The sequence below is a fragment of the Dipodomys merriami genome, unplaced genomic scaffold (assembly GCF_024711535.1).
Source record: "Dipodomys merriami isolate MVZ:Mamm:240054 unplaced genomic scaffold, mDipMer1.0.p SCAF_9, whole genome shotgun sequence".
Classification (NCBI taxonomy): Eukaryota; Metazoa; Chordata; class Mammalia; order Rodentia; family Heteromyidae; genus Dipodomys; species Dipodomys merriami.
The window spans coordinates 10,676,727-10,744,977 of record NW_027206512.1 but is presented as its reverse complement, the minus strand read 5'-3'; the positions used below and the strand labels follow the sequence as shown (position 1 = coordinate 10,744,977).

The 68,251-nt window shown below is 38.1% G+C and overlaps 2 protein-coding genes across 2 annotated transcripts; both read right to left on the bottom strand.

The window, feature by feature from the left end:
* Positions 1-27,236: 27,236 nt before the first annotated feature.
* Mepe (matrix extracellular phosphoglycoprotein) lies at positions 27,237-37,560 on the bottom strand. Its single transcript, XM_070012619.1, has 4 exons — positions 37,507-37,560; positions 32,779-32,832; positions 29,924-29,925; positions 27,237-28,668 (listed from the first exon to the last, which is right to left on the bottom strand). Exons 1-4 carry the CDS (start codon positions 37,558-37,560, stop codon positions 27,237-27,239), a joined length of 1,542 nt encoding a protein of 513 aa, XP_069868720.1.
* Positions 37,561-52,135: 14,575 nt separating this feature from the next.
* Ibsp (integrin binding sialoprotein) lies at positions 52,136-62,143 on the bottom strand. The gene is made up of 6 exons (XM_070012592.1): positions 62,090-62,143; positions 61,948-61,998; positions 61,777-61,854; positions 57,017-57,082; positions 53,473-53,637; positions 52,136-52,675 (listed from the first exon to the last, which is right to left on the bottom strand). The coding sequence occupies exons 1-6, from the start codon at positions 62,141-62,143 to the stop codon at positions 52,136-52,138; spliced, it is 954 nt and encodes a 317-aa protein (XP_069868693.1).
* Between the last annotated feature and the right edge of the window lie 6,108 nt (positions 62,144-68,251).

The window sequence follows — 68,251 nt, the reverse complement described above, 5'->3', positions numbered from 1 at the left end:
ATATAACAGACCAGATGCCATAAATGGTGTTCCCCCTTTAACCTTAAGCTTGTTCTCTGTGAATTGGAACAAATCCAGAGTAATTGTATTGGTATGTTGAAGTCTCTTCCAACAGTGAGTTCAAGTCTGTATGTACAACCATTGTGCTTTGTGCAAATATGTAAAAAAATTCACCTCAAATAACATAAAAAATCTATTTGGGAGAGAAAATATTTAGCAAACTACATAGGAAATATGTAAATTGACAAGTAAAAGACATCAATAGGACAAAGAATGCTTATATCAGTGGAGAAAGACCAGGTATCATGGGCCATCTCAGTAATTCTAGATTCTAAAATGGCCTAAGGATGGAGGTCCAAAGCAGCACCTGTCAACAAATTTGAACCAGCAAAAGTCAGGAAGTAGAGCTGCGGTGAACATCGTATGTCTGAGAGTTGAAATACACACACACACACACACACACACACACACACACACACACACACACTCAAAGCCCTGAGTTCAAATTCCACTGCTGGCACAAAAGATAAAAACATCAAAGACACAAAGTTTTGGCAATGACAGTTTTAAACTAAGGAAATATACATATATAGGAACTAAGAAAACTACATATTAATTTGAGCCAAAAGGCCAGACATACATTAGAATGGGAAAGTAAATTGAAAGAAGAAATTGAGTTTCCTCTCACACACTAACTTCTGGCTTTTAATTTATTCAGATAAAATGCTAGGTTTTAATGATTCATTTCTCTAATATTAGGAAAATCATAATACCTCCAGTTAACCAACAAAAAGCAGGAACTGTGGTCTGGCTCAAGAGACAGAGTGTCAGCCAAGAGCAGTAACAATTGAAGTGAGAATGTTAAGTTCATGTCCCTGTACCTGCATAAGAAAACAACAAAGAAGCCTGCAGACAATAGCTGTTATGCTAAGTCTTTTCCCTATGGGGATCGGGAAATATGTCTTTTTCTATTTTTACCTATTTAAACCTGGATGCTAAAATAAGCCATTGCTCAAACTTCAACTGTGAGAGACTCTGCTTTGTGAAACACCTTGAAATGTTAAACACAAGGACAAGTGACTTTTGGCTCAACTGGTAGAGTTGGAAGCCTTGAGCATAGAAGCTCAGGGATTGTGATAAGGCAATGAGTTGAAGCCCCATTGCCAACACACAAAAGAAGTTATGCAGTTGATACATATTTCCCATGGCTTAATGAATTTTTCAATATATTTAAAGGTACGGTTTATTCCTTTTTACTTAAATGAGATTCCTGTTAGTCTTTGTATGTTGAGTTTGTTTTGATTGCTCCATTTTGTCTTTTTTTTTCCTACAAATATCTGTAGAAAAAGCTGCTGGAGATGATCATTTAGAATATATTTACTATAGTGGTACAGAATTTTTCTTGTAGAAGAATTTTTCTTGCATAACATTGTTATGCAACTGGTGTAGTTGTGAATGCTCTACATGTATTTTATTTAAGACATATACAATGATACTTCTGAAAAGATGATATAGTTGACTATAATAGATGGTATGGAGACATTATTAGCCTGAAGGTAGAATAAAGCATTAGTGAATGGGTGCATAGCTATTCAGGAGCATGTGGAATGCATTATTAAGCACAAAATAGGTTCCTGGCTAGCCGAATGTGGATCAGGATTATGTGGTGAGTTATGGAAGATTAGGAAAAACATCTTGGATATCCGATGCACTTTCTAAACCTAGTTATCAGAGATCTTTAAAATAATTCATTTTATTGTAAAGATGCTGTACAGAAGGGTTACAGTTACATGAGTAAGGTAATGAGTACATTTCATGTTGAACATTGTTACCCACTCCTTTGTTTTTATCCTACTATCCCCCCCCCACTGCCCCTCCCCCCAGAGCTGGCCCTCTACCACCAGGTCTATAGCTCTACTTCCAGATTTATTTGTGTGTGTGTGTGTGTGTGTGTGTGTGTGTGTGTGTGTGTGTGTGTGTGTTTTGGAGATAGGAGTCACAGATTTTCCTGTCTAGGATGGCCCTCTGGTATTACTGTCTGTTGTAGATAATGCTGAGCTGGAAGGAAGGGAGCCATACAACGGAGCTTGGGAGAAGATGTTCGTTGAGAATGGTCCCCAGGGTGAGCCATGTAAGGTAGGTCCATCAGATATATAACTGGTATTGGACGCTGGTTTACTGGGAAAGGCTTAGCTGAAGATGAGGATTGATGTTGGGGTGACTGGGTTGGATGCCAGAGTGAGTTGAAGAAACAAAAACAAATATTCTGATTGAATATTCCATTCATAGTGAGCATTTAAAACAACAAAAAAAAAGTAACAACCACTGCCAATAATTTTATCACTCAGGAAAGATTGTATTAGCTTACCCACAGTAAAATTGCTTTTTAAAAAACAAATTGGGGGCTGGCAAGGTGGCTAAGTGGTAGTGCTTGCCTAGCATGCATGAGGTCCTGGGTTCAATTCCTCACCATCACATAAGCAGAAAAAGCAGGAAGTGGAGCTGTGGCTCAAGTGGTAGAGAACTAGCCTTGAGCTGAAGAGCTGAGGAACAGAGTTCAGGCTCTATGACTGACAAAAAAACCCCCAACAAACCAACAAAAACCCCCAAATTGGCTGGTCCTTGAACTCCAAGCCTGGATGCTGTCTTTGAGCTTTTTTGCTCAAGGCTAGCACTTTATAACTTTATCCTTAGCTCAACTTCTAGCTTTCTTGATAGTGAATTAGGAGTAAGAGTCTCACAGGCTTTCCTAACTGTACTGACTATGAACGGAGTTTCTGAGACCTTGAACTCCTGAAAAATAGGATTAGAGCCCTGAGCTACTGGCACCTTACAAATTGCATTTTATTTCATTTCTAAACATTTTTAGCTTTTTGTAAATTATCCAATAAAACCAGGCCACATTGTGTTTCTTGCCAGTGTTGGGGCTTGAGCTTACAGGCTGGAGGTTATCCTTGAACTTTTTTTTTTTGGTCAGTTGTGGGGCCTGAACTCTGTCCCTCAGCTCTTTAGCTCAAGGGTAGTGCTCTACCACTTGAGCCACAGTGCCACTTCTGGCTTTTTCTGCTCATGTGGAGCTGAGGAATTGAACCCAGGGCCTCATGCGTGCAAGGCAAGCACTCTACCACTGAGCCACCTTCCCAGTCCCTCCTTGAGCATTTTTGCTTAAGGCTAGCTAGCACTCTACCACTTGAGTCACTGTACCACTTCTTGTTTTTGGTGATTAATTGGAGATAAAAGTCTTGTGGATTTTCCTGTTGCCATTGGCTTCAAATCCCAATCCTCAACCAGGATTAAAGACTTGAGCAACCAGCTGCTGGCTAAAGTACATTTCTAAGATGCAAGATATTATGTCCCATCTCCTTGCTAATTAAGTATCTGAGAAGTTCATTTGCAAGCATGCACTAGCAAAAATTCCATCATCACCATTTACTCAGTCATGTTATTTTTTCACATCTTTTCATTTTAGTTCATTAATACCTAAAATCTTTTATTAGCATATATTTATTCTACAAGCTTTACAAGAGGCTGAGATCAAAGGATTACAATTCACAGCCTAATTGGGGAGAGAAACCCATGAAACTCGAACTCCAGTTAACCAGCCAAAACTTCTGGACTGGAGGAGTGGCAAAGTACCACTGTCCTGAAGAAATCCAAGTGAGAGGACAAGCCCTGAGTTCAAGGCCATGTACACACACACACACACACACACACACACACACACAAAACCTGTTATAGGTATTAGTTTCATTTGATGCTACTATATTTGTATTTTCTTCATTTTTACCTGTGTAAGGTCTCTGCTGCAGCATTTTGTAGTGCATAGGTTACTGTATCTGTGTTGTTTGGGCTCTTGTCTGTGATTTTCCTGTTTCCCAGTTTCTTTCTTTGTGACACTATAGGCTTTTGTGCTGTTACTGGCTAATTGCATTGATTTCCATGTAAAGGTAATGACAACACATTCTTCAACAATATCACCAATTTCTTGTATTGGAAAATACCATTATTAATGAAGTTGTGAGCACCGAAGTGGGCCCTTACTACTGAGGCATGTGTTAGTTAACAGAGCAAGGATATATGTGAGGGGGTTTCCTAGCCTACATATGTACAGGTAGTCAGAAATGTATTTTCAAATCTGTATGTATATGCAATAAGTGAAACTAGAGTTTCTTCTAACATCTTTTCCAGCACAACCTAATCTAATCTACTGCCACATCAGTTGACACATTCAAAGTGTCCTAACAATTAAGAAGATGATTTCATTTACTTGACATTGAGTGTAAACTACATACATAGTGGTATACTGCATGCTTTATCCATTCCCTTTTAGGAAGAATTACACTAAGATTCAGTGCTTTATTCCAAATCATGCATCTTTTAGACCTTGGGACACCTACTTATATATTTAGTTATGTAGAAACAGGCAGTTTCCTCCTTCATGTATTTGTTATGCTTCCATGGTCGGAACTTTCTGTGAGTACCCCAAAACATACAAATGTTTCCAAATTTTTATCTATTCATGTGAACACTTTCTGTTTTATAGGATTTCTAATCTGCATTTATAGGTAATATATTCTCTACCCCAAAGAAATGACCTGTACTTAGGTATTTGACCATCTCAAGCCTCTAGAAAGCACTAATTGGTTGATAATCACTCTTGTTTAACCTTTTCTAGAGTGTAACTTACGTATATACTTATATATGAATATATTTATATATTATACATTATACAAATTATTATATACAAATATAAATATGTATTTATATATAAGTATATATGTGTGTATTCAGTCCAAAAAGTTGTGACACCCATATTTATACACACACACACACACACACACACACACATATGGTGTCACAACGGCTGGTCTTGAATGGTAGTTCTCTTGATTTTTACTTCCTGAGTAGCTAGGATTACAAGACATGAACCTCCATCTTGGCCTAAAATTATTTTTTTCTGGACCTATTCTGTGTTGCGACCTGTATAGATACACAATTCCTCCCACTATTTGTCACAGTTTAGGCAATGTTTTCAATACAGTAACATGATGTTCAGGTTTGTGGGCTAGTAGTAGACCATATAGCCTACAATGTAACGAGTTATGTATATTATTTAGGCTTGTGTAATTATACTTTGTGATGCTTGCACAATAATGAAACAGTCTTCAGTAAGCAGGATTTCAATGTAAAATTATTTTAGCATTAAAAATACATACCTACAGACAAATACACCCATAAACACACACACACACACACACACAAATACACAATCTGCAAAGTGTTCTTCATGAACCTGATTAGTTTATTTATACCTACCATGGGCCAGACACTGTGAAAAGCAGTAGTGACTCCGTGTAAAAGGAAGTACACAGAACTCTTGCTTTTACAGAATGTGTAGTACAGTGAGGGACACGTATTTTAGTCATAAAGTTGAGCAAATTATAAGGGACAGTGCGAGGGCACCAAGTCATTGGGGATCACAGGCAGCATGGCCACCATGCTAGTGGAGAGATGGGGCAGTAAAAGAGACAACACCTATCTCCCTTGTTCTCTCCTATCCCTCCCCACCCCCACTTCCTTCCAGTGCATTTCTCCACCCACAGCTTTAGCCTCCATCATACTGGGGCTGAGTCTTCAGGACTAGGTTCTGGTGTCAGAATAGAGTGATTGCTGTGTGGCTCATAGCTAAGCCCATGGATGCTCTAGTGCTCAGCCAAATGGTAGTGGACTAGCCAGGCCTATTCTTGAATTATGCTGAGGACCTCTTCTTGGAGGGTTCAGCACCCACTATCTTCTACTGTTGTACAGTCAGCATCTCTTGCCAGCAGCAACTCCTCGACTAGAGGAATATTGAGCTGAGGTCCTTATCTTAGCCAGTGATGATGCCTTCTTCAGCATCTCCTCTGCATAAATCCAAACTAGTATCATCATGTGAACGAGGAATGAGTTCTATATCTGAAAGGCCACACATCCAGTGGACCCTTTCATTAGCAGGAACTCAGACTAGTCTCCTAAATGATCCCCAAACTTTAGCAAGGCTGAATGTGTGAAACAGGACAAAGTAAAAAGGAGACAATCAGAAAAGAGCCAGAAGTGGAGGTTTGGCTCAAGTGATAGCAGAGAAAAAGCCAAGCAAGAGCTCAAGGTCCTGACTTCAAGCCCTAGTACCTGCACACAAGAAATAATTGGGGGGCTGGGAAGGTGGCTCACTGGTAGAGCGCTTGCCTTGCATGCCTGAGGCCCTGGGTTCGATTCCTCAGCACCACATAAGCAAAAAGAAAAAAGCCAGAGGTGGTGCTGTGGCTCAAGTGGGAGAGCGCTAGCCTTGAGCTGAAGAGCTGAGGGAGAGCGCCCAGGCCCAGAGTTCAGGCCCCACAACCAGACCCCCACCAAAAAAATTGAAACAATAGTGGACAAGCCATAGATGACAACTGCACTGTCTGCTTTGGCGGAGGTAGAATGGCTTCCTTTTTAAATATTTTTTATTTTATTTTATTTGTGAACATACTGTACAGAGGGGTTACAATTACATGGGCAGGATAATGCATACATTTCTTACCAAGCATTGCAGCCTCCTCCTTTGTTTACCCTTCACCTCCCTTCCCAGCCTCCCCCCTCCCCCCCTATTTAACACTTGTCTAAAAACAAAAATAAAGTAGGGATGGATATACATAGCTCATACAGTGTTTTGAAAGCCTTCTTGTTTTGAGATAATTTTAGATGCAGAGAAGAGTTGCAAAGAGGGGTGAGAGTTTTGCCATAGTTTGTAACCACTTTCTTTACTATTAATATCTTACATAACCTCACATATTTACCCAAACTTAAGACACTTACATTTGCAAAATATTATCAAGCTCCAGATGCTATTTGAGTTTTATCACTTCCCTCTTTGTGTGTATGTTCTTGTATTTAAGTAATGATGTCCACAAAAATAGTCTGGAAATAGTTTCTTTCTTGCTTCCTGGAAAGGGATTATGTGGTATGATTTCTCCCATAAATATTGGGTAGAACTCAGCAGTGAATTTTGTTGGTCTTAGAGATATCTTTGGTAAGCTATTTTTTGTTTGTTTTAAAACAATTTTTTTTTAGTTGCAAAAACAATTTCTGATCTCCTGTGCTATTATTCTGTTTTGGGAATCTTTGAAAGCAGAGGTAGGAACAATAGCAATACAAATTACAATATGTAATTCATTAGCATCCCTTTATTGTCTGGAATATAGAGAACTTTTAGATAGGAAGAAATTATATGCTCAATGCAATAGTTTGGGTCTGGAATGTCCCACAAATGCTTGAAACTCAACTTGATCCTCCTGGAGATAGTGGAATCCTTAGGAGGTGAAGTCTAATCAGAAAAAGTTAGGACACTGGGATCATGCCCTTGAAAGAATTGTGAGACTCCAGCTCCTCTCTCCCTCTTTTTTTCTCTCTCTCTGCTTCCTAGCCACCCTGAGAATGGTTTCCTCCATCACAGTTTCTCTTTGGAGTACATAATATACTGTGTTGTTATAGGCCCAAAGCAACAGGGCAAAGTGACCATTGTCCAAAGCCTTTAGAACTATGTATCCAAAACAAATCTTTCTTCCTATTCAGTTAATTATCTCGGGCATTTTGTCAAAGTCATTGGAAATGACTGATTCATCCACACTTGCACAGATGAAAAGTTTGCTTTATTTAACATATTGCTACCTTATAATAGCTAGGTGGGTCTATGACTGATTATGCTATTTGATACTGAATTTAATATGCATTTAGGCAGCAGTAACTTGGGAGCTACGAAAGGAAGCTGTGTTAAAATCACCGTATTTATTAGAATAGAGTGTGGCTTTATTATTATGATTACTTGTGACAGTATTAGGGCTTGAACTCAGGGTGTAGGTGATATCCCTAAGATTTTTTTTGCTCAAGGCTAGGGCTCTGTCACTTGATCCATAGCTCAACTTCCAGTTTTTTGCTGGGCAATTGGAGATAAGAGTCTAATAGACTTTCCTGCCTGGCCTGGCTTTAAACCTCAGACCTCAAATCTCAGCCTCCTGAGTAACTAGAGTTATAGGCCTGAGCCACTGGCACCTGCCTAGTATATCTTTCTATGATAAATAATGTAGTTCGTAGGACTCAGTAATCATGCCTCATAGAATGAAGGTGGGATGGGAAGTCACACAAGGTAGTATTTTTTTCTGATGCTTTCTGCAAAAAATGGTACTAAAGAAACTTGCAGTATCTCAGAGCAAAACATGCCAGCCAAAATTGAGGGCCAGGTGTGTGCAACCAGTGACTCATTGGTGCTTACATCTCTCAGTTTGTACAAAAGTGAATTTATTCATTCTTCTGAATAAAGAGTCTCATGAATAAAATGAATACACTAACATCAGGTCTCCTATAATGGGTGAAGGATTTGCTGTGGCCTTTATTGTGTTTTCCTAAAAAAGACCATTTTTAAACCTAAATAATTTGTTTAAACTATTCTTTTGGTCAAGTATTGCTCTATAATTTAGCTATTCATCACTCTGTAAGCTCCTCTGTTTATGACAAAACCTCTTAACATTTGAACTCCTCACATCAATTAATGTTAGCTTTGGCAGAGGGGTGGGCTCGGAGAAGTAAGAATGTAGACTTTTGACACAAAATAGGAACCCAAGAAAGGAATTAAGAAGGCTGACTAAAATCATGAAAGTTCAAGGTAACTGAAGCGTTCTATTTTATTGGAAGATGTAGAATTCTCTAAGACCTCTGTCTTAGTTTTTGTTATTATAAGGAATAGGTGAGGCTGCATACTTTATAAAGAAAAAAGGTTTAGTTTGGGAAAGGTTTTACAAGAGCAACAGTATCTGACGGTCTCACAGTAGATGGAATCACAATGGTAGAATGGCGCAACCATATGAAAAAGATAAGGAAATAGAGTCAGAGATAGAAAAGAGAGAGACAGAAAAGGAGAGAGAAAGAGATGGTGAAAGGCAGAGACAATAGAAAGGGGAGTAAGAAAATAGGGAGTGTCAGCTAACTGTATTATAACAATCTTCTGTTGTTGGAATTAACCATCTCTTGGAAGACCCCCTACTTCAGGAGTTCCCCATTGATTTCTTCACAAGAATCCAGCCAGCATCTCTTGTGGTAGAATAACAGTTAGAAAATTACCTAGGTAGAGGAACTGCCTTACCACATTTATCATATCATATCACATATATCACATTTACACTCAGCATGTACTTAACAAAGAGCAAAGAGCTGTTTTTTTTTCTTTTTCCTTTTTTTTTTTTGAGAGCAGAATAAAAGCCAAGCAAGGTACTCTGGGCAAAGGCTCCCCTTGCATAGAGAGTCTACATCTCTCACTATGGCCTTGGTCAATCATGTATGCAGGTTCCTAGACATCACATAACTATTACCTTGTTTAGGCAGGCCCCTGAACATCATGTCATGGCCCATTGCCCCTGGAATAAGCTGGGCATAAGCTGATTGGACTCCAGATATGCACTGGAACATTCAATCAGAATGGTGAAGGAACACATGGAGAGCTCTTGCTGGCTGCGTGGGGCCTCATTGGGTCTCGGGATTGATACAACCTGCAAGCTGTCCAGTGATCTTGAGATTCACAAACCTATCTCCTAGAGACACCTTATTAATTCCTACACAACATATTCAGGATGATGCCCTCCTTTAGGACTCTTTTATCTAGCAAGAGTTGTGCTTATCTTTTTCCTCAATGAATCTTTGCCCTTTTACTTCTCCCTCTGCATTAGTGGACTCCTTCCTCAGATTGTATAGAGACAAAGGACCTGATCCAGATGTTGTTACAAGTTTCTAGTCTCATTAGCCTGGGATATAATGGAGTGGTGAGTGATAAGAGTTGATCAAAAGGAGCCTGGAGCCTTTAGGTGGTATGGGTGGGTAGGGGGGAAGACTTGTGTAGGAAAGTTCTGTTATCCTAGACAAGAATCAGAATTTAGGGTAACCCAGGGGAGAGGACCCAATTATTTCTGATCAGATATTGCTGCAGAAGAGAAGTTCAGGAACCTGAAAAAATTGTGTCAGGAGAGATTGATAATGTGGTCTCAGCAGCTAAAAGGAACACTTGGAGAGGTTAAAGGTTTCAGGAGAGTCCAGTCTGGCACAGTATATCTCTGGTCTGATGCTTCTTTAGACCTTGTTCCCTGGGAAAGCAGCCATATGTTTCTACTAATGGGATAGAATTAAAAAATCTGGTTATCTTAGGACAAGACTGGGGGCCTACAATTCAAATTTCCATGTGACTGGCAAGTGTCAGCTGGGGTTATACAGTCCAATCTTCAGCAGGTAGGGTGATCAACAAGAAGCAATGGCAGTGGCAGGCTTTAAATTCATGTGAATTTCCAATCTTCCTCCTGCCTCCAGTTACTTGGATGGCTGGATTTCCCACTAGATGGAATATGGTCAAGGGGTCATGGAGGCCTGGAGCAGGGGAGACTGGGGCAAATGAGGAACTGAGAAAGTAGATGACACTCCTCACTCGTATACAAGGTTTCCCCGTGGCTATGGAGTAGAGGTCACACTCAAGAGATCAAATACCAGCTGGAAGAGGCATTGTATCAGAAAAGGGCACTAGGAAGGCATTCCATAGGCATGCATCCTGGCACCAACCACTGATGCTTGGTGATTTGGTAGAAAGGATGAGCAGTATCTGTAGCTGGCAGGGGCAGTTTTAAGTATCCTTGTAAAAGTGAAAGGACAAGTGCACTCCAAGCCCATGAGAAAAGAGTTATTATTGCTTCCACTGCCAGGGATTCTTGGTCAGCTTGTTAAATTTTATTTGGAGCAGCAGGTTGTTTTAGAGCCTAGTCTTAACAGGTTTAGCCAGGCACTGTTGCCATGCCTGTAATCCTAGCTACTCAGGAGGCTGATATCAAGCCCCAATACTGACACAAAATAATGACAAAACTGAAACAAAGCAAAACAAAAAACACATGCTTAATTCCTTGACCTGGCTGATCTGAAAGGGCCCTATGTGCTTGGAAGTGAAGGATCTTCTTACTAAGAGTGTATCTGGCTCCATGGAATGAATCTAATGAGTAAAATGTCAGTTAACTCTCACCTTAGGTGGATGTCTAATAAAGAAAAGGCTAACTAATGATCATCATTAATCCATCACTGCCATGGCTTGTCAGATATAAATGCAGTTTCCTTTAGTATAGTTAGGACCTTTATTAAGAAAAATAGAAAAATAATGCATCTATAACTTTTGTCTTCAGTTAGTTAACCAAATGTCCCCACATTAGTCTGAGGGGTGCTTGAATACATCATTTGAGACCCATGGACCATCATAAAAATCACTTTTAGTGGCCTTTCTCAATCTACTCTATTGTGAATCCATTATGATTCTGGTTGGCCTTTGGTATGAATATTTTTATTTAGTGAGTCAGAATTATGTACTCGTAAGTTTAAAAACTTGCTGAGTCATAAGCTAATAAGAGACATTATCTGAATTCTTGCCATTAGTAGATTTCTTTGTGCTTGGTCTGTGAGAGATGACTGAACCCAAGCAAGTACAAATGCCTAGAGCTTCCTTAGCAGGTATAAGGCACAGAGACAGATTAGAGTTCTGTCTGATGCATGGAAATTGGGTGGAAGTTGACCATTTACATCAACTGTGTTTTGAAAAAGCAAAGCAGTGAGACCATTGAGGTGATTATGACCATGAAGTGTTGCTAGTGGCAGAGCCAGTGGTACCTCATGGTTCTATGGCTTTCCCTGTTAACCAATGGCTTTGACCTTGGAGTTGTACTGGAGGGAAGAGGTTTTTGTTTTTTGTTTTTTGTTTTTTTTCCCATTGCATCTCACCAAGAGTTCACACTGGAGCTGCTGAACTGAAATCTCAGCACTCTGGTTGATTCCAAGATCAAACAGCCAGGCTTGGGTGGCTCCTGCCTGTAATCTTAGTAAGGAGGCTGAGATCTGAGGATTGCATTCAAATCTAGCCTGGGCAGGAAAGTCCTTGAGACTCTTTTCTCCAATTAACTACCAACAAGCCAGATATAGATCTGTGGCTCAAAGTGGTAGAGCACTAGCCTTGAGCAAAAAAAGTTCAGAGATAGTGCTCAGGCCCTGAGTTGGAGCCCCAGGACAGGCACAGAAAAACTGAACAACAAGCAAATGAACATAGTTACAGCACCAGGCATATGCATATTATCCATTTGCATTTTGTGTCTTATGGTTCTCCTCTTGGATGCTTTTATTGTTCATATTTGTATTTAGATACTGTAAGTAATCTGATTGCTAGGTATTCATGGCACCTTTATTCATATGCAAGTTTTCAATTTTGAAAGAATCAGACTGATTTTCTCTAAAACTTATTTGACTTGAATAGAAAGGTTTTTGCCTTCCCCAATGTCTGACAATCTCCTAGATTTCTTCTAAATCATTGTAATTTTAGTGTCGAATCTAGACTCTAGGGTTTGCTCTTCTAAAGAATGACTTAGGAATTTCTCCACATTTTCTTTTCAGGGGATAGCCAGTTTAGCCAATTCCACTGCATCTCTCTCTTTTTCAGAATTTTAAGTGATATCTTCATCCTCTATCAAATTCCTAAATGAATCTTTAATTCAATTTGGGGCTGTCCTATTGCACTGAGTTTCACAGCCTGTATTGATATTGTATTGTTTAATTCCAAATGATCTAGATTTTCATGTCAGGAAGTTGTTTTCCCTCTCTAGACATATATTAGAATTGGTTTATCAATTTGTTTATGGATTTCCACTAAAGAATTTGTAGGGATTTTAATGGAATTGCATAGTTTTGGAAAGGATTTTCTCCTCTTTCTGTCTATGAATATATTCACTTGTTCTATTTACTCAGTTGTTCATGGGTGTGTTTTAGTAAAATCTCATCAATTTCTCCATAAATTCTTGGCATCAATTTATTCATCTCTTGAGAGAAAAAAGATACTTAAGTCATTAATAAGGTATGTTTTCATATGAAGGTATACAACCAAATATTTTTTTATCTCTTTAGCTTTGATAATTTGAGTAAATAAATCATAACTGTGTTGGCCTAGGTGCTATCTCTGAGCCTTTTATTTTTGCTCAGGGCTAATACTCTTCCACTTCAGCCACAGCTCCATTTTCAGCTTTTTTTGTTGGTTAATTGGAGATAAGAGTCTCATGGATTTTCCTGTCTGGCTGGCTTTGAACCATGATCCTCAGATCTCAGCCTCCAGAGTAGCTAGGATTATAGGTTTGCACCATTGGTGCCTGGTTTACTATACATTTCTTTTTTTAAAAATAAGTTTATTATTGTGATAATATTGTACAGAGGGGTTACAGTTACATGAGCAAGGTAATGAGTACATTTCCTATCAAGCATTGTTGCCTCCTCCTTTGTTTTTCCCCTACCATCCCTTCCCTCCCCACCTCCACAACTATATTCCCCCCAACTAAATTGTAAAGTTCGTTTTCCAACATAGTGTCTTGTACATCTCGTTGTTACAATGGGTCAACCTGTATCCCTATTTAAACATTTTGTTTTTTCCCTTCCTCTCCCCAAATTAGACCGACATCAAATACAGTGAAAACAGGGGTTATACTGTGGGAGAGGAACATACAAAGCAACAAAAAAAATCACATGGTACCTTATAAATATGTCAGAAACAATAGCAAGGAAGAAAAAAACCACTTGTGTGCCTATCTTGGGGTTCATTTTGCTTAGCATCATCTTATCTGGTCATATACTATACATTTCTTGAAAGATCATTCATTGTTGATGTCAGAAGTAAAAAATGGAGTCATTTATGTAGTTCCATGTTCCTAAGAGAGTAAACTTTCTCAGGTAATGTCAAGTCTGTTGTCAGGTACAGATATTTTACTTTGTATTATCCCTTTAGATGGAATCTAGCTAGGATTACAGGCATGTAGCTGGATCTGCACTGTAGATTCTTAGCGCAGTGATCCATACAGCATTGGGCATCAGTTTGATAAAGTGGAATGGTTTCAATTTGAGTTTAAGGCTTGCCTTTCTCATTTTTCTTCTACTGAGTTATGATAGGAGCTTTGAGAGGCAGCATTGTGGGAAGGCTTCTGTTGCTGAGGTCCACACTCTCAAAGGGGACAGTAGGACTCTACCCCTTTCTATCCCTCTCTTTCAATTCAGTGAGGGTGGTGTTTTACCATATATTCCCTGCCGTGACCTGTTATGTTGGTAATGCAGTGATCTGTCTGTCCTGGTTCTTTCTGTGTGGTAAAAGTCACTCACTGCTTTTTTTTTTTTTTTTTACTGCAATCTTGTAGGAAGAGACTGACTGCACTTACTTTTAAAGCCAATCTAAATGGACTTGGGAATCCACAGGTTTTATGTTTGACTAGCATGCTGGGAACAGAGATAGCTCCTGGTCCTACATTCATAATATTACTGAAATAGCAGATTGATTGGTTTTTTTTTTAAGTCAGCTCAAAATATCATTTATGAGGTTCTGAAAATTACAATATTCCAGAGTTCTTAAATTCTTTTTCTTGTCCATTTTTCCACATAAGGCTTCTTAAAGAGATAGTCACGAATTACTGAGTAGTTTTGAAGTGTTTGGCAATAATTACTTGAGCTGGATGAGTTATTAAGCCCACAGTCAGTGAATTATCAAACCCCAAATGGTGAAAATCAGGGCTGGGAAGATGGCTAAGTAGAGTGCTTGCCTTGCATGCATGAGGCCCTGGGTTCAATTTTTCAGCACCACATAAGCAGAAAAAGCTGGAAATGGTGCTGTGGCTCAAGTGGTAGAGCGCTACTCTTGAGCTGAAGACTCGGGGACAACACTCAGGCCCAGAGTTCAGACCCCATGACTGACAAAAAAAAAAAGCTGAAGATCATAAAAGGAGAGCAAACCATGCATATTTGTCTTACTCTATGGGCGATTTCTGGTTTATGATTTTTGAAATAAAAGACTAAAAATAAAAAGAGATGTCATGGCTGTCATACTGTTTTCTTGAAATGTCCTGCTGATTACCAGAAAACGAAAACTGCTGTGGACTGGCAGGTCCAATTCTACCTGTTAGATTCCCCATGAAGTGAAATTTGTGTCATCTTCCCTGCAGGACAACAATTCCTGAACACTGGGCTGCATAGGCACAGGGGTCAGACATCTTTCTACTACATGTTCTATTTTTTTGTGTGTGAAAAAAAATCTATTTTTTAAGTAGTTATACAAAGAGGTTTCATTTCTGTAAGTCAGATAAGGAGTCAAATGTCACCCCTTCCATCTTTCTCTTCCTTCTTTCCTCTGTCCCATCCCTGCCCTCAAGTTACATAAAAATCTTTTTTTTTTTTTTTTGGTACCTGTCCTGGGACTTGAACTCTGAGCTTGGTTGCTGTCCCTGAGCTTCTTTGTGCTCAAGGCTAGTGCTCTACCATGTGAGCTACAATTCTGTTTTTGTTTTGTTTTGTTTTTGGTAGCTTAGTAGAGATAAGAGTCTTACAGGCTTTTCTGGGACTGGCATTGAACCAGATTCCAGCCTCCTGAGCAGCTAGAATTACAGGCATGAGCCATAGGCTCTCAGTTGAAGAATCTATTTTTTTTTTTTTGTGGGTCACGGGGCTTGAACTCTGGGCCTGGGCGCTGTCCCTCAGCTCTTCAGCTCTAGGCTAGTGCTCTACCACTTGAGCCACAGAGCCACTTCTGGTTTTCTGGTGGTTTATTGGAGATAAGAGTCATAAAAGTCTCTCAGACTTTCTTGCCCAGGCTGGCTTTGAACCGGGATCCTCAGATCTCAACCTCTTGAGTAGCTGGGATTATAGGCATGAGCCACCAATGCCTGGTTTGAAGAATCTATTTTAAATAAAATCATTTGACTATTACATTTGAGAAAGCAATGTGTGTTACCTAGGTGATATTAGCATTTTTTTTTCAATTCCATTTTAGGAGTGTGGGAAAGAGTAATTAGACTACTTTAGAGAAGAACATTTTTTTCCCCCTAAGGGAACAGAAACTTGAATCTTTCTTTGCTCTTTAAGTTTTTGCAAAGTTGCTTGACCATCTTGGTTAGTGCTAAGCTTTGTTCCAGAAGACAGAGGAAACACTGAGATTTTAAATTGGTCTCTGCTTTGTACATACCAGCAACTCACATCTATTCCCTATCAATAAACAGGAACCATAATAGTGCTGAGAGAAGCTCTATCCATGATGGAAGCTGGAACTCCCTCCCTCCCTCCCTCCCTCCCTCCCTCCCTCCCTCCCTCTCTTCCTTCCTTCCTTCCTTCCTTCCTTCCTTCTTTCCTTCCTTCCTTCCTTCCTTCCTTCCTTCCTTCCTTCCTTCCTTCCTTCCTTCCTTCCTTCCTTCCTTCCTTCCTTCCTTCCTTCCTTCCCTCCTGTTCTTCTCCCCTGACTCCTCTCCTCCCCTCTCTCTTTTTCTGGCTGTACACAGAGAGGTCCCTGTCACCATGTATTCCCTCCATGATGTATTGTGTTTCCACAAGCCCAAAACACTGGAGTAAATTGATCTTAGTCTAAAACTACCAAAACCATGAGACCTTTCCTCTTTTTAAGTTGATTTCTCTTAGTATGAGAAAGCTGATAACTACAGTATGTTCAGGGGGAAAGCACCATCAAATTGGGTTCTGTGCTATCTGTGGTTTCAGTTGTCCACTTGAGGACTCTCTTGGAATGTTATTCTCTGTTAAGATGACTACTATATACATTCTCTCTCTCTCTCTCTCTCTCTCTCTCTCTCTCTCTCTCTCTGTGTCTCTCTCTCTCCCTCTCTCTCTCCCCTCCCCCCTCTGCCTCTCCCTCTCCCTCTCCCTCACCTGAGGAGAAGAACAGGAGGAAAGTGTCCTGGGATATTAATACTCATTTGTTCACTCAAGGAAATGAAAGCCTAGCAAGAAGCCAGTACTTTTGCCCATACAATCGAGTTATTTGTTCTTGTCTATCATCTATCTACCTTCCTATCTACCTATTAATTTGTTTTTGTGCTAGTACCATGGCCCTAGTCTCTATGACTTGAGCCATACCTCCAGTCCAGAATTTTGCTAATGAACTACAGATAGAGTTCATCTGACATTTCTGCCTGGGTTGGATTATGTCCCTCAAGGTCTCACCCTCCTGAATAGCTAGGATTACAGACATGAGTTACCATAATTTGACTCCTTTAATTATTTCTTGAAAAAGATCATGTATTTACAGTCTAGCTAAGCCATAATCTTGGCTTCTGCATTCTCCCATGTAGTTGGAATGATAGACAGACACCAGCATTAAATATTAAAATTAAAATTAAATTAAAATAAAAAATTGGAATTGCATGAGATGGGACTCTCACAAACTTTTTATTGGATTCACCTCGGAGTGCTGGCATCAGAAGCCTGATCCTTTCTAGTAGCTAACATTACAAGCTCCAGAGGCAGTGCTTTACTCAGGTGATTTGTTTGTTTAATCCTATGTTGATTGTACCGGTTAGGTGGCTTAAAGTTTGGGCCTCCTGAGCTAGCTCAATTTGCTTGTTCATAGGTGACATTCCTCTAGTCTAAGTTTAGCTAGTTAATTGGAGCTGAAGTAGACATTTGTACATTGTTGGCTTTGAGCCATTAACCTCAAGTTCTCAGCCTTTTGAGTAGCTAGGTTTAAAGGATTGAGCTGGAGGCACTGAAGTCTTTTTTTTTTTTTAATTTTTTTTGTCAGTACTGGAGTTTGGCCCGAGGGCTTTATACTCTTACAAGAGCGACACCTCTCCTTTTGGATTCTTTTTTAAAATTTAGTTTAATTTTTTTTTTAGTTAATTCCTTTTTTTTAATCTTTTTTATTTTATTTTATTTTATTTGTGAACATACTGTACAGAGGGGTTACAATTACATGGGCAGGATAATGCATACATTTCTTACCAAGCATTGCAGCCTCCTCCTTTGTTTACCCTTCACATCCCTTCCCAGCCTCCCCTCTCCCCCCCTAAAATTTAGTTTAATTTTTAAAAAATATTTTTATTGTAAAGGTAATATGTAGATGGGTTAAAGTTACATAAGTCAAGTAATGAATACATATCTTTTAGAACAGTGTCCACCCCCACCCACATTTTTCCCAGTCTTTCCCCTCCCAACCCTTCTTTCTCCCAAGTAGTATAGTTAATTTTCAAGGAAGTATGTAGTGAGTATTACTACTGAATGGTCACCCTTTGTCCCACCTCTTCTGTGCTTCCCCTTCCCTTACCCAAAGCAGATAAACTTATATACAAGACAATGGCTACAGAAATCAAAAACTGTGACAAAAGGGAAAAGAAGAAAAAAAAGAACCACAAACAGTTAAAAAAAACAAACAAACCCGTTCTCAAATAAAATAAAATACAATTTAAAAAAAAAAAAAAAAAAAACAAAAAAAACAAACAAACCCTTATTTCCATTTGTTGGATTCCATTTCAGTAAGCATCATTTTATGTGATTATATGCACATAGCTGTTAAGCCCTTGTGATCTAAGAATATCCTGCATTGGTCTCACCGTGTGAATGCTTAGAGTCCTATTTAATTAATCATGTCCAAATGTAATTTTTTTGTCTTTTACTATCCATTGGGTTAATTTGTAGATTTTTAGACACATTCTCATTATTACAAATGAGTGAAACTGTGAAGCCTATGTTTGTGTGGATCTGGCTTACTTCACTTAATATAATTTTTTCCAAGTCTTTCTATTTCCTTACAAATGGAGCAATTCCATTCTTTCTGATGGAAGCATATAATCCCATTGTGCATATATGCCACATTTTCTTGATCTGTTTGTTCACTGAGGGGCATCTGGGTTGATTCCATATCTTAGCTATGGTAAACAATGCTGAGATGAACATGGTTGTGCTGGTGGCTTTAGTGTGGCCTGGTTTGTGCTAATTTGAATAAATGTCCCAAAGTGTGAATGCTGGGTCATATGTCTTAGTCTTAGTTTTAGCTCTATGTCTCAGCTCTTTAGTCTTTTGAGGAACCTTTATAGTGCTTTCTAGAATGGTTGAACAAGTTTATATTCCCATCACAGTGTAATAACATTCCCTTTTGGCCACATCCTTGCCAGCATCTGTTATTGTTAGTTTTCTTGATAATAGCCATGCTAACTGGGGTGAGGTAGAATCTCAATGTTGTCTTGATTTGCATTTCTTCTATGGTTAGATATGTTGAACATCCCTTCATGTTGGCCATTCTTATTTCTTCTTTGGAGCTTTAGCCCACTTATTAATTGAGTTGTTGTTTCTTTGAAGATTTGTTTTTGGGAGATTTAATTTTCTTGAGCTCTGAGTATACTTTAGATATTAGTCTCTTTTCTGATGCATAGGTAGTAAAGATCTTTCATTCTGTGGGCTTTCTGTTTATTTTTCTATCTATGTCCTTTGCAATGCAGAAACTCTTCTGTTTATGAAATCCCATTTAGCCAGGTTTCCTTTTATTTTCTTTGATTCTAAATCTTAGGAAGTTTTGACCTGTGCCCAAGGAGCCCTAGTGTTTTTCCTATCTATTCCTGTAATTCTTCCAGGGTATCTGAGGCCTTTGATCCATTTGGAATTGATTCTGGTGCAAGGTAATATATAAGCACCTATCTTCAGTTTTCTGACTCTCTACACATGGAAAGCCTGATAGGATCCTAAAACTCTGCTTCTTTGGATACATCTTAGATTGTTCCCTGTGCTCTGTCTGCTATCTTCCTCAAATCTTCTTCCTTTTTTTTAAACTTTAAAAAATTGTTTTGTATTATCTAAATATTTGTACAGAGGACTTTCAGTTCAACTTGTCAACTTTTGAGTATAATGAATCATAATACAAACATTTTCATTTTAAATTGATGCATAAGAATTGTACATATTTATAGTATATATTGATATTCCAATACCTATATACAAAATCAGAGTTAGTTTGGACTCTTATCTCCACATTAACCAGCAAGAAACTGGACTGGAAATATATGGCTTAAAAGTGTTAGAGCACAAATGGAGTCAGCTGAAAATTCTGTGTTCAAACCCTGTACCAGAACAACAAACAAACCCCCCAAGATTCTTCTGCCTTAAATGACTTCTAGCACTCCTTATGAGAACCTACATACATATAGAAAGGAAATAGAAAAAGAATGACAGTGTTAGCTTGGTGCAGGGGTTGGGAAGTAAAGAGAGGCTAAGCCTCACAAAGCTGACCAGAGATAGTTTTTGACTTTAATTAAGTCTCAATATTAGTAAGAAATAAAGGAGATTTTCCAGTTATGATAACTGCCAGCTATTATCTAAGGAAACAGAAAACCAAAGGTTTTATAGAAGAGGTATGTAGAAATGAAAACTGGATTAAATGTTTCCAGTGGGTTATTACTATTTCAATTAAAATGATCTTTTTTTATTATGGAGCTTTAAGGTAATGGATTATGGACATTATAGCACAAGGTCACCTGTATGTATATTAAAAAAACTCAAGTGAACTTTAGTTAGGCAAAATACTTTAAGAGAAATAAAGCATGAGGTATAACAATTGTACATTTGACTGAAGGAAATTAAAATTTTCAAGCTTCTAAGAACTCTCCTAGGAAAAACTGTATAGTAGCCATAAATAGGGAGAAATTAAGCCTTGAAAGTATACCCAGTACATAGCCCAGATGTTCTACTATAGATGAATGGACCAAGAAAATGTGACAAAGAGAATAATATTATGTCACTTGAAAGGAAATGGATGGACCTAGAAAAAATGAAGTTCAGTTGGGAGCTGGTGGCTCATGCCTTGTAATCTTAGCTACTCAGGAGATCTGAGGATCATGGTTCAAAGCCAGCCCAAGCAGGAAAGTCTGTGAGACTCTTATCTTCAATTAACCACCAGAAAACTGGAAGTGGCTCTGTGGCTCAAGTAGTAGAACACTAGCCTTGAGCTGAGAGCTCAAGAAAAGTGCCCAGGCCCAGAGTTCAAGCCCCATGACCGGCAAAAAAAAAAAAAAAAGAAGTCAAGTAAGTCAGACTCAGAGAGCCAAATGGTGCATGCTTTCTCTCAAAGGTAGAAGTTAGATCTAAATTCTAAATATATATGGAAATACCCTCACATGAATATAAAAATCAACATTGTACTCACAGGGGACAATTGCAATGCTATAACTTCTTTGAACAATTAAGTTAGAGTTTAATAAAGTGAATACCAGGAAGCTGAAACATGTTGATGGTGAATTTTACTATGTCTAATTATGTCTATATTCTAACACAGTAAAATTAACAAATTAAATAATAACTTTCCATAGGGAGAAACGATTTCAACTTTGATTGAAACTGAGAATAAAAATGGCTCTCTGTTTAATTTTATACAAAATACTTTTTGAAAAGTGAGCAAAGTTGCCAACTAGTAACATCTTCTAGGTTTAAAATTTGTCATCTTTTGAGTCTGGTTTTCAAAACCCGTACCTTGGTATTGTTTGGAGCATTTCCTAAGACACAGATTCCCAGGACCCTGTAAGGAGCAAAGACTTGGGGTGGGGTTCCAGGAGTGGGCTTTGTTATGGTAATGGCTCTAGTCTGCACTAGGCTTAGGGTCTTCTGTGTAGACTGGGAGAAAATTATAAATTTTCTTTATATTTTCCTATGTTTTCTGTAATTGTCTATGCTGATCTTTTATAAATAAAGCCATACATACAAAATACATGCCACTTGATTGATCCCAGGCGTTTCACTGCTTTTTTAAGCAGATGAAGCAAGAGTAAGCTGGAATAATGGTACCTTGTTAGCTCAGAATCCTTGGAAGACCACATGCCAACTTGAAGGTTCAGAATAGAGATTCTTTCCATTGGCTGCAGATGATTTTATGGGTGGAGGCAGATTTCACACATATCTTTCAGAATCCCAGGCATCTCTGTCTGTTAGATAGTACTGTGGGTTCCTCTTCCTCAGTAACAATTTTTTGTGGGGATGAGAATCTTCTGTCACTTCAGGGCCAAAGGCAGATTTGGCGGGAGAATGCTTTAGATCCATGCATCATCCCTTAACACTTCAACTTGCTAAATTTTGTACAGAACACCAACTTGCGATTAATGAAACCACAAACTTCATTTCTGTTCAGCACCTGGTGGCTCTTGACTTTGCACTATTAACTTGGTCTCCTTCACTTCCTACTTTGTCTCTTTGTCACACTTGGTTCTGTCTTACTGAACAATGGGGTTGTAGCATGTTGTGATGATCTCTATGCATGTGACCTGTAGGACACCAGGGCTCTGTAATACCAGATAATTTCCCACAGAGCAGCAAATTAGAAAAGCCAGATACAAATAGTGTGAGCAATTTCCAGTTCACTGGAGTCTGACTAGGGTCCATATTTGTATGGTCTTTTCCAATTTGCTTTTCATCCGAGGGTTTACTATCTGTTGGTATGGTATATCCACAAGGATAAACTATCTCATCATAGACTGAGGCATTCCCACAGTGCCTGGCTAACATAGAGGATCTGGACCCACTATGGACTTACAAGGAGACCCAGGAAAATCACTTAAAGGCCACAGGAACAGATGCCCATTGGGCTTATATTAAAATTACCTGAGGCACTTGTACAAAGGAAAACTTTAGACTCTCCAGCTCATGAGCTTATATCATGAACATTATTCTAACTAGTCCCAATTCAGTGATTGAAGATTGACATCAGACCTCTCCCTACATCAGAAATACCCCACACTGAAATATATTTTGTTTTGTTTATAACAGTACACTTTATAGTTTTAAGTGATTAAACTTGATTAAATTAAAAAATGGTTTATTGTTGGAGGGTTGTCCTAGTACTGGTGCTTGAACTTAGGGTCTCACATTTTCCCTTAGCTATTTTGCTTAAGGATGGCTGGTGCTCTACCACTTGAGCCATACCTCTATTTCTGGCTTTTTGCTGGTTAATTAGAGATGAGTCTCACATACTTTTCTGCCTGTGCTGGTTTTGAACTGTGATCTTCAGATCTCAGCCCCCTGAGTAGGATTACAGGTATGAGCCACAGGCATTTGGCAGAAAATGTTTAATTTTAAATAACTAAAATTCTGTTCTAAGACTGTTATTTTGAAAATCATAACAATTTACTAAAATTCAAATATAGCAACAACTATACTTTAATAAAGGGCTGTATATGTCATACTAAACTGTCCCCATTATTTTGTATTGTTCTTTAAATGACAGAGTTGACTTGTAGCTCTTCTGATCCTTATCACCAGAGTCAAATCAAATGTGTTTCTGTAGATTTTCCTGTGGACATTGTAAGTGTACATCATTTTGACTTTCTTCTCTGATATATTGCCTTAAGATTGATTTGGACTTTGTTCTCCTTTGTTTCCTGACTTCATTGGATTTTTGCTTATTTTTTACCCTCACTCTTTCTGTTTGTGCCATCAGATCCTCATTCCATGACTTCTATTTGGCCTTGTCCATTTCTTCTCCTCCCTTGGGTCATCTAGTACTATATCTTAATATGTACGGTTCTAAGTATTAATATTCTAAGTAGAAAAAATTACATTACTAGGGGTTGTTTTTGAAAGGTGGAGTTCTGTGAAAGTATCAAGTTGGTTCAAAAGAATGCCCCCTCCATACTTCCAAAGTCCATGTTATCAACCAGGAGGTGCTATTAGGGCTGCTCTTCAAGTGCTGCCTTATCTGAGTCTTCGTCCTTCCTGCTCTCCTGATGCCTGCCTCTCCCAGTACTGCTCCTCAGTCCTCTGCTTGAGGCGATCTAACATACTTGTAGTATGATTTAAGAACATAAACAGTTACACCTTGTTTACTTGTAGAGTTGTATTGTCTGCCACCTTTCTAAAGGTATAATTCCAATTCTCTTCTCTTCCTCAAAACTCTTTTATCACATCATTTATATTTCTGTTATTCAACTCATCACATTCTTCCTTGTGTCTCTCCCCCACTCCCCCACTTGATGCTGTTCCTAGGGCTTGAATTCATGCCCTGAGGCACTGTCTTAGAGCTTTGGTGCTCAAGGCTAGCACTCTACCACTTGAGCCACAGCTCCACTTCTGGCTTTTTGTTGATTAATTGGATATAAGGTACGCAGGACTTTCCTGCCAAGGTTGACTGTAAACTTGGATGCTCAAATCTCAGCCTCCTGAGTATCTAATATTACAAACCTGAGCCACTGATGCTAGACATGCTTTGTTTTGGTGTTTTTGTTTTGAATGACTTTCTCCTTCACTAAATTGTACCCCTGATGAGTGCCTGGAGCAATTTGTCTTCTTTTGGTCCTCTCAGGATTTTGTTAGATGTGATCATTTAGTAAGTGTTTTCACTCCATGTATTCTGCCCTCACGGCTGGAATTCCTTAGAATGCATTAATGGAGGTAGCTACAACAGACAAATACTATCAGGAGAGAGAGAGGCAGGAGTACAGAGAAGTAACAGTTAAGCTTGTTCCCAGGACTGGTAGCAGACTTTTGCTCTTGGGCACAAGGTGGCAGACTGCCTCCACTCCAGTCTCCTTTTGTGGCAACTGCCAGAAGCTAACATTTTCTGCCCTATTTTAGATACCTGTGTTCATTAAAAAAACAAGAAAGGGAAGATAGTATAATTTAGCAAGAGATGCATGCTGTGACTGCCAGAGCATCCTTTGTGGTCTTGCTCTCCGTGTTTGGCCTGATTCCATGTCCGCATCCAAAAGCAATGCCTTGTCATGGTGAATTCCTTCTGGTAAATTCATTCTGACTTCCCTTAAATGGGTGAAGAAAATGTGAACCTTGCCAATGCTTGGAAGAAATATCCATGAATACTCCAGTGTAGAGACAGGAAACAAAGTCTGACCTGGGAGCTGATATGTGCAGTTTCCCTTTAGGACACAGACAAGGACTCTTGACCTTGGCAGGCTCTATCTGAAATCAACATGATTGAACGATCGATTTTTCCATTCATGTTTTTCTTTTACAACCCCAGGTATTTTCATGTTATCAGACCACCCACATATAAAAGTCTATCATAAGTTGTAATAGGAATATTTGTAAATTAGATTCTAGTTTTCTTTATTTCATTGATTAAACCAAGGATTTTTTTAAAGTTCCAAAAATCTATTTTTTTTATTTGAAAGCAAAGTTCTAGGAATCACTTATTTGGGAATCCTTATGGTGAATTAGGGGAATTGGAAGACTTTGTCTTGATACTCCTTTGCTATTCCAGAAGATGGAGAACAAATGAAAGATACTTGTACATTTCCAAGTTTTATTTAATCTTTCTTCTTTTCTTTCTTTCCTTCCTTCCTTTTTTCTTTTCAGTCTTTTAAGTAGTTAGGATTAGGTAGGAGCCATTGGTGCCTAGATAGCATTTCTTTTAAAGATCTCTCTATGTCTCTGTCTCTGTCTCCTTTCTCTGTCTTCTATTCATACACACAATCAATGATGGTAATTGTCTCTATATATTGACATATAATTCTACTACATATACATATAGATATACAATATATGACATCATACTTACAATAATAACAAAAACTAAGATCATGCTAGGAACAATTTCTAGTGTAGTGTGTACTGAAGGATTTCTGCCTGGTGCACATGGTGAGCTTCACATATGTGTCATTACTACTACCTGTTTGGATGAGGAGTTCCAGGTTGGTTCCATAGATTAACTTACCACTTGCATTTTATAAGTAATAATCTGCTGTCTACTCAAGTAATTCAGACTCTTTTTTAAGATACTGTAGTTTTGATTTGTATTCATTTGTGTTATATACCTTTACTATTATTACTAGCAGTATGCTTGTAATCTAATGTGTCAGTCATGACTTCTGTTGTTGGGAGTTTATGCTTGATGAGACAGCCTTTTTCTTGCCTTTTCTCCTCCTTTCAACCCTTCTCATTTAGAAGAACGTTATGGAGGGAGAGGAGACCCATTAACAATTTGGTTCCAATATAAGCAATGAGCACAACCAGTCCAGCATTATTTTTGTCACAAAGCAAAGACACTGGAAACAAGCAGTGCCTGATAGGACTGGTTCTGTGGTTCTCTAGGTTTGTTTTATCCTTTCCCTCATGGCTACAAAATAACTGCTGCATCTCAGAGGTCATGTTCATTTTACGCCAAGAAGAGCCTCAGAAAGGAGGAAGGGTAGTGCTAGATGTAATATGTTCCTTTTCTTAGAGAGAGGGAAGCCTTCCAGAGTTCCTCCTCCTTTCTTTTTTTTTTTTTTTTTTTTTTTAATTGTATTTTATTTTATTTGAGAACATACTGTACAGAGGGGCTACAATTACATGGGCAGAATAATGCATACATTTCTTACCAAGCATTGCAGCCTCCTCCTTTGTTTACCCTTCACTTCCCTTCCCTGCCTCCCCCCTCCCCCCACCCAATTTTACCCCCCTCCCCCCAACCAATTATACCCCCCTCCCCCCCCCCACACCGAAATTGTAAAGCTGGTTTTGACATGACATTTTGTACTTCTCATTGTTGCAACAGGTCCACCTGAATCCTTAAACGATTTGTTTGTCCCCATCAGTTCTAGCTATGATTTCCAGATCTGTGTCAGAAGCTCATCATTATTGGAAAAGCATCTGCCCTCAGGAAGGGAGCTAGAAATCCTTTGGGATAAGCCAATGAACCGTATCCATGGAAGTACTTTTTTACCTTGCCTTTTCCTTTGTGTTTCTCCTTGAATTTGTGGCCCTTCTTCCCTTTTTCCACCTGGGTCTTGGCTTATGAAGGAGGCAGAATCATTCCCAGTGATAAACTGAGATTTCTTTTGGGAAATAAAACTTGCTTCATTTTAAAGTGACGAATATACAACAGAGGAAAGAGCATAAGTGGCTATGAAACAGGAAATCTTTATTAGAGCAAAGGAAGGTGAACAAATGCTGAAGTCAGCAGGAAGAGGGGGCATATTCAGGCTGCACTCAGGGGATTCATCGAATAAACACACACTACCTTTGCCAGAGGCAGAACTAATCTTGTTGCTTGTGAAATGTGACACAGACAACAGTTCCTATAGATCATTTAATTATACATTGTTACAGAGAAATGTTGCATATTTTCATGTCTTCATACCAAATAACATAGCAAAATATTGTAACATTCACAAACTAAAAAGACATTTCTTCATGCTACCTAGTAACATAGCTCCTTCATGGGTCTTATTTCCTTTTTTTTTTTTTTTTTTAAAGCACTATCATATAGAATAGAATATTACATTATGGCCATGAAAACAGCAAAACCTCCCGCAAGAAGGCCAGAGTTGCCATGTTTCTCAGTTTGGGGGCCCTGCCCTTCCTCCTATGCCTGAACTGTCCTTCAAGGCCACCTTGCAGATGAGTGCTGTTTAAACTACACCCAACAAGGAGCTCCCAGGGGACTAGTCACCCTCACTCTCGCCTGAACTATCACTGTCAGATGATTCACTGCTATGGTCCCTTTTAGAAGGGCTAAAGCTCCTGTGAGAATGGGGTCTTCTGTAACTCCAGGGGCCTCTCCTTTGATACCTCCCTTTATTCCCTGTAGAATTATGTTGTCCATCGTGGCTTTGTCTGCCATGTTTTAAAAGATTTCCCTCATTACTGGGAACATTGTGGGAGCCTATTTCATTTCTCATTTCATTATCAAGGCCATGAGAAGGTGTTCGCAATCCTTGACTTTTGCCCTGACTGCTAAGTCGTGGTTTCTCACTTACGATTACTTCATTTCTATTAGACTGCTCTGGTCCTTTATTGGAGCTACCCTTGCCATGTTTAGGGATTTCATTGTAATGAGCACTTTCATTTGCATCTCTATCACCGTCTTTTCCTTTCTCTCTGGAGGGTGCATTTGGATAATGGCGCTCCACTTTTCCTTGAGCATTTTGGCTGTCAGTATTCACTCTGTTTCCTTCTTTTCCAGGGAGTTCCCTAAAATTGGTATTCCCTATGATGTCATTGTTGCATTCCACCAGGCTCACACCAGTACCTGTCTCTTTCACTCTGTCACTACTGGCTCCAATGACAGTGCCACCATGTCCTTCTGTCTCTGGAATCTCATTGTAACCTGGCAGTCTTGGATCAAGATTAATAGTCTCCGACCCACTTTGGTCTGGGAGCTCTGTTTCAATATCTGGACCAATAACTTCTCCTTCACCACAAACATCCTTAAAAAGCTGGCCATCCCCACTGAATGGAGACAGGTCATTATCCCCTGTTTCCTGAGGATCTATATCACCACTACCTTCAAAGTCACTGGGGACTTTTTGGCCTTTGGGGACCCGTGTTAGGTAGTGAGTGTCTCGCCTGATGTGGTGGTTGCTCTTGCTTAGTAATGAGCTCTTGTGGTCTTGGGAATCTCTTTGATGGTTCTTTTTCCCTTCGGAATGGGCTTTCACATAGTTGACACCTGCTAGAATTTTGCTTAGTACATTGCTATGTGTCTTCTCTTTGCTTCCCTCCCCCCACAGTTCCATTACATTCACTGGCCTCATGCTATTTGTCTTGAGAGTTGCTCCATATTCTTCCTGGACAGGTAGGTGGCTGATGGCATCATCTCCACCATCAGTTCTTTTATCCACAGTGGATTCTGGAACCCAGGTCATCATTAGGTCATCATGGGCTTTTCCTTTGTGACTGATACCAGTGTTATCAATGATTGTCTGTGTCTTTACCAAAAGATTTGAGTATTTACTGCTTTTATTATTTTCATTGACAGCAAAAAAGGGTAAGTCACTCCTTTTCTTCTGAGTAATTCTTTCTTTAGGTGTGACCTCTTGATTTCTTCTCTCCTCCAAAAGATCAAAAGCAATATTGTTGTTATTTTTTTTCTTCCTGCTAAAGTATAATTTTCAACACCGTGATTATGCAAAAAATCAAAACAGGATAATTATTAGGAAATAGCTAAAAACTGAGTTGTCATATAATTAACAAAATGAATAGAAGTTCGTTGGCAGAGATCATTCTGGAATGGACAAGATAGGTTTCATGGAGAAAGAAGAATGAGATGGGCTTGATGGTGGTGACATTGCACATCTGCAGATGGGGATAGAAGATTTTTGGAAACACAATTGAAAGACAACATTGATAACTGTCTGTGTCTGGAGCAGAGAGATCCTAAATTAGAGGCTTAGAAATATTAGGGAAGTTGAGAGTTAATGAGTAGTTACTCAATGGTAGGAAGAGTGCAGTGGGAGGAAAAGATGGAGAAATGTTTAGCTATGTATTATGGTATCAATATCAAGTTATGTGAACAAGAGTTTCTGGCATACTATTGCATCTTAGAGGGCTATATAGATTACAATTATAATAATGTGTTGTACATTTCAGAATGCTAAAAGATAGGTTTTTGAAAGTTTTTACAAAAAAGACATGATAAATAACTTGAAGCTATAAATATATTTCACTTCACTTAAGTATTGCATAATATAGACATATAGCAAAACATTTCATAGTGTTCTTTAATATGAACACAGTATTTTATGCTTCAATGTATCTGTGAAAGGTAAATAAAAAGAGAAACAAAAGGAGTATAAAAAATAAATTTGGGAATGTAGGTTTGTGGTGGCTTTTGAAGTAAGATCAATTTTAGAAGATGGTTAATTCAAGAGTAATGCTTGCTTGGCACTGGAGGTTTACACCTGTAATCCTAGTTAGGAAGCTGAGATCTGGAGGATCACTGATGAAGGCCAGTCTGGGCAGGAATAGTCTGTGAAAATAACTGCTTCCAAAATAACCAGCAAAAAGCAGGGCTAGAGGTGTAGCTCAAGCAGTAGAATACCAGCCAAGCAAGTATGAAATCCTAAGTTCAAGCCTGGTACAAGGAGGAGGAGTAGGGAAAGGAGGAAGGGGAAAGGAGGGTAGGGGGAGGAATCCATTGTTAAATGTCATGTAGTGAATATTGAGTCTTTAGAAGTGAAACACATTTTATATTTTACATTCCTTCCTCCCCCTACAACATAAGAATACTGTTTTCCTCAGAGGATTGTATGCTTGTACATGTGTCTTGCTAACTATCGGGAGCAATCGAGAAATTGATGAAGCAGCTCACGGTTGAACCAAGGTAGCAGTGGCATATGGAAGTACTCACTGCTTTTCCAAAGCTTGTTAGTATGCAGTGTGCAGAAATGAGTGAAAGGTATTCATGTTTACTAATGGATTGTGTATATTTCATTAAAAGAATGACTAGAATTCTTCTATAAAGGAAAACATAATTTTTTAAAAAACTGAGACTTGAACCGAGGGCTTCTTGCTTATGAGACAATAGCTCTACAACTCGAATTAAGCCCTAATTTTTAACTAAATAAAAAGATTGTGAGATAGGTTTTTGTTAAGTATTCCTTTTGATTCACCTCCCTCAGAGTGGCTGGAACATATGCTACCTATAATAATACAAGCATATACTACCATACCCAGCGGATACTACTTTAAACTGGTATGTGACAGTTAACAATATGTTGGAAGACACAATCAAAAAATAGAAATCTCTTTTGGTTTTGCCTTTGCTTGTGTAAACTGATTTCTAATCAAGTCATTAACTGTATATGTTCTGTGACTCTGTTGGCTAATCAGTTGTTCTTGCTCTGCTTTCCCATTCTGTGCCTTGGCTTGTGTTACTGTCTTCAGGGAGAACATCCCCTCATATACACTTGTATTTTCTTCAAATCTTGCTCATCCTCCAAGGCTTAGCTCATTATTTCCATCATGTAGTCTTCTCTGAATACCAGGCAGGAATTAGGTTTTCTCTATTCCAAACCATGATTATTGTTTTTTTTTTAAATGTTCTTTACCTTCACACATATGACCCTTTGCCCAATTCTATCTTAGATTCTGATGATATATACAAGTGCCTTTTTAAACATTTCTTTTTAACTCTAACATCCTGGAGAAACAAAATTAACTTTCTCATTTTACTTGACAAACATTTTGTCTTAAGAAGCTGAAAGAGTATAACAGATACAAATCACAGCAAGCAAGTTGTGATTAATTTTATTAGGCAGTTAGATTTGGTCTTTAGAGATGCCATGTAAAGGCTACTAAGCAGTAAAAAAAGAAAAAACAGTATTCCAAAGGGAAATTCCTCTTACACAGGAAATGGAACCCATTGGGAAAAGCAAATAATTCAACGGCTGGTGGCATTTTAGGTTGTTTCCAGTGAACTGGGCAGTGGCTCATCCAAAGGGAATGGAGTAAAAAATATTTTTTTTTGTCATCTCCATGACAAGGGCCTCATTCTTCTCCTTATGAGCATCCTACAGATGAAGGCACCCATGGGAATAAATTGAAGATATACTAAAGTGAGTCTCTCTTAGCCTGCTTTTCCTGCTGAAACTCCCACCATTAGATCAAATGTAAGTTTACCTGGAAAATCTCAATGAAATGAGACAATGAAAGATCACAACTAACCAAGGGCATCTAGGGTCCACCAAACCATAGCTACCTCAGCAGAACAGATGTTGAAGCAGAGAATGGATGATTCTAGAACAGAGCTGCATTGTAGAGAGGTTTGAGGAATTCAGGACAGTGAGCAAAAGAAGTCATCATCCATAGATAGAAATTCTAGAACAAGTAATTTCTCATAGTCCACAGTTTGGCTTGTGAAAAGGTCTTTCATTCAAAGACTCAGTTTACCTTTATGCTAGTTTGATTTTTCTTTCCAGGTGATGTGTAAACATAGTTAGGAAAATAATCCCAATGCTTTTCATGATGGTCCTTGTATGTTACTTACAAAATAAAATTATATTAAAGTAGGTTTCTCTTTTTCTTTAAAACATTTTTAAAATGGAAAGAGGTGTCATTTGACAAAGTAGTTTATGAATGCAATGCACTTGGATCTATGTCACTCCAGGTTTGTCTCTTACTAAGAATCTTTCTTGATTTCTTTCTAATAATAGAAAATATTTCTCCCCCTCTTCCCGGGTTTGGGAGAAGTGGTATTCTGCCCCTGACAAGTACTTCTGTATTACCACTGGAGGGCGTAGTCTGTCAGCCAGCTCCTGAAGACAACAACTACTCCTTTCTAGAAATCTCTAAATGGGTCTTCCCTAAGCGTGACTGACTAGGTTCTGTTAATTTTACTATCAAATTTTAATGCAAATGCTTTCCAGTAAGGGGTTAGGGGATTAGGAGAAAGGTGAGTTTTGACAAAGTTTACATCTGACATTCAAGTTGGCAAAACATGCAGCTTGAACATTCAGGCTTTCTAAAAGCTCATAGGTTGGGCCTTTGTAAATGTCAGCTGAGTTGAAGGGAAGAAGATGGTCAGTTCTGAGAAAAGAATTCCTCATTAAGACCTGCTAACCACCTTCCTACCCTTGCCCAATTTCTCATGTGCACATGTGAGGAGCAGTGGTTGCTAATAACAGTATTGCTAATAACATGTATTCCACAAGTATCCCTCGGAAAGCTGCCCAGCAAAGCACTGTTTCCTTTGAAGTAAGAAATCACATTGAAATAGTCTCCATTCATAATGTTTCCCTAAACTGAGTGCAGGTGGCTCAACCTATAATCCTAACTATTCAGAAGGCTGAGATCTGAGAATCATGGCCAAGCCATTGGAGAGACTCTTAACTACAATTAGCAAGCAAAAAGCTGGAAGTAGAGCTGTGTCTTCCAGTGGTAGAGTGCCAGCCTTAAGCAAAAAAGCTAAGGGATAACACCCAAGATCCAAGTTCAAGACCCATTATCAACACACACACACACACACACACACACACACACACACACACACACACACACACACACACACACACACACACACAGCTCCCTTCTTGTCTGTCACTGTGAATTATAATGCCTGCTTCATTAGAACATGCCAACAGTCTGTTGAATAATGTTGTTTTTCCACTCTGCTCAAGAATATTTTGGCTGTAAAGTTTTTCTCTTATTGACTTTCTTTCTTTACAGAGCCAAATAGAGTTGTTTGAGAAGAATAATTTTATTTACCTTCAGTTCTTCCACACTGCCTTGACTGGTTTTCACAGTCTGTGGTTGAAAAGTCTGCAAGGAAATAACAAATACAACTTCACCAAATAGGCCCTCTTACGTTCACTTCTTCAAACAACAGTCATTTATTTTCCTCTTTGGGTTCTGGAAAACCATTCTGATGAAAGGATTATGGATCCTCTCATTCTCTCATGTTTATTTTTATTATGAAAGAGGGTTCCATCTTCCACCTTTGCTTCCCTTCCCTCATCCCAAGGAAGACAATGCCATCCCTGCTTTCAGAACCACCACAGGGCATGGTGGAGAGAAACAAGCAGGACATTCTAGATGAAGTAGATTTGGGAGCCATTGATGTCCATATGAGAAGAAATTTTCCCTGTATTGTATTGTGTACAGTGATACAATGAGTTCAGAATATGTTTATTTTGAATTGTTTTGACGGTGTTGATCCAGCAGCAGTCAAACTATACTCCTGAATGTTTATAAAAAATTTTTATTGTCAAGGTTATGTACAGAGGGGTTACAGTTACATAAGTAAGGTGGTGATTACATTTCTTCTCTAACTTTACTCCCTACCTCATTTTTCTCCCTCTTTACCCTTCCAATTGTGTCCCCCTCCCAAGTTGTACAAATCATTTCCAACGTATTGTCTTGTGATGATCTCTGTTGCATTCGTTTCCCCTTTGTCCTTTGTCTCACCATTTTGTTGTTCTCTTTCCCTTCCCTAGTTCAGCTAAATGTATATACAATACCCAGGGTACCAAAATTGGATACGTGACAACAAGGGATACATCATAGGGGGAAAGAAACAGAAGAAAAGGGAAATCACTTAGTACATTGAGAATAACAACAACAAAGGAAAACCTCTTGTGTGTAGCCAGACATGGACCCTTCTCTTGCCAGTCACCTGACTAGAATATTTTGCTCAGAGAAGAGAGAATGGAGGTGGCTTGGACATTGTGACAAATTCTTCTCTTGGATTGATATGGACATTTCAAAATTTCTCAAGGGGAGCCAGGTGCTAATGGTTTATACCTGTAAACTCAGCTATTTGAGAGGTGGAGATTAGGAAGGTTGTGGTTTGAGGCTGTGGTTTTGCTCCCAGTTGGGGCAAAAAAATTCCTGAGATTTCCCATCTCAACCAGTAACTGGTCATGTAACTGGTCATGATGCTCTACACCAGTCAACTCAGCTCCCTCAGGAAGGTTCGCAAGCTACGCTGACCTGTGCAAGGAGCAAGATTTCCATCTGACAAATAGTCAGAACAAAAATATCTAGACATGTGGTCCTAAGGTCAGACTCTAGTACTACCAAGAAAGAAGAAGGAAGGAAGGAAGGAAACAAGAAAGGAAGGAAGGAAGGAAGGAAACAAGAAAGGAAGGAAGGAAGGAAGAAAAGAAGGAAGGAAGGAAGGAAGAAAGGAAGGAAGGAAGGAAGGAAAGAGAGGAAGTTAGTTGTTGATGGTTCCTGGGGGTAAAGAATCACTGCTGAAGTTGACAAAGACTAGAAACTAAGAAGAAATAGAATCAGGTAGCTATTTTTGGCCTTTGCACTGAATGTATCACAGGAAGGCACACAGAATAGAATCACAGACAAGATTTCTGTAAAAGAAATAAGTTCAATGATTCTAGAACTACTTGTATTTTTGTTTATTTTTAACTCCTAGCTTTTCTCTTATGTGCAAGAGAAACCAATGAGTGGAGTGCATTTGCTTTTTCATTTGTATATGTGAGAGCAGAAGCAGCCACTGTGGTGAATCAGTCATAGAGGAGAGAAAAGTCTTCCATGGGAAGATTTCAAAAGAAGGATTATATAGTCTAGCTGGCCTACTCACCTTCAGGGCATTCTTCTTAAATAAATCGACAGTCATTGGTTTTTGTTTTCATGATTAGACTCTGATTGATAAAATTGTCTTAGGAATATAAATTGAAAAGCTGAGCGCTGATGGCGCAAGCCTGCAAACCTAATGACTCAGGGAGTGGAGATCCTGAGGATCAAAGTTTGAAATCAGCCTAAGCAGAAAAATCTCAGAGAGTTCATCTCCAAAATAAACAACCACCACCTGGGCTGTAGGCATGGCTCAAGTCAGCTAAGCAAACTGAGCAAGTGAGAGGCCCTGGGAATCAGGGTTTCTCAGAGAGGGAGAGGGAGAGAGAGAGGTGGGGGGAGAGGAAAGAGGAAGAAAGAAAGGAAAGAAGCAAGCAAGGAAGAAACCTTAACCGAAAGTTTGGTAAAAGTACCCCATTGGCTGGTACTCGCTACCTAATATTCCATTTCTTCTAGAGACAAGCAATAATTGGGTCAATCAATTTACAGATCATGCTTTGTTTATATGATACTTCACAGTACAGTGTGTAAACTAATTTTGCATAGAAATATCACTTGAGTCTTATAATATCACCTGTGAGATTGACAGTAGATGAAACAAAGCTGCTTATACACACAGCTAGTGATGGTTGAAGTAGAGGAGATATTTTGACCAGAACTCACTATCTTAAAGTCTGAGGATCAAAGTAATAACAATCGAAGTAGTTGCTTACAAAGGAACATTGACCAATAAAAGGAAATGATCCTGAAGTTTATGTTGTGTCTTCAAGATCTGTTTTATAATTTTATTCTCTATTGCATTTCTTATTTTAGTTCTCATCATGATCTTGTGAATATAAATTGAGACAATTACATCATTCTTCACAAATATCAAATGGTTCTGTGAATGGGACCATACTGAGCTCAGTACCTGTGACTCACCCATGTAATACTAGCTACTCAGAAAGGTGAGCTCTGGAAAACTGAAGTTTGAAGCCAATCTTGGAAGAAAAGTATAAGAGACTCAAGAGACTCCACTTCCACGTACCCAGCAAAAACAGAGTAGGAGGTTTGGCTCAGGTAGTAGAGCATCAGCTCAGCAAGCTGAGCAAGTATAATATTCTGAGTTCTAGTACCACCTTCCATCCCCCAAAGACATATTGACAAAGATGAAGGAATGAAAATGTGGGTATCGGGGCTGGGAAGGTGGCTCAGTGGTAGAGCGCTTGTCTTGCATGCATGAGACCCTGGGTTCGATTCCTCAGCCCCACATAAGCGAAAAGAAAAAAGCCGGAAGTGGTGTTGTGGCTCAAGTGGTAGAGTGCTAGCCTTGAGCTGAAGAGCTGAGGGACAGCGCCCAGGCCCAGAGTGCAGGCCCTACAACTGGACCAAAAAAAAAAAAAAAAAAAAGAAAATGTGCATATCTATTCACAGAACACACAGGTGCACAGTCACACACTTTTATGTATTAACAATATATTTTTTACTATTAGAGTACCCTAGTATGGTACATGACTTATTGTGACTTAGAACAAAGTCCTTATAGTCTAAGTGAATATTGATGTTAATTTAACTGCATGTTTCAATAATCTTTTATTTATTTTCTTATATCTTAAGATTATTTCATATTTGGCTTATAATTTTAAGGCAAAGGTAAGTGATTCAGTACATACTTTCTATCCCCCTCTTTATTGTCAATAATTTATGTGGGAGTAAACATCCCATCCTTTTACAATGCCAAACTTTATCTACATGCCATTACTGAGGCTTTTAATGAAATCTACACCCTTCCTTTCTTCCCTAACACCCACTTGTTGGTTGTCATGGGCTTGAACATGACCCCATAATGGAGATGACATCACCTATCTCTGGCAGAAAAGCTGGCAGCCACTTCTTACTGCTGGTCACTTGGTATATGTTGACATAGCACTTTACTGGAAATTGTCAGAAAGGCCTCTAGCTGTTCCAGTTGGCTGGATTAAACTGAGTCAGCAAGGCCCACACTCCCACCATCCTGCCTTAGTGCACAGCTGCATAGCTCTGATGGAGTGTGGTCTGGTGAGTTGGCCCTGAGACATGTCTGTTTCCAGAAATGTGGTCCATGAGAATGTGTGAGAATCTGTGCTGAGGGAGGAATGCTTGCCCAAACTGTGCGTCCTCACCAGATGGTGTGGTTAATTCTTGTTGGTCTGGTTATCCAACTGGTCACTGACTTGTTCAGACCTATATTTAAGCAAAGCTAGCAATAGTTGTTTCCATGGTTGTACAACCAAAAAGGTTACTCTGAAAAACTGAGTTGCTGTGAGACATTAATGACCACATTGTCTATCCTGCAGAATATGTCTGTAATGCTCAGTATTGTCACAGGATGACTTGGTCACATCCTGGACACTCATCCATGTGAGTCAGAAACAATGGCAATAGGAGCTTGGATCGTTGAAGTGCATGAATTCTCTGTCCACCTTTGACCTTACTAGTGAATGAAACAGCATTAGTAAGATGCCAGAGTGATGAAGTCTTGCAAAAAATTCAGAAATATTTCTTCATTCTTCACGGTGCCATCTATTTACAAAACTGGTTAATAAAAAATACTTTGTGACAAATTCTTCATATTTTTAGTAGAATATTGAAAGATTCTTTTGATATGATTTAATTTTACTCAAGCCACATTTGACATGCAATGTTGTGACTAGCTACTGGTTTTCTCAAATAATGTTGTTGCTGTTCCTTTTAAAACAACACAGTAACACCTTGTAATTCAGCACATATTTTTGAGGGCCTCTTGTGTGACAGGCCCTCTATGCCAAGTGCTAGATGATTTTATTTGTTTGAATTAAGTGAATACTACAAATTTAAATAAACATTGCTATATAAAAAGTGCAAGAGATGTTACAAAACAGAAATGAATTTATAAATGCTTACTGGTGCTGCCCAGGTTACACTGTAAAGGAGCAGTCCTATGCACACAAGTCGCATCTTTGAGAATCTCTGTGGAAAGACAATGAGAGCTTAACCTTAAGCACTGGTCACTGTGAAGTACAGCCATAAATAGAAGTACACACAAGCATCCTACCTCCCTGAGCTGCGTTTTTTAAAAAAAATCTACAAAGTTACTTTCTATAGTTACTGCTACAAAATTAGTATGTATATGTAAGTAATTTGTATAATGTATAGCCAAGTGTGGATATTACTAATGTGAAGCCAAAATTATTGAATATAATTTGAATGATAGTAGATAGAAATGAATTTTATAGACATCATTTGTTTGCTCCTTTGTCAGTCCTTCATTTTCCTTCTTTTTCTTAGAAGGACATTATCAAGTATTTGTATAATGCTAAGGGACAGCAAACTAACAGTTAAAGTATAGATCATATCCATGTAATTGTAACTCCTCTGTACAGTATTCTCACAATAAAAAAGTATAGCTCATAGTAAGATCTTTAAGAGGGTTAAGGCAGCAGATATCACTGGAGGAGTGGGATCTTAGCTGATTCCAGCCTAGTAGCCCAATCTACACCCTCATATCTATTAGCCATGTATTTGAATTAGCATCATCAGGGTCTAGAGACTGAAGGAATTTACATCACACTTAGACTGAAGCAATTACTTAACTTACTTCAACAGTTGGTATTTATTAAATATTAAAATGTGACAAACATTGCTCTAGAAATTTTACATATGTTTAATTATTTGAGCCTCGCTACAATCATATGAGCTAGTTAACATCACTTTACCTGTATAAGCCTCAGAACTCACAGACAATAGAAGGCAGATTAAATTTGGAATCTAGGAAATGTAGCTATAGAGTCTTCCTCCTCCATTTTCTTCCTCCTCCTCCTCCTCCTCCTCCTCCTCCTCCTCCTCCTCCTCCTCCTCCTCCTCCTCCTCCTCCTCCTCCTCCTGCTCCTCCTCCTTTTCCTATTCCTCTTCCTCCCCCTCCTTCCTTCCATCTCCCTTCTCCCTTCTTCTGTCAGCTTTTTTTTTGCTCAAGGCTAGCACTTGACCCACAAATGCATTTCTGGCTTTTTAGGTGGTTAATTTGAGATAAGAGTCTTACGTACTTTCCTTCCTGGGCTGGCTTCTAACCATGATCATCAGATCTCAGTCTCTTGAGTAGCTAAGATTACAGGCATGAACCATAAGCAACTGCCTCAAGAGTCTGTATTCTTAATACAGTCTAGGCCATCTCAAGTTTCTGTTTCTTTATCTTATTTATTTTGTTATAGAAAAATCTACATGTTGACAAAGGAAAACTATATCTTGCATTTAGCTAAAAATAATTGCTTAAAATGCTACCATTCAGTTACAGATCAAAATACCTGTTTGTAGTTTGATAAATACATTAAAAGGCTCTAATGAACTTACTTAAGCAGTTATCAGATTGGAAAACAGAATAGCTTTGGATAATCTGTTGGTTTGGGTGAACATTAATATTTTACTACTTCGACATAAATGCATAGCAACTAATATGAAGATAATAAATTTATATTGTTCTTTGTGGGAACCAGTTTGTTCTTTTAATGGGAAAAGTCATTTAAAAAGTATCTTACAATCTTTAAACACTTAAAAATAAAAAATTTCTATTAGATATATTCTGAAATCCTAGGTTATTATTTTCTAAATTAATACAATTTTAAGAATCTTAATTCAAACTCTAATTTAGCTTTCCAGGTATTTTACAGATAAGGGCAGTATATAGAAGCCACTTATCAAATAACTTAGTACTGGTCAATAGAAATATCACCACAGACAAGTTTTGAAAATATGAATATGATCAGATTCTCTTATTTCTGGTTTGTGGAAGGAGACAACCTGGTTTATGAAAGTATGGATGAAAATTAGTCATTGAGTTTCTGTGTCTCCTGATACTCCTAGTAGCCAAATCAAAGGAAAAGAGGCTGCCAAGTCATCAATTTTAATAGCATACACCCTATTTTATAAAACAAAATACTGAATACCACCTACTTGTTCTCAGAGATAATATTTTCAATATAGATTTAATTCACAAAACAATGACATATCTGCAGTGATAAACATCTTGAAAATATAAACAATTATCACATTAAGCCATTTCCTATGAAGAACATTAAAAGTGCCAAATTACCTGGTATTTGACCTTCAGGAACCTGGCTGCTTTGCTTGATTAGCAGGCTCTGAGCATTTTGCTGAAATTTAAAGTTTGCTAGTATTTCCAGTGTCCAATCAGCACTGTTCCACTTTGCACCAGCAAACAAATTGTCCTGAGTGCCCACAGATAACCACAGGAGGTAAAGTAATTTTAATCTAAAAATGTTCCTGTGGTAGAAAGCTGCTATCAAATGTTCCAGAAGGTGGAATAAACAGAAGCATATAAATACCCCAGATTGGATATCATATTGTCAGATAATTAGAACTGATTTCAGAACTATCCATTAAGACTGAGTGGATGTCTAACAAGCTTAAAAACAGAAAAACATTTGCAAACTAACAAGATGAATAGTGGAAACTATTCTTGGGATTCTGTAGTAAGTGTATAATCTCAATTTGTCTCAAAAACTTCAGAAATATAACAAAAATGTTACTAGTACCCACATAGTGACAGGCATTGTGAAACCAGCCGGGAATAAACTGGGCAGAAGATAATCCCTGTCTTCATGGAGCTCATCATCCAGTAGAGATGACAATAAATTAGATAAACAAGTGGGGTTATATTATATTAGATAGTGATGTACATGAAGTTAGGGGAAAAAAATTGCAGGAAGGGAAGCATAAGCACTGAATATGGGGAACAAGGGGCTGAAATTTTATTTAGATAGTCTTGGGAAGCCACTATTGAGAAGATGACTTAACATGTTATTATAAAGGTTATATACAACGGGATTAAAGTTATATAAGTCAGATACAGAATACATTTCTTTTTGAAAAGTTACCCCTTCTCTCGCTCGCTCCCAGTTTTTACCTCCCATCCCTATCCACAAGTTGTGTAGTTCATTTTCAATATAACGATGAGTACTATTACTGTATTTGTTTACCCTTTGTCCCCCCTTTTTATTCCCCCCTAACTCTCCCAAAGACAGATAAATGAGCAAACAAGACAAAAAGGAAGGTAAACAAAAACAACAACAAATAAAACCCCTCATCTCCATTTCCTGGAGTTCATTTAGATAAGTATTATTTTATATGATGAGATGCACAGAGGCTTTATGCCTTTATGTTCCTCCCCTAACAGAATCCTCTGCTCTCACTTTGTATACATGCCTAGAGAAGGTGACTTTTGACTATGGACTTAGCTATCCTTTGAATATGTGAGCCTTTCCAAATCCATATATTGGAACTTACACCCCAATGTGATATTATTAAGAGGTAGGACCTGGATTTGATGATTAAGTCATGAGGACAGAACTTTCATGAAAGAACTGGAGGGAACTACCCCAGACCTTTCTGTCTTTCAACTTTTCTACCATGTGAAGACATGGCCTTCCTCTCCTCTGAAGGATGAAGTAATAAGCCTCCATCTTGGAATCAGATAACCAACCCCTACCAAGACACTTGCCAAATTCTTTCTCCTTAGACTTTCTAGTTTTCAGAACTGTGAAGAATAAACTTCCATTCCCTATAAATTACCCAATCTGTGGTATTTTGTTATATAGGAACAGATCTGTAGTCATGTGCCTATCTAGCAAGGTAGAGAAATTTAGCCTGGAAATCATTTGGTGCGTGACTGGATACATACTTTTTATATATGTCTTGTCAGCTCTCAATGACTATCTGTATGTATTGATAATTTTTATGACCTGTGGATTATATTATAAATATCTAAATGGACTTAGGCAGAAAAAAGTTTACCCATCCCTGACAAGGTACAACATTCTAGGCATAAGGAATTAGAAAAGCGATCCTCTGAAAAAAAAGACTTCTGGCTTATTCCAGAACAAAAAGAGAGGCCAAATTGGCTGGAGGAACTGAGCAAGGGTAACATCCACAATAGATCAGAAAGGAATTAAGTGGCAAATGACATGGGGCATGGGGTCAGTGCAGGCTTTTGACTTTATCCGGGTGAGAAAGAATAGTACTGATTGTGTGTGTGTGTGTGTGTGTGTGTGTGTGTGTGTGTGTGTGTGTGTGTGTGTGTGTGTGTGTGTGTGTGTGTGTGTGTGTGTGTTTGCTGGTCCAGGGGCTTAAACTCAGGGCCTGGCACTGTCCCTGAGCATTTTTGCTCAAAGCTACCATAGTACCACTTGAACCATAGCTTGACTTCTGGCTTTTGGTGATTAATTGGAAAGGTAAGAGTCTCATAGACTTTCTTGCTAGCTTTGAGCTGCAATCCTCACATCTCAGCCTCTGAGTTACAGGGTTACAGGCATGAGTCACTGGTGCCTGGCACCACTGATGGTTTTAAGTAGAAGAAAGATGAGTGCTGTCTCTGAGCTTTTTCAGGTCAAGGTTAGTACTCTACCATGTAACCCACAGTTGCACTTCTGGCCTTTTTGGTGGTTAATTGGAGATAAGAGTCTCATGGTCTTTCCTGCCCTGGCTAGCAGCCTTCTGAGTAACAATGATTACAGGCATGAGCCACCTGTACCCAGCCATCACTGGATTTCTTAATGAAACAAGTGCCACACCAATACTAAAGAAAGTTTTTCTGGAGCAATTGCCCATTTGCCTGCTTCATTCAAACTGGCTGCTAAGTGTGCAATCAACAGCTAGGTAGGATCCATTCAGTTGAAAAATATAATAATACTTAATGAGATTACTTACATTAGATTAGATATGAAAATGTCAGTAAACAATTTTGCAAGATGTATTCAACTTATATCTTGTGATAAGAAATACCTCTACGCACAATTTGTACCAACTAAAAATATTAAATGAGACTTACATCGAAGTTTTCACTTTTCCTCAACTCTTCAAATAGACAAAAATCCAAACAAACAAACACACAAACAAGACAGACCTAGACATTTTGGCTAACAGAATGGTGCCTTGTCTATTTAAGTTGAAATTCTTCTTTCTGCTTTATCCAAATTCTGTGGCTCCTCCTCAGAGGGTCTTGAGCTCATTATTAAAAATGCATCAGAGCTAGAATTTGCATCATGGGCTGGGGTGACTCCTGATTTGCAGCCATTCAACCATACATTTTAGAATGCTCAAACATTATCATTTAAATGCTAGTAGCTTTAAAGAGAAACAGATCAGGCTGGGATGTAGCTCAGTAGCAAAGCGCTTGCCTAGCAAGTGCAATATCCTGAGTTAGATCCCCAGTACTAAAACAGAAAAAACAAAAACAAAAAAACCCAGTTAAAGTGAAAAAGCTGAGTTTCTAACTCTACCAGGTAGTGTTTACTGTAGTCAACTGCTTAACAACTCAATTGAAATTTTCTGCACCCTGATTTTGCCCTCTGAAAGTAAGAACATATTAATAAGCTAAAATTTCAATGAGTAATTTCTATGATCCAAGCATGGTCCTTAATATATTACATTGACTCATTCAATCCTTATAGCAATTTTGTGATAAAGTTGCTATTAGAATCACCCTAATTTCAGAAATGATACCTTAAGAGTATAAAAAGCTTTCTTAGAATCACATAGTCCACAAGTACAAAAGCCAGAATTGTAATTAAGTAATCTGACTCCTAAGCAAAGTTTAAAACCATTGCCATGTATTGTCTCTTAAGGTTGGCATAAACACTAAATAAATACATTTTATTGTATTGTTTAATTATATTAGCTAATACCTACCTTTATATAATGAAATGGTGACTGGCTACCGGCTCCATGCATTCTTCCCATCATTGATGATAATCTGTTGCTCAGGTGAAGCGAGTATTCTTTTTCTCTTTCCTGTCCTCTCTTGATTTTTTCCTATGGCTTATTTGATATGAGAGTAAGTCAAAGAATCATTAAGAGAAATAATAAGGTTGAAATGTAAGAGATTGTAGTAGTCTGTTTCTCTAGACATCATCATCATTCATACCAAGGATTTCAGCGAAGTGCTAAGGAGCTGGGTGACAGTTTCCAAGGAAATGGAAATCGAAGAAAGGACAACAAATAGGAGTGTTTAGTCAACTATGAGACTGAACCAAAATATAAGCAATAGATGGATATAAAAACCATAAAATGCTCATTTTGAATTTTTGCTATTCTATTACAGTTAGATCAATGAACAGTTCAGAAATGAGTGCAATTAATAGATCATTCAATGTTTTAAGTGTTTGCATTGTTCATAACATTAATCTTATTTCTAATGGTTCAAGTAAAACATTAGGCATCTGGTTTGTGTTCCTATGTAGTCTTAACCTTATAAATACATTATAGTTTCATAGGTTTCCCCTTTATTTAACTGATGAGACAATTTTCTGTTCTAGGAGAACATGTGCTCTAGGAAGAAAATTCATAAATTTTTAAGAGGAAAAAATTGACAGCATCTAATTCTACCAGTGAGTGAATTTGCAGCAGTTAAATGTACATGTTCTCAAAGCTGAAATGGATTCAAAACCAGAAACAAAGAAAAATTTAACTCAAGTCTTAAATTTAGAACCTACAATTGACAAGCAAAAATAGCCAAGACCCTATTCTGGGTGGAAGGTTGCCGAGAAGACATATTTTGGGAGAAAAAAACCTAAATCAATTGCTGACTTTTTGTGAAGATTTTACTTCTACCCTCTTGACACTTGCTTCCCGTGTAACATGAGAATTTCAAAAACTCAAAAAATTTTCCTAAATATATTGTGTTATGAAAATTTAGTCATGCATTTCTTAGGAATTAATACCCAAAGGTAAAGACCAGGGTTCCATTTATTTCTATTTATCTTTGTTAAGTGGAAAACAAAACTTAAGAAATTATGTTCAGTGAAATAAAACACAAATATTAAATGCCCTTACACTTATGTGAATTTTTCTGAAAGATATATTTAAAAGAGGACATAACTGTAGAAGGAAGACCATTTTAGAAAAGGAAAGAACTACCTGGGGATGGGAAAGGCATGAGAGGGTAAGGAGGGAGGTATGATCAAAATACATAATATACATATATGAAAATGTCAAAAGTTTGGGAGGCTGAGATCCAAAAGCTCATGGCTTGAAGCCATCTTAGGCAGAAAAGTTGATAAGACTCTCTCCAAAATAACAAGTAAAATCCGAGGATGGTGGTATCACTCAGCACTAGCTGAGCAAGCAAGACAAATAAGCTTGAGGCACTGCATTCAAACTAGGTACTAGAAAATAATAGATAAATTCTCAGGATTCCATTAAGAAGGGCAAAACAAACACCTGGACACTTGCTCTTCTTGCTGTTTGCTTGTGGTTGGAGAACTGACCCCTTTGCCTGGCATCCTGGGTCAGGCTGATATACAGAGCAAATACCTCAAAGAGATCCTAGATGACAGTGATCCTTTGCATCTCAGAACGACACTTTCATTTCTCACTCCTCACTTGAGTATGAACATTGTTTTAAAATGTTAGCTTACTATGAACCTACATTTGCAGCTCTAGTTGGTGGAACTCACTTAGGAATGTAGGGCTTTTAGGTCGTCTTTGTCTTCCTTTGTGTTATGGGATTCTCCCACCCAACTTTCTTGTCTGTATACTCTAGGCCCAATTAATTTGATATACATTTACTCAAATTTGGAATTATAGAAAATCTTTCTTTTTCTTCTGACATTAATGCTTATTAGCAGCCTTACAAAATAATATGCTTACTAATGGCTTCACAAAATAATACTCTTAGGTAGATGGTTCTCTATGATGTAAGTAACTGCAATTACTCTCTATTTTCTAACCTAGTTTCAAGAACAGGAAGCAGCACTTCCCTTCATTTATCCCTTGAGGAATCTTCAAGGCTAGGAGGGTAGGGGAAGGGACCTCTGTGGAGTAACCTGTTCTTTGCCATATCCACACTTAGGAGTCGGATGGAAGTTTTTATTTCTTATTGATCTCAACTAGAGTCCAAAATGAATGTCCTAGAAGTCTTACGCTGGTGTGTTTTTTTTTTTTTTAGCAGAATGAAATTCATTCATGAATATTAATATTTATCCTGAGCTAGAAAAAAGTCACTTAAAAAAGTAAAAGTTAGGGGCTGGGAAGGTGGCTCAGTGGTAGAGTGCTTGCCTTGCATGCATGAGGCCTTGGGTTCGATTCCTCAGCACCACATACGCAGAAAAAGCTGGAAGTGGCACCGTGGATCAAATGGTAGAGTGCTAGCCTTGAGCTGAAGAGCTGAGGGACAGAGTTGAGGTCCCATAGCCGACAAAAAAAAAGTAAAAGTTACTTACAACTTTGTCCTTTCCAAAATTATTTTTAGTTTTTTTTGTCTTTGTGTTTGTGAATTTCAACAGAAGTACATACAAATTACAGCCAGTTGCAGAATTGTGGAAGGTCATAGGACAGTGTAAAGCTAGCGGTGTTTATGTCTCCAGGCTTATTTGTTTACCATTCAACTTATTACTAAGCAAAGAGAAGAAATGTCAATATAATTTTCCTTTATTTTTATATTAGAGAGCAGTTTTATTACACCTTAAGATGTAATTCAGAGGATGTAGTTAAAATGTAATTATAAGGATACCAGTCCTTTCCTTCAGGACATGGTGACATCGTTGAAAGTGGCTGAAAAAACTTCTTTGTGACTCAAGAGGAAAATATCTTTCATACTCAAATTAGTATATTTTAGAGGTTTCCAGGTTGTTTTCCACTGCCAAGAATTTCTCTATACGAGCCAGAACATGACATTTACTAATTAGTTATTTTGTGTACATTGGACATATATTTAGTTTATATTTTCCTAATTATGGCATATCTAGTCTTCTCTACTTTTTTTTTTCCGGTCATGGGGCCTGAACTCTGGGCCTGGGTGCTGACCCTCAGCTCTTAGCTCAAGGCTAGCACACTACCACTTGAGCCACAGCACCACTTCTGGCTTTTTCTGTTTATGTGGTGCTGAGGAATTGAACCCAGGGCCTTAGGTATGCAAGGCAAGCACTCTACCACTGAGCCACCTTCCCAGCCCAGTCTTCTCTACTTTTAACTCTTTGTTTACCCTCATTATTTTATTTTAGCTTTCCTTTCATGATTTTCTGAGTTCTCATAGACTCAGATTTTCTCTGCTTCTCAGTTCCAGTGATCTAGTGCTACCTAACACATCACCACAAAACTTGGTTTAAAATAACAAATGGTTATTTCTTCTTATTGTTCCATATGTTGACTTGGCTTAGCTGCATTGTTGGAATTTCCCACAGGACACAATAAGAAAGGAGTAGGTACAGGAATCATCTGAAAATTTGACACAATGCACATTCAAAATGGGGCTGCAGTGTACCTCCATGTGACTCCTGTCTTCAACAGACTAGGCTAGACTTCCAACATAACTCAGGACATAAAAAACTCAATGGGTTGAAGACTTATTAGCTGTTCTTGTGAAAATTACATTTTGTTATTCCATCCTGCCTCAAGAAATTCTCTTGTCTCAGGTCTCAAGAGCAGAAAGTAGCTATTGAGAGACCAAATTTGTTGGCTACAACAAAGTTGCTCTTTATATTGGTCAAGGTGGTCAGGATGGAAAATTTGCAGAAATAGGCTGTATTCTTTGATGGAGAAGTCATAACATCACATTGCAGAAGAGCTTATGGAACAGGACATAGTGGTATGGTCATTTGGGAATTATAAGGTGTGCCCAGAACATTCTTTGCTGGCAACTAACTTTGCTGGCATTCACTAAATGTTACTCTTAAAAGACTTTGTGTACTGGATTTGTTAACAATCCATTTTACTCAGCATGAAGCTATGGTTCAATTTTGTGCAATTGATTTTACACTACCCTCCTGGAGATAGAAACTAAGTCAGACTTTCCCTCTGCTAAGGGGTAAGACATTCTACCCATCTCTTTATATTCAGGATTAAAAACAAATCTACCAAAATTCAAGCAACAAAACCAAAAAGATAAATGGGACTATATCAAACTAAGAAGCTTCTATACAGCAAAAGACACAGTCAACAGAGTGAAGAGAATGAAAGGAATATTTCACAAACTAACAAAGTGTTAATATTCAGAATACACAAGAAACAAACCAAAAAGCAAACAACAAAAAGCAAATTCAGTTTTAAAATGTGTAAATCTTCTGAATAGACATTTGTCCAAAGAAGAAACTCAAATGATCTATAATACAGAGAAAATGCTAAGTTTCATTGGCCATTAGGAAAATGCAAATCAAAACCACAGTGACCTATCAGGTTAAGGGAGACTCTAGGTACTTGGAGTAACATTAGGGAAGCATTCTCTACTGTGAAAAGAAAGAAAGCATCTTGCTTAAAGCCTTTAGGATAGTGAGCTGTGGGAACCCATACCACTTAGGTCAAAAGCTGAGAAAGCAACCATAAGAGAAATGACTGAGGGCTTTTCTTATATAGAAGAGTTGCTTCTTGGAGATGTGGTGTGGCTCCCTTATTTAAACTAAGCTACTCAGGAAGTGAAATTAGGAAGACCAGAATTTTAAGCTAGCCCCTGCAAAAGGTTTCCAGACTCATCTCAACCAATAAAAGCCAGGCACAGTAGTACATATCTGTCATCACAGGTATCAGGAAGATCCCTGACCAGATGGAAGAACCTATTAAAAAAATAAAAAGGGTTGGGGTCATGGCTTAAGTACCTACCTAGCAAGTGCAAAGTTTTGAGTTCAAGCCCCAGTACCACAAACAAAAAGAGGAGTAGCGTCTGAACGTTACACACCACAGACTTTAAAGGCCTTCTTAAAATCTAAGATTTGAGTCTATATGATGCAATTTGAAGCAGTTTGTGACAATAAAATAAATAGTAAATATTCCATAGTTGTGTAATAAACAGTATTGATCACAAAACCTCAATCTTGTCAAAAATTTTCCCTCTACAGAGATGTATTTTGGCAAGGAAATAAGTATGGTATAAATGATCACAAAGGCTGTTCTAGTGCCTTGTTAATTCCATTACAGTACATAGCATTAAGACAGAGCAAGGAAAGGGAGAAGAGAAGGGCAGAGAGATATGAGGATGTGTGTCAGATGAAACAGTTCCCCCGGGATTTTAAGTGGTCCCATCCTGGATAAGAGAAACCCAAGCAGAGGCTGAAGCCAGGTACGCAAGCCACACATTGAATCCCAATTATTCAGGAGGCAGAGGCAGGATCCTGAGTTCAAGGCCAGCCTAGGCTAAGTTAGCAGAGAGACCCTGTTTCGAAAACAAAATAGGAAATACAAGAACTGGGAGCATGGTCTGAGGGATAGAGCACATGCTTAGCCTTTGTGAGGTACTGGGTTCAATCCCCAGAATCAGAAATAAAAAAGAAAAGAGAAAGGGGAGGCTGAACAGGTTGCTTACCAGTTCCACCAACAACCTCTCTTTCTGGGACTCTGGGCACCAGCCTCCATAGGGCCTCTGAGGAGCTCCTTTGTGGGAGAGCTTGGAAGTGGGGTACCCTGGAGGCCATGGGACAGCCACTGGGCCTCTCCAGTTCATGTCTGAGGTTCTGTCTTCGTTCACATGTTCAGTCCCCTCTCCCAAGCTGAGGCATACTCTGCTTCTAAAACTTCAACCCCTGCCCTGCCTGTCCCGAGTCTTCATGCCAGAGTGCCCTGTTTCTGCATTTTGCTTTTTCCTAATCAACTTATAAAATGCATGTGATTTACTTGACAAAAAGGTGTTTGCACTAGCCTTCTAGGCCTTTCTTCCCCGATATCTGGTTTAGCCATGTGGTCACTGAACGTTTATCACAGAGAAGAGGCTCTGCCTTACTGTAGTTCAGTGTGCCCTTTGCTTAAACAGGTTGCTTTCCAAGTTGTAAAAGTGTGGTGGTGAGATCTCCTTTTGTTTGAATTTTTGCTGTCATTGTTGTATTTTTTATTATGATCATCAAAACAAGAAAGCAAGCTTTCTTTCTTGAAGAAAAACAAAAATGAAACAAAAATAAACCATTCCCCCACCCTGACTCTTTTGGGGAGAGAAGGGAAGTAAATTGACGTATTCTTGTCATGCTTCTTGTCTTACTCCAGGACTTATGTGCCGTACAAAGCTGCCTGTATAGAAAGGTACAACAAAAATGAGAGAGGATCCTGGACTTTCAAATATTTGAAAATAGGATTAAAGTCATAAAATATGACTGGTTCTAAGCAAGTTGTAATGCAGGATCAGGCTCACTGGGCAATGCACCAGAGTCTTTTCCTGTATTGCATATCATTGAGAAATGCATGATGGGAAAAGAGTCCAGAGCCTAGGTCAGTCTGCCCTCGTTTAACCCTAGCTTGTATCTCTGTGCCTTTCATCTGTAAAACTGCATGTGACAAGCCATGATCCATAGTGGCTCATGCTTATAATCCTAGCTACTCAGTAGGCTGAGATCTGAGGATCAGATCAGTTTGAAACTAGCCTATGCAGGAAAGTCTACAAGACTCTTATTTCCAATTAACCATCAGAGAACCTGGAAGTAGAACTGTAGTTCAAAGTGATGGCGTGGCAGCCTTGAGCAAAAAAAGCTCAGTGTGCCTAGGGCCTGAGTTCAAGCCTGAGGACCAGCATAAAAAAATTCAATGTGACAATAGGAAAATTGAAAACATATGCCTCATGTTAGAATTATTATATGCATGTTAAATTTCTTGAGAAAGACAAGGAAAGCAGTATCATGGCTATGTAGACGAATCTTTTCCTTTCCTTTCCCTTTCCCTTTTGCCTTTTCCTTTCCTAATCAGGGTCTCAGTATGTAGTGCAAGCTGCCTTCAGACTCACAATCCTCCTGCCAGTCTGTGCCATGGTACCCAGTTAATTTTTTATTCTTTTGCTGAATGCTGAAATATTTAGGAGTAAAGCACCAATGTCTGCAACCTGCTCTTTAGTAGTTTAGTGAAGAAGTATATACATACATAGGCACAGAGACAGGTAAACATTACATACACATACAAGCTCACATGCAGATACACAGGTATATACACTGGTACATATGTATAGTCACATTCACATAGGTACAGTCACACAGGCACAGCATGGCCACACAACATAGGCACACACAGACACACACAGTTATACACAGCGTTGTATACACAGACATACATACACAGTCACACACAAAAGTTGCACACACAAGCATACACATATAGGCATATACACACAGGTACATAGAGCAGAAGGAGAGCATTAAATGTGCTGATATGGGTACAATGTACAATAAGAGGGCTTGTATTTTAGTCTTCATACTTTTGAAGGCTTGGTAATTTTCAGAATTAAAAGGAATAGTAAGTAGATGATGCCTATAATACCACTTAAGTACAGCTGTCAAATTAAAATTCCTCCTAGGACAAGGAAGGATCTTCATTTTCACTTGCTTAATGTCTGCACATTGAGTCTATATATATTCACTTTGGCACTTTTCACATTTCCTCCCTGCCTACATTTCCTTCGCCACTCCCACGTTAACTGGCTTTCAGGTTTAGGTTAAAGGCGTAAATTGTTGAGGCTGCTATCATCCATCTTGGTGTTGTGAGGGGGGTTAGTGGTTTTACCTCCCTCATTCCACATTGTGCCCCATCTAATATCAATTTATGTAGTGGTAAATTTGCCAGTAAAAGCACAGAACAATCAATTAAAGTTGAGTATTAGATTAATAGTCACGTAGTATGCAAAGGCCAATTTTTCATGGGGCATGGTGGTGTTAAAAATCATTCATTGTTAAACAAATTTAACTACCTTGGGTATATTTGTTAAATCTGGCAAGTCTACAAAAAGTCTCTTGTTCTCTCAATGTGTGTGGCTCACTGCCCACAAGTAGGACAAAAATCTTAGTTATGCAGGCACTGGGGAGAAAATATTTATAGTTTTCTTACTTTCCTGCCGGGGATAGCTTCTAAACACAACCCTCAGATCTCAGCTTCCTGGGCAGCTAGGATTAAGACTAGAGCCACCTGGGTCCAGATATAGTTCTAAAACCATAGTACACATAGCTTTTCTCCTGTAGTTTAGTTGTCTCTTCACAGCCATTTGGTTCACCTGTATTCATGGTGAATCTTTCACTCTTCTTCTTAAATTAGAACACAGTTGAGAAGAATTGCACTTTTATTTGTGATTAAAACCCATAGATAAAATATACAGATGATAAACAAATACAAGAGAATTGGAATGACACCTATTATACAGTATTGGTAGGTAAAGTGATTAATGAATGACAGATTTGCTGTATGCAGTGTCATTAATCTCAATGAATCTCTTTTTAGAAACACTTGTTATACAAGGATATGTTTAGGCAGTTAGCATTAGTGCACACGTGTTAAAACGTCATTCTTAGAGCTGCAACTTCAAGCATTTAATCTAATTCTATCTCATGATTGTTTTACTGCTTGATAAATGGTCCTGATTTGCATTGACCTTTCAGGAACAACATACCAAGGAAAAGAAAGCAACAAAAATTAGTCTACTGACAGAAACAAGAGAAAAGCTCTTTGGAACTGTAGCACCATCCCACATTATAATATGCACATTTGTTATATTGCACCTTCCTGAGTTGAACTTTGAAAAATGGTAGCCAGAAGCTATGCAAGAATGGAGACTTCATCCCAGGCTAGGCCTTCACTGATGGTAGTAGTAATCTTGACCTTCATAGCCACCATAACTTTGCCCTTTGTAGTAACTGTATTCATCCTCATAGGCTCGGTAATTGTCTCCACGGGGTTCCCCATTTGCAGTGTCATAGACTTCATACCCATTGTCATATTCAGTGTTACCTATTTGTTCATACTCCCCTTCATAATCAGCTGTGGTGGTTTTCCCAAGGGGTGGAGAGGTGGCTCCATAGGCCTCCTGTGGGGGGGTTGTGGGTACTAACCCACCATTTACAGATGTTGTTCTCTGAAAAACAGAACTAGTGGTTGTGGTTCCTCCTGCACTGACTGTACTGACACTTCTTTCTGCACCACCTGCATCATTGTCGCCACGGCTGCTATAATGGCTACTGTCCACTTCTGTGCTGTTGGTGCTGGTGCCATTTATTTCTTGTTCATTTTCATCCACTTCTGCTTCACTTTCTTCATTTTCTTCCTCTTCCTCCTCCTCTTCATCTTCTTCCTCACTTTCCTTCACTTTGGTGAACTTGTTTTCTGTGTCCACAGCCTGAAAGGAAAGGGTTGAAAAGCGTCAAATTTTCAGGCCATCACTTTCTCCAGAACAGTACTTGATACTCATAGCCTTGTTCTCGATGCTATCTTGAATGAAGTCAACTGAATTCACATAAGGGGAGGGTTTTGATCAGAAGAAGAGCCTTTGCAGTTTTTGTTTTGTTTTGTGCTGGTCCTGGGGCTTAAACTCAGGGCCCAAATGCTCTTCCTAAGCTTTGTGCTCAAAGCTATTTCTATTTATTTGCTCTAATTTTTAAATATTATCTTTAAGTAGTTGTACAGAAGGGTTTAATTTCAAAATGTCAGTTTATGAGTACAATGCATCTTAATCCATGTCACCTTTTTTTTTTTTTTTTTTTTGTGTCAGTCGTGGTGACTGAACTTTGGGCCTGGGTGTTGTCCCTCAGCTCTTCTGCTCAAGACTAGCACCCTACCACTTGAACCACAGCGCCACTTCTGGCTTTTTTCTGCTTATGTGGTGCTGAGGAATCAAACCCAGGGCCTCATGCATGGTAGGCAAGCACTCTGCCACTAAGCCAACTTTGCAGTCCTATGTCACCTTTTTAAAAAAAATCATTCTGCCTCATCTCTATTAGCTCTAGCCCTATCCCTTCAGATTTCATATTCATTTTAAAATATTCATCCACCCTTCCTCTCTCCATTTTATATTTTTTCTTGCTTCTTCCATGATTTAATGAAGACAACATAAAATTCTAAATGCATGGAGTTAGCCTAACTTCAGACTTCAGGAGAGAAATGAAAACAGAATTAACATTATGGAGGAATTATTACCTTTTTGGGAAGCTGGATTGCAGCTAACCCCATGCTTTCTGTTCCAGATGTGATCTCTTGCCCATAGCCCGGTGTCCCAGTAGAGAGGGTGGTATTCTCTGCTTCAGATTCTTCATCTTCATTTCCATCAGAATCTTCATTGTTCTCTTCCTCATTTGAAGTCTCCTGGTGAAGATAATAGCAAGAAGTTTATGTGACCAGCATATAGGTTAAGATCTGTTGGAGTTTGGATAACTGCATGGTACAGCATGCTGGGCATGCTGCCTTCTGTATAACATCCATAACATGTAATTTTAAGAATCAATCAAAATTATTTAATTCTATATATCACAGTAAAGTCTATCTTAGCTATTTCTATTTTCTACTTCATATAGCATATGATCAATTTTCCTTTGCCCAAGGAAAATATTAAACACTCCAAAGCATTCCCAGTAGTTATATTATTGCATGAAGATGTTTCAAAAAATTAACCATCCTCAAATCAACACTTATTGTAGTTGTCAGTATTTTATTGTTTTGCTTTTATTTCATGGTGTTCTTTTGCTTTTGATACATAGTAGACTGAGTTTATCTCCCAGTGTAATTTGTAGCTAATATTAAATGTCAGAATTTCTTACCATAGAATTTATTTGCTTTAAGTACTAGAAAACAGTAAGCCACATTTAAATGTATGTTTAGAAGACTGTGGTGTTAACATTAAGATTTTAAACAAACAAGAAAGCACAGACTTAGCTTGTCTTATTGAAACAAAATTTTCATAGCAGAATGCTTTTATTATCAACTTTATACATTCTACCATTTCATTGAAAGGTCTTGGTGCTAACACAATCCAACTCAAAATAATTGCCACTCTAATTATGCCCAATATCCCACACATACTATATTGTTTATTTTTCTTAATTTTGCAGCTTACTCCAACAGATTCAAACTTTACAGTAGTTGCAGGAGAAAGTATTAGCGGCCTTGGGAAGATTCTCACAGGAAGAAACCGAATTAGTTAGATCTTACTCCCTCACTTCACAGAAAAGGGTATGAAGTTCAGTGGGAGAAATGATTTGTATAAGGTCAAATAAATGTCAAGTTAATCACAGGAAAAGACTCAGTCTCTCAATTTTTTACATACTCCTACAGTACTCATTTTTGTCTTATGTAAGGATGCTTTATATCAATCATTTAAAAAGGAACTAGGCCACTGTATTTATAGATATTAGGTTTCAAACCATTTGGTTGCATGCATCTACTATCATTGAACTTGCACACATCTTTTGACTCAGCAATTTCACTTTTAAGTTGAATGGTTTAGGGAAATCAATGAGTGTTTTTACAAGAGGAAGTTCTAGAATGTTCATAACAGCCCTAACTTGGAAACTATCTGCATGTTCATCAGTATGATGTGAATATGGCACATTCACATCACAATATACCACCAGTAAGATTGAACAGTCTCCAACTACAAAACACGGTGGATACATCTCTGCCATTGAGAGCAGAAGTCACTTGTAAGAGAGTCCATGCTATGTAAGCCTACAGATCTAGTGTACAAACATGGCCAAAGTAAGCTGTATGTTAAAAGTCAAATCAAGATGCCTCTTCTGGGGACAGGGACTAAACAGAATGCAGGGGCTGCTTTTTCATGAGTGCTGATTTCACTATGGATTTAGTTTCTGGAATTTCAGTGCGTTATCCCCTGATGGTAATTTTATTACCTGATTTAATAAAAAAAAACTTTTTAAGCATTGCTGAGTAGTTTAGAGGTAGAGAAAATGTACAGTTGCCAAATGGAAAATATGCCTAAGCCCCCTTTTTTTATGGGACTCAATATTTAACTTAAATTATCAATTAAATTATAAAGAAGAAATAAAGTATTTCCAGAATCTCTTGGCAATAGAAGATTTCTAAAATTTGTTCTTTTTTTTTTGATCATAAGCCTTGAACTCTGGGCCTGGGAGTTGTCCCCTCAGCTCTTGAGCTCAAGGCTAGCACTCTACCACTTGAATCACAGCGCCATTTCCGATTTTCTGAGTGGCTTATTGAAGATAAGAGTCTCACAGACTTTCCTGCCCGGGCTGGCTTTGAACGCTATCCTCAGATCTCAGCCTTCTGAGGAGCTAGGATTATAGGCATGAGGTGCCTGGCTTCTAGTTTACTCTGAATGAATGGTCTTTGAAGGAAGCTTCAAGTTAAACCACAAATTTTACTTAGCACCGTAAGTAGAGAAAGAATTAAAAGGTATGAGGAGATTCAGAAGACCCAGCACAGTTCTTTCTCCAAAGGCAAATTCTAACTTATGGCCACCTGGGTGATGAGGTGAAAGTTGCTGAAAGGATCATAAATGTTCAGAGCTGATTGACACAATTTTGAGTACATATAATTTCATGAGTGCTTCAAGGGAAGCTCATGTGTTTTGTGTTTTTTTTTTTCAAACTCCCAAACACCAGTGAAGAATCATTGCCAAAAAGTGTTTAATCGAATTGGGAAATTGAGTTGTAAAAGCAGTTTTACAATTACTCTAGAGCAAATAGCTGTAGTTACATGGGGACAATCCCAGCTTAATTCTTATGAACAATTGCTACCTAGTACTCCAGTCAAAATTTCCATGGTAGATATAACATTTCCTGGTACTGGTTTAGCATTCTTGTAAAGGCCTTCCTTCAAGTTACTAGTGCAGTTATGGAAATGTTACCTTAAAAAAACAAACTAATATGTTGCCTTTCAAGTTCCCACATCACTTTTTCAGCAACATTGTCAACACTTATACATGATCCATTTTGACTGTCATTTTCTATTCATAAATAACCACCCAAGAACACTTAAATTTAGACAGTTCTCAAACCAGCCAACTATAATTGACTCTCCAGGAAAATGCACCCAAATTTGTATGTTTCCTTAGATAAGAGTTTCAGTTATAAGCAGAATAGCACAATTTCCAAGATATGGAAGTGAATTTTAGTCAATGACTACGTTTAACAAGAAGATATTTATATACTTTGCCTATTTTTATTTCTGAAAGAATATGAATTTTGTTTTAGACAAAAAACAAAACATGAAATTCCCATTTAAAAGAACAATTCTATTCTGTAGTTTATGGAAGGTAGATAAAACTACTGGAGAGGATAGAAATGGGCTTTTATACATATCCACTGAGAAAGGTGAAATTTGTAAGTTTTAATGTTGAAATATTACACTTAGTTTAGGGTTGTTATTTATTTTTCTTTTGCCTTCATGTTTTAGCTACCTATGTATAAGCAGTGCTTTCTCTTGTGTTTGAATAGACTTCATATCTTTCCCACTTAAAATGAAGATACCCCCCTTTTTTTATACAAGTCTTAGCAGTAACCCTAATCCCACGATGCAATAGTGTTTTCAACAGGTTATTTAGTTGGCTTCAGTTTAAATAACCTGCCACTTTGACCAAAATAAAAGGCTGTAGACCTCTGGAAAGGCAGCAATAGCTACTTGCTGAATCTAGATTACAATGAGCAAGATTCCATTTGGTCTTTTTGTGCTGCTGAACTCGTTATGAGAAGTCTGCAGGATCCCTTACCTCTCCTTCTTCCTCCTCATCCGAACTGTCACCATCTCCATTTTCTTCGGAAGAGTCACCTCTTCCCTATAAAAGATATACACATAGATGTGTGAACATATATACCTTTGTAAATGTGTATATATTCTCAACAACAATTAAAATCTTTGTTTAATATAAAATACACACAGATATCTGATTAAACTACTTAGTAGTATGAGCTTGATTGATTTCTGTACTTAGATCAGGCCTCATGATTATGTGAGAAAGGTGTGAGGACATGGATGAATTTGGGATGAGGTAGGAGACAAAGAGGAATTTTGTAACCACTATGTGAATTGCTCGAAGGCATGGCTCAAGTAATAAAACACCTGCCTAGCAAGAACAAGACCCTGAGTTCAAAGCCAAGGACTACAAAAAAGAATGTGAATCCAATATTTCACTTTCAATCCCCAAAGCATTAACAATATGTTGGAACATTTTGTGTGTAAAGTGGGCACCTGGGGCTCAAACCTGTAATCTTAGCTACTTGGAGGCCTAAGATTGGAGGATTAGGGTTGAAACCAGTCCTGACAAATCTGAGAAATTCTTATCTCTAATTAGCAAAAAGAGAGAACTGGATGTGTGGCTTAAGTGTAGAGTATCAGCTTTGACTAGAAAAGTTGAGAGAGAACTTGAGACCCAAAATTCAAGCCCCAAGGCCTGCAAAAAACCCAAAACAGCAAAAGTCACTGTGTATATAAAAAACTTGAAGTGCAGAATTGTTTAATTCTAAAAGAATGAAGGGATTATTTGTCCAATAGTTTAATTTTTAAAGAGAAGAAATAAAAAATCCCAAAATGAAGCTAGGTGCCCCTGTAATCCTAAAATTCAGGAGGCTTGAGATCTGGGGACTGGTTCAAAGCCAGCCTGGGCAAGAAAGTCTGTTCTTATCTCCAATTAACCAGCAAAAAGCAGGAAGTGGAGCAGTGGCTTGAATGAAAAAGCTAAGGGACAATACCTAGGCTCTGAGTTCAAGCCTTAGTACTAGCACTAAAAAAAGAAAACAAGTCCAAAATGTTGTGGTTTTTCCAAGTTAGAGCAAAGCAGATCTTGGACCCAATAATTTGTTTTATTTTGCTTATTAAATGATGACATAAGTTGTTATGAGAATATTCTTTTAAATAATGAGACTTTCAATTATTCTAAATTACAATTTGATTGAAAGAAATTAAATTTTCCTACTTAGCATCTTTAAAGTTAATTTTTAAAATTAGGTTAATTTATATAGAGAAGATAAAATTCCGTAAGAAAAAAATGGACCGTTAGAGTGTACTATTCTTCTAAAGAGCTTAGCACTGAATAAGACTAAACCAAGAATTCTGTATCTCAAAATATAATTATATGTGAATGAGCTTCACTGTTCTTTTGGGTTGCGCTATATTGAATTCAGGGTTTTGTGTATGCTTGACAAGCCCTCCAACATTGAGCAACATCCCAGACCGAAACGTTGCTAATGTTTGAAATGAAATGTAAATCTCAACTTCTGTTAGGGGGATCTTCCAAACAGCAGATTCATTTTTCCAACAAACACAATGTTTTTGCATCCACTTCTGATGGATCGATCAGGTGTCAAATGGACCTCTCAGATTTTGCCATTTCCTGTCCTGAAGATTTAACTTTAAGTCTGTGTTTAGAGAGTATTAGAACTGTAGTCCCTGGGTGAGAAATCAGGTCGAAGAAAACTCTCAAGTCAGCCGGGCGCTGGTGGCTCACGCCTATAATCCTAGCTCTTCAGGAGGCTGAGATCTCAGGATAGTGGTTCAAAGCCAGCCTGGCAGGAAAGTCCATTAGACGCTTATCTCCAATAAACCACTCAGAAAACCAGAAGTGGTGTTGTGGCTCAAGTGGTAGAGTGCCAGCCTTGAGCTGAAGAGCTGAGGGACAGCGCCCAAGCCCAGAGTTAAAACCCCATGACTGACAAATTAAAAAAAAAAAAAAAAAGAAAGAAAAGAAAAAGAAAACACTCAATTCCCAGTCTCACTTTGGGCTGTCTCTTTTGGTCTAATTCTTCAGATGGCCACATCATCTACTGTGGAAAGGAAAAATCACCTTGAGCTAAGAATAACCTCCACTGGAAAAGACAATAATTAGACCTGCCCTCTACTACTATGACTTTAATGGTTATGCCTTCCCTTGACCAGAGGGTGACTAAGGCAGATATTTATATTAGAGCTATTTCTATTTGTGAGTTTAATTAAATATAGAGAAGAGTATATTTACATAACCAGAGCTGTTTTCTTAGTGGAAGAGTTTTAGCTGTTTCACTTTCTGCTTCAACTCTAAGTGTTCTCCCTAATTCAACCATATCAGTCTTCATGCAGTATCTGTAGTCAGTATCATTCATATATTGTATGGAATGCATTGATATTACAACATATGAATTTTTTCCTTTTGTTTTCCATTTATGTCTTATTGTCTATTTGTCACTAGGCCTTACTGGTTATAGGTGAAGAATATATAGATAGTATAGAAGAAAAATATACAGTGTATATATATAAATACACATAGAAGAATATATAGAATATAGAATGTATCTATGCATATGTAGATTAGATAGATAGACAGACGGCTAGATAGATACATGGAAAACTTCTTTAATAAAATTCTGAAAAGCCAATACATTTGTATTCTAGCTGAGTCAGATATATGACCTCTGAAAGTTCATATACTAATTAAACTCATCTGAAACATATTTTCAAAATTTAAACAACTTAGAATGTTAGATTTATTTTTATTTTTATATAGCCTAGTAAATAGCTAAGCTACTGCAGACAGTCAATAGCTTTGTAATTCATATAGTTCATATAAATTGGTATTTTAGATATGGTGATCTATAAGCAGATTCATCCGAATAAAGCATAAATTTTAAAGTCAATATAGCTTAGTGCATTTGGGGATGAACACTAAATACCTAAGTAAAGGTACTTCAGAGAATCAAATTATTTTAGACAGCTGAGTTGTGAATATGTGTTCAGCTTAAAATAATGATCTTAAAAGTTTTACATTAGTTGAGATAGGCCTCTCTGCACATAATTTGTGAAAATTTTTCACATGAACATGTATGAACTTTGGGTCTGTAAACTAATTTCTCCCAGTATTATTTCACTGGAATGTTTTTACTTTTTGTGCCTGTCCTGGGGCTTGAACTCGGGGTCTGGTCATTGTCCCTGAGCTTTTTCACTCAAGTATAGCACTCAACCACTTGAACCACAGCTTCACTTCTGGCTTTTTGAGTAGTTTATTGGAGATAAGAGTCTCTTGAACTTTCTTGCTCCACCGATTGCAATCCTCAGATCTCAGCCTCCTGAGTAGCTAGGAATGCAGGCATGAGATACCAACACTTGGCCACTGTGGAATTTTTCAGTGGACCATTTTATTATCATTTCTGTTTAAGAAAGAAAATAACTTTCAAATGACTACTGTTTATTTCTGGGCCTGAGAGGAGCCAAGGAATGAAAGACAATTCCCCAAACCCACAACTCTTGTATCATTTATGTTCTTATTTCTGTGGCCACACAAATTCCCCATAATTATGATGGTGCTAGAAATACATGAAGATGATCATTTCCTGCTATTGTGTCAGCTAGCTATGGGTGAGTTGGGTATATGGTAATATGCATTGCCAAGCCACTCTGCTGACCAGCATTTTCAGGGTCCTGATGGCTTTAGTGTCTCAGGAAACCTGGGTCAAACTGTGCATAACTGGTATTCTGAATCCAAACTATATAGTCATAAAAATACTGAACTTCTGAAAAAAATAGTGCACTTCTGGTTTGCTGTGTACTTAAAGTGACACGATACCCTCTAGTTTCCAAAAGCCCTCTTCACAAGTAGCCCAGCAAAAATGGCAACACTTATTTTTAGTTCTAGTTACTTTCCTTTGGTTTACAAATTTAAGGGATGTTTCCCCTTTCTCACAAGCTTTTTAGTGCACTTCCTGAATTTTTCTCTCTTTTTTCAGTTTTTAGGTCTTAGTTATATTATAATTATGCCCCATGGTATGACCTGTGGCTTAAGTCACTTATCTTGGTTACTCTTCAGCAAGATTTTAGTTGTTTTAAGTCTCTGATGTTTATGAAGTAAATTTCCTCCTATCAATAAGAAGACTCTGAATTAAGATGTAGAACTAAGTCTGTTATAGTACTGAATCAACTATACTTGTGAAAATCAGCAAACTTATCACTGGCTTAATTGTAAGCATTTGATAAAATGGGTCCATTTTTTAATTTTTGTGCCAATACTAAGGATTCAACTCAGGTTACATACTACTCCTAAAGCTTTTTCTCTCAAGGTTAGTGCTCAACCACTTAAGCCACAGCTTACTTCCAGCTTTTTGGTGGTTAGTTGGAGACGCGTCTCATGAAATTTTCTGCCCAGGATAACTTTGAACTGCTATCATCAGATCTTAGCCTCTTCAGTATTTATGATTAACCCAGCCAAAAGGCCCCCCCTTTAAAAAAATAAATCAATTAAAACACTTAAACTCAATGTGTCATAATATTTACCTTATTGTTACTCTTGATTGACCCTAGATAATTTTACTCTCTGTTTTTCTATTTCAAAAGAAAAATTAGATATGAGCTTTATTTTATTGTACTCAAAACATTTTTTACCACGTGCAGATTTTTCTGTAAGTAATTGTTCTGTCTGAATTTAACTGAAAGTTGAATAGAGGTGTTTTCATATTAAATTATATCCACATTCAACCATAATGTTAAAATGTTAAGTTTACTGCTTACCTGAATTGCAAATCGCTTCAGTGGAGGATAGAAGAAGGCATGTTTGTAAAGATAATATCGTGGCCTGTATTTAAAGACCTGTGTAGACAAAATTAGCATTAGATATTCATGTTTTATGTACAATAATTCTAGAGTAAGTGTGGGTCAGAGACGTATGCCAAAGTTAATTACCCCATTTTCTTCAGAATCTTCTAATTTGATTCTTCGGTGCAAATTTTTCATCTGTTTAAAAGAAAATTTAATTATTACATGTATTTTCATTTCCATAAAAAACAAAATGAAAAACACTCCAAGATTTTAACAATGAACTTACTGAGAATGCGCAGGCCATTCCCAGAATGCTGAGCAGTATTAAAGCAGTCTTCATTTTGGTGATTACTTCTGTAATTAATAGCATAGTAAGACTAATAAATATTAAAAACTAAGTAGATGACTTTTTGCTCATATTCAAAGATAAAGTATTTAATTTGGTTTCAATTTTAATTATCATTTAGCTTCATTGAAACTAAATTTCTGGACAATAGTTGTAGCTCAATAGTAGAGCACTTACATATGTGCAAGATTGTAGGTTCAATTCCTAGCACTGCATAAAGGAAAACTATCTTTCATATAATTGTTAAAGCTTGACTTTAACCATCAGTTTGAATAATCTCGAGTTCCATATTTGATTTTAGCTTGTTTTGCAGTAATTTATCACAGAATACATTATTATAAGGGGCTTTGAACATTCAAAAATATTCCATGAACCTGTGCTCATACCTATAATCCTAGTTACTCCAGAGGCTGAGATCTGATGATCACAGCTTGATAAGAAAGTCTGTGAGACTCTTATCTCCAAATAACCAGCAAAAAACTGGAAGTGGAGGTGTGGATCACCTGGGTAGAGTGCTGTCCTTGAGCAAAAAAGCTAAGGGACAATGCTGAGTTCAAGCCCCAGTTTTGGCAAAAAAACAAAAAGTTCTTCATTCTAAGATGAGGGAGCCTCTCAATAGTACTTATAAGGGAATGCCAGTACTGCAAAGAGGATTATTGAATTGTTCCTGTAAGCATGAGCTGTTGGTTTGTAATTCAAAACCAAACTATACTTCAGGACATTTAAGTATTATTTCTGTGGAATGATTAAGAAGTTTCTAACTTCTAGGCATAGGTTTTAAACTAACCACTCATTTTTAAAATAAAGGGTAGGAGATAGGAAAAAAAACCAACATATTTTCCTGTGAATATCGTGTGTGTGTGTGTGTGTGTGTGTGTGTGTGTGAGAGAGAGAGAGAGAGAGAGAGAGAGAGAGAGAGAGAGAGAGAGAGAGAGAGAGAAAGAGAGAAAGAAAGAGAAAGGTTTATTATTAAACTTATCTATCATTTTGAGTTGAAGCACACTTGCATTTAACTGTAACAGAGTAGTCTCATACAGAGACAAGTTGGCAACATTTCAGAAGCAATTTCCTCCGTAAAAAGGGATGGTAGGGGAAAAACAAAAGGGATAACAATGCTCGATAGCAATTGTACTCATTATCTTACTCATGTAACTGTAACCCCTCCGTACAGTATCTTTACAATAAAAAAGCCCCTCAAAAAGTAATATTCAAATGCACAAAACTCATTTCAGGCATTGTTCCCTGAAGGTAGATTTTATATTTTGTCCTCACAGAAAATTCATTGCATGGAGAAAGAGTAGCTATAATCCTAAAGTAAACATTGCAAAGAGATGCCTGGAGAAACTGTCTCAGATCCAAAGTTACAGTCTAGCAGTGTGGCCAAGTGGTCTTTTGATTGTGATGCCTACACACCCCATCATAGTCATCTCTATCTCAGTTAAATTGTGTTCCATAACCACAGGAGTAAAGGAGGTTTGTTCCTGTAGGGAGTACACATGTTCAAGAAGCTTAAATATGGAGTGCTTTGAAAATGCTCTCTTTTGTTCTATACCCCATCAGCAAACAGGAAGATTTATTTTTCAGCTCTATAAAAATGACTGGGATTTATTTTTGACAGGGACACTTTTGATATTTAAAGGGCTTAAAAACATAAGTGCTCAGAAAGAGGTGTGACAACAGAAATTTCTTGTAATAAGTCATCATAAAACTAGAAGAAAATATGACAAGTATATTTTTAAAAGTACCAAAATGGTTCATGTAGATGGGACCTGGCGGCCTATTAATCTTATTTACTTTGTGATTCATCAAAAAGCAAATACCTCTGTAGTGATTACTAAGGAAACAACCCAAACATTCCTAAAAGGATAATTTTGAGAATCTAATCACAAACTTGTTTTTAGGAGGCTATAAATTACCCCAGATTTTCTTTGTCTAGTGCTATTTTTCCACATTGATTTTAGGATAGGATAGATTTAGGGTTGAGCTCCAATATATAATATATTGAGAAGCATTATAATTGAAGTGCAAGCTACATATATTTTATGGAGAAGTTGCATATAGCTAGGAATATTTGGAAATGCAAAAGTATTTGTCAATTAATCTTGAATGCATCACAATGAGAAAACGATTGCTTATGATAGACATAAATAAAAATGAAACAGAATTTTCAATTCCATATCTTTAATATTGAGCTTTTTACATACCAAGGTTAACAAGCTTAGCTTTCTGGAAAGAATCTAATATCAAAGGCACTAGTTAAATAGCAAGCAAATATTATCACATAACCACAATGCAGTAAGGTCATGTTTAATGAAAAAGTCAAAGCCAGGTCCAGAGATGTGTGAGCTAATGAACACAGTAAATCTTACCTTATGGTAGTCCTGGAACGAGGAAGTTGGCTGACAAGAGTGAGTGGCACAGATTGTTTCTCTCTCTGTGTCACTCACTCATTCAACTTGCTCATGCTGGCTATAAACCCTTGTTTGCCTTTCAGCAACCAATCACTGACCTAGAAAAGGTGATGTCAGAATGTGGATTCTCACCAGAAAACTCCCAAACTTCAACACTTTTTCAAAACACAGGCTCAGTTGAACAAACATCAGACGTGGTCTTAGTGCCAAGAAGTTTGCATTGTGGAATTTAATTGAAGGTTTAGATGAAGATGAATAGTTTCAGTTCAGAATATATATAATAATATGCTGGACCTGAATTAAAATAAATAGCAAAAGATTAAACTATTTAGAAATTTCATAACGAGATGAAATAAAATACTAAGAGAAAATCTTTGTCTACAATAATATTTTAATAACTATTTTTATTTCTTGAAATTGCTTAGGTGACTCACAAAACTAGTGTCATTAAATCAGTCAGACTTACAAGATATATTTATTAAATCACAATACAGAGTGTAAGAGTTAAATTTTGTCTGGCACCAGTAGTTCACAACTGTAATAGTGGCTACTCAGAGAGTAAGACCTGGGGGATCACAGTTGAAAGCTAGCCAGGGCAAAAATGTCTGTGAGACACTATCTCCAATTAATCATAAAAATGCCTGACTAAAGGTATGGTTCAAGTTGTAGAGTGCCAGGTATGCAAGAAAGCTGAGCCTACCAAGGCAGATTTTATCTGATTTTATAAAATGAACTTCTTCAGGTCATCTATTTTTGTGGCTTTCTTTCTTTTTTTTCTTTTCCTTCCTTCCTTCCTTCCTTCCTTCCTCCCTCCCTCCCTCCCTCCCTCCCTCCCTCCTTCCTTCCTTCCTTTCTTCCTTCCTTCCTTCCTTCCTTCCTTCCTTCCTTCCTTCCTTCCTTCCTTCCTTCCTTCCTTCCTTTCTGTCTTTCTGTCTTTCTTTCTCTCTCTTTAAGTAGTTGAACAAAGGAGTTTACATTCAACAAATCAGTTTATAAGTATAATGCATCTTGATCGATGTTACCCTTTTTATCATTCTCCCCATCCCTCCCAGCCCAACCCCTCTATTTAATTTCATAAGATAAGCATTGAATATTATGACTTTATTTCCCATCATTTATTTTCTTCATTGGTTTACACCCCTCCCCTGGACTCTCCACTGTTTAACTACCAGTTTCCTGTCATTTTGTTAGACTCTGCCTGCTTCCCTCCCTCTCTCCCTCCCTCCTTCCTTCCCTCCCTCCCTTCCTCCTTCCTTCCTTCCTTCCTTCCTTCCTTCCTTCCTTCCTTCCTTCCTTCCTTGTTTTCTCCCTCCCTCCTTCCCTTTCTCCCTCCTTTCTCCCTCTCTCCCTCCCTCTCTTCCTCCCCTTTCCCTATCTTTCTTTCTCCTCTTTATTTTTTGGTACTGGAGATGGAACTCAGGGCACTCTACTACTTGAACCATGACTCCAGACCTTTTGCTTTTAGTTTATTGTTAGAGAGGGTCTCTTGCTAATTTTGCCAAGATCGGTTGGGCTCAGACACAGATTCTTCTACCTCCACCCTCCTTTACCAGCATGTCAGACCTTGAGAGCTTATACAGTTAATCCTTGTGGGTATTAGGATTTTACTTTTAATTTTTCTCTCTATATCTGTGTGTACATACCCATACACACGTATTTGCTGATAAACTCAGACAATTTCAGTACTTACATAGGCTGGCTGGAATATAGTCAGTGGAAGTAGTGTAGGTGAGATTAATCAGACAGACAAAAACAGATAATAGAGCTGTAAGTCATCCTCTGTAGAACTATCGTGGAAATTGAGAATATCAAAAGATTGAAGCAGAAAAATAATATAAGCAGGTTTTCAGTTTGGGATTTATTTGTCAGTCATGTATTTTGAACTCTGAGCCTGGGCTCTGTCCCTTAGCTTTGCAGCTCAAGGCTAGGGCTCTACCACTTGAGCCACAGCACCACTTCCAGTTTTCTTGTGGTTAATTGGAGATAAGAATCTCATGGATTTTTTTGCCCGGGCTGGCTTTGAACCAAGATCCTCAGATCCCAGCCTCCTGAGTAGCTAGGATTACAGGCGTGAGCCACTGGCGCCTGACAATTTAGGAAATTTTTGGTACTAGCGTTTGAATGTAGGGCACACCCTGGACTGTGATTCTCCTATTTTAAGCTTCTCATAAAAGCTGGGATGGTAGACACACCACCGCACTTCCTTTCTTCCACTGAGATAGAGTCTTACATTTTTTTCTGCCTAAGGTGGCCTGGAACCATGAACCTCCCAATCTTAGCTTCCCAAATAGGATGACAGTCATGAGCCACCAGTGTTGAGCAAGACAGGTGTTTTCCATTGATAGTTTTATTTTGTTAATTACTAATTTTTAACATTGTTTTATTATTGTAAGAACACTTAACATTATTCATTTATTTTTTTGGATAGGACTGAGGATTGAACTCAGGGCTTTATGCTTGCTAAGCAGACACTTGACCACTTGAGTCACTCCACCAGCAGTTTTGCATCGGTTATCTTCAAGATAAGGTCCTCTTTTATTCTTAGGCTAGCTTGAACTGTATTCTATTTGTGCTTTCCTTTATTGCTGGGGTGTAAAGTGTGCATGACTATTTCCAGCCATTGTGCTTTCCTTCATAGTTTGGATTGCTTTTTTTTTGGGGGGGGGGAGGTCCAGTCGTGGGCCTGAACCTCTGGGCCTGGGCGCTGTCCCTCAGCTCTTCAGCTCAAGGCTAGTGCTCTACCACTTGAGCCACAGCACCACTTCCTGCTTTTTTTTTCTGCTTATGTGGTGCTGAGGAATCGAACCCAGGGCCTCATGCATGCAAGGCAAGCACTCTACCACTGAGCCACCTTCCCAGCCCTTCCTTCACAGTTTGGAATGATAGGCCTCTACCACTGCACCAAGCCATTGGTTGAAATGGAGTCTTGTAAACCTTTGTTTGGCTTGACCTTGAACCATGACCCTCTTCCAAAGTAGTTAGGATTACAGGCTTGAGCTACCATGTCCAGCTAGATCTCTCTTCCTGTCTTACACAGTACTGTTAACTAAAGGTGTACTGCTAAACAGTAGATCTCTACAGTTTACTCATTTTGTATGACTGAAACTTAGTAATTATTGATGGGTGATTCACCATATCTCTCCCTTCCTAGACCCTCACCATTGACTATTTTGACCCTAAGCTTGCCTATTTCTTAAATCTCATGTAGTATTTGTTCTGTAATTGATTTGTTTCATTTAGCACAATGTCTTTGAGTTTTATCCTCACTCTCTTATGAGCAAAAATTTCCTTCTTTTGAAGGCTGAATAATGTTTTTCTTTATCTATCCATTTGTTGGTGGGTATTTAGGTTGCTTCTCCTTGGGACTGTGGTGAACAGTACACAGGAGGGCTAATAGTTCCTCAAGATCCTCGGGTAAATTCTTCCCACAAATAACCCAAAGTAGGATTTCTGGGCTATATCAATGTGTTTTTAAATTTTTGATGGATTTTCAAGCTATTTTCTACAGAGACTGCAACATTCACAGTCCTACAACAATGTACGAAGAATCTACTATCACCACATTCTCCTAACATTTTATATTTGTTTTTGTACTAATAGAGATGCGATGCTATCTCATTGTTATCTGGGTTTGAATTTTCATGATGACTACTTCTATTGAACATCTTTTCATATTATTTTGTGGCTATTT

Bases quoted from the DNA above. Each gene is read 5' to 3' on its own strand.
- Mepe (XM_070012619.1), bottom strand. From the start codon at position 37,560: ATGCGACTTGTGTGCATAGGACTGCTCCTTTACAGTGTAACCTGGGCA. The intron at 32,833-37,506 runs GTAAGCATTTAT...ATTTCCTTGCAG, and splicing joins GTGTAACCTGGGCAGCACCA to ACTTTTCAACCACAGACTGT.
- Ibsp (XM_070012592.1), bottom strand. From the start codon at position 62,143: ATGAAGACTGCTTTAATACTGCTCAGCATTCTGGGAATGGCCTGCGCA. The intron at 61,999-62,089 runs GTAAGTTCATTG...TCTTTTAAACAG, and splicing joins GAATGGCCTGCGCATTCTCA to ATGAAAAATTTGCACCGAAG. The intron at 53,638-57,016 runs GTAAGGGATCCT...TATCTTCACCAG, and splicing joins ATGAGGAGGAAGAAGGAGAG to GAGACTTCAAATGAGGAAGA.